This window comes from Juglans microcarpa x Juglans regia, chromosome 2S (genome assembly GCF_004785595.1).
Source record: "Juglans microcarpa x Juglans regia isolate MS1-56 chromosome 2S, Jm3101_v1.0, whole genome shotgun sequence".
NCBI lineage: Eukaryota > Viridiplantae > Streptophyta > Magnoliopsida > Fagales > Juglandaceae > Juglans > Juglans microcarpa x Juglans regia.
Genome location: NC_054597.1, coordinates 15,591,886 through 15,663,974, shown reverse-complemented (window position 1 = coordinate 15,663,974; position 72,089 = coordinate 15,591,886). Strand labels below are relative to the sequence as shown.

The window sequence follows — 72,089 nt, the reverse complement described above, 5'->3', positions numbered from 1 at the left end:
TACACAAGGACTCCATGTGGTAGAGTGATGCATCGTACGGCGGGTATGCCGTAGTGGTGATGTAGCGTAACGTGTGTAAAGAGAGTACACGTGGAGTGTACTATATGTGGTGGAGTGATGTACCGTATAGTGAATATGCCATAATGGTGATAGGACGTAGTGTCTATGAAGGGAGTGTACGTGAAGTGTACTCCATGTGGTGGAGTGATGCACCATATGGCGGGTATGCCATAATGGTGATGTGGCGTAATGTGTGTGAAGGGAGTATACATGGAGTGTACTCTATGTAGTGAAGTGATGCATCGTATGGCGGGTATGCCATAATGGTAATGTGACGTGTGTGAAGAGAGTACACGTGGAGTGTACTCTATGTGGTGGGAAGATGCACCATATGGCAAGTATGCCATGTACTCCATGTGGTGGAGTGATGCATAGTAGGGCAGGTATGCCATATTGATGATAGGTTGTAGCATGTGGAAAGGGAGTACACGCAGAGTGTACTCTATGTGGTCGAGTGATGCATCGTATGGCGGGTATGCCATATTGATGATAGGTTATAGCGTGTGGAAAGGGAGTATGCATGGAGTGTACTCCATGAGGTAGCGACATTCCGTGTGTCGTGTCACAGAGATAAGGATGGTTGTGTGATTATGGGCGTAGAATGTGGTGAATAGTATCAGAAATTGTGGAACAATGTCCTGAAGTAGTTATGGTGCAGCCTGTAGTCTGAGGTGACAAGTGTTACCGTGATGGACTTATGGCTCGAAATATTGGTATAGTAGCATAATAAGTGTAAGAGTGCGCAGCGGAAGCATGACTGGGCAACGTCACGAAGTGACGTGGTTATGGACAGTCGTGCTTATGATGGGTGAAGTTAGTGTGGAAATGGCGTAACGGGAACGTGATGAGATGTCATGATGTTACGGGAGTACGTGAGGAACCGTACTCGCGATGAGTTAGAAGTTGATATAAGAAATGACGTAGCGGGATGTCAAGTGACGAAACAAGGTCATGGTATAGCTCGGGTCTAGTCTTGAGCTATATGACGTGACATAAGGCGTAATGGTGAATTGCACCTTGTCATGTTAGGTGTTGGGATGAACTATCAAAAGGAACGGATAGAATGAAGAGTCATGCTAGCCGAGTGAAGAGAATGTTGGTATCAGAATATGGCCCTCATCCCTACGAGCAGGTGATCAACATGTTATATGTTGATCTTAGGTGATAAAAGGGGTAAGGTACATATGTAATCTGGTTAGACACATGTGCCAGATGGATTCACCCTATGTAATAGGTAGTCTGTCCTGAGTACAGTTACATAGTGCTTAAGCCTCAGAGTTGGCTTAGAGTCGTGGCCTGTATGGATGGGAATGAGGATTTAGTATGGGCTAGGATGTATGGAGGTAGTGACGGGTGTATTGTCTAAGATTGGGATGTGTGACTTAGTTAGTCTGAGTCATGCATCAAGATGAGTTCAGAAAGGGGAATAAAACGAATGTCTTAGTGTCTTAATCCTAAGGTGAATCATAGGTTCACTTTAGTGAATGAGCACTCGAGGCAAGATGTTGAGTTGGAAGATGTGGTGACCGTAGTGGTCTCCGAAGGTTTTAACATAGTAAAGGGACGTAAGTGCACGGGATAGAAGGAGAGTGTTCCAAGTATAGCGTAGTTCTATTTATAGTTTAAGTTGCTTATGCATTAGATAGAGAATGACGTTAAGGTTATGAATGCATGTAGGTTGCCAGTTGACATGCGCATGAATGGACTGCATGGTATGAAAGTAGCATGGAGTCTAGGTAAGTATTTCGTTCATGCCCTTCTAGAGTTTTCTAGAAATTACAAAAAGAAAATGAAAAGCTCTTCTCGTTAAGAAAATGCTTACGAAAGAAGATGCTAAGCTTTCAAATGTATATGTATGTACGGCCCTTCCATGAGAGCCTATTTTTACGCACCCAAAGTTATTAATTGTACGCATGCGAATGGATGACTATAAGATGTATATATTGTACGTATTTTCTAATAAAGTCCATGAACTGATGTAAATGCACAAAAGACGAGCTTGAGCTGACGCCTTCATGGATCCTACGGACCGACGTTGTCGCGAGCGCCATGAGGTGATACTCGTGGACGCTGCGAAGGCCGACGTTCAAGGTGATGCTTACGGATGCCGTGAAAGGTGAAGTTTAAGCCCGTGCTTTATGTTTTATGGACGGTACCAACTGATACTTTTATGAATGCCATGAGGTGATGCTCGTGGACGTTATGAAAGAGGACGTTCAAACCCATGCCCACGAAATGATGTTTTCTCATGAAAAGAAATGTTTTCTCATGAAAAGAAATGTTTTCTTATGAAAGGACTGTTAAATGATAGAAAGAACTAAATGAAAGCTCCAGCTCATTAGAGCTGGCATGAATGAATGAAAGCTCCAGCTCCTTAAAGCTGACATGAATGAAAGAATGAAAAGCAAAGAAAGGCATGAAATATATGAAGATACGTAATGGCCACATGAATGAATGAAAAGGGGTACCCAATGAATGAATGGGCAGATTGCAATGCCGGACAGTAGTACTGGTAGTACACCCAGTGATGCACCCTAACAGAATGGGTTTCCAACCCGTGGCCACGGGCAAATCCATTGGCCATAGGGCTGCTAATCCTAACACACGGGGCATAACAGTGTGAATTGGCCTATGAAAGTGGAAGAAAGAATGTATGTATGTATATATGTATGTACGCATGAATGCAAGACATTGATGGGTGACACGTTTTACGAAAAGAAAGTCCCTTTCAAAAGAAAAACTCTGTCCAGTGATGTTTTCAAATGAACGCACGTATGCACGCATGCATGTATGTATAGTATGTACGAATGATGAATGCATGAATGAAAACCTATGTTATTATATTTTAATTGTATGAAGTAATGCTTACGAATTTTCGACTCATTTTAGTTTTTATGTATGTCCCTCCCCCCACAGGGAAGGAAATGAAGTACGCATCGGGACAGACACGGCCCATGGGGAAGAGCACAGAAGTCTAGGCACGAGCATTTAAGTCTAAGAGAGGCCTTTTTATTATTAAAATTGATGTTTTCCGCTGTAAACCTCTTTTATTGTAAAAGTACATTTTATTTTATAAACGTAGAGTCTTGCACCCTGGGAAGAAAGCAAAAAGTTTTAAATCGAACAGTAATTCCCGTCGTCCTTTCTTAAAATATTTTATAAAAAGACCCACCACAAGGACGGGCATTAAAATTATGCTCCTACCAAATGCACCAAAGAATACATATAGGAATCATCTTCCAGATAGATGAAATTTGTGGAACACCGCCCATACTCAACCAACATGCCAGAACTTTGACCACTGTTGTTGAAATAACCCAGGCTAGTTCCACTATTATGAATACATCAATCCATAAAGCTCTAGCAATCTCACAGTGTAGAAGAAGATGATCTACTGTCTCACCACTTTGTTTGCACATGCAGCACCATTCCACCACTAGCACCCTACATCTTTGTTGACTATCCGTCGTCAAGATCTTTCTTAGTGATGTTGTCCATGCAAAAAATGGCACCTAGGAGGGGCCTTGTTTCTCCAAATTCTTCTCCATGGGAAATGATTATTATGCGGTTGTGTGAGGGCCTTATAGAATGAATGAACTAAAAATATTCATTTTCTAGAAGGTGACCACCACAATGCATCAACACGTTGTAATCTCGGTCTCATGAAATATAGGAGTTGGTAGAAGTTTACAAAATTACTTACTTCCCAATCTTGGGCCGCTCAAATGAAACTCACATTCCATGGAAATAAGTCACCATCTGTCTCCATGAGGTTAGACACTGAAGGTTATTTCTCACGTGCGAGTGTGAACACTATAGGGAATGAATGCTTAAAGGCACTATCTCCACACCATATATCATGCCAGAATTTAATTCTTATGCCATCTCCCATCACAAATTTGGTAAGACAGACAAAAACTTCCCACCCTCATCTGATGTGCTTCTATATACCCACTCCATAGACCCCACTTACCTCCCTAGAGCACCAACCCCCCTATAATCCTCCATATTTATAGTCGATTACCGACTTCCAAAAGCTTCATGGTCCGTGTTATATCACCATAACCATTTCCCGAGTAGGGCCTTATTGAAAACCCTCATATTTGTAATTCGCAAATCACCAGAAAAGATGGGGGAGTATACCTTATCCCACTTGACCATATGAAATTTGAGTTCGTCCCTAAGGCCACACCACAAGAAATCACGATGCAATTTCTCAATACGTGTTGTCACACTTGTAGGAATTGGAAACAGTGATAAGAAATATGTGGGTAGATTAGAGAGTACTTTTGATTAAAGTGATCATTCCACCCTTCGAGAGATACAAATGCTTCCAACCTGTCAATCTTTGTTCTGTATTCTCAATTACTGCATCCCAAATAGATTTTGACCTAGCGGCCCCCAATAAAAGACCAAGATAATTCATAGGTAGAGAAGAGACCTTACAACCAAGGATATTAGCCAACATTCGGATGTTATGAACTTTGCCAATTGGAACCAACTCTGATTTGGATAAGTTCACTTTCAATCCTGGTACCACCTCAAAGCAAAGTACAAGTGCCCTTAGTACCTTAATCTAATTTAGGTCTGTCCAGCAGAAAATAAGAGTCTCATCTGTAAACAACAAATGTGAGATGTGAATAGTACCTCGATGTCTATCGCCCACCTAAAATCCTTCCAAGAACCCCCTATTAACCAGAATTGAAATCATTATGTTAAGTGCCTCCATCACCATGACAAATAGAAGTGGGGACAATGGATTTCATTGTCTTAGATCTCGGAAGCTGCTAAAAAGACCATCTGTCACTAAAACTAAGAACCATGTCGTCGACATGCACCACCTAATCCATGTACACCACCTCTCCCCAAAACCATATCTCCTAAGCAAATAGAACAAGAAATCCCAGTTGACATGATCATAAGGTTTATCCATGTCCAACTTACACAGGAGACCCAAATTACCAAATTTTAATCTACGATCTAAACATTCGTGAGCAATGAGTACTGAGTCCAAAATCTGTCTTTCTCGTACAAAGGCATTTTGAGATTTTGTAATGATCCGCCCTAACACTCCACCCATTCGATTTGCTAACACTTTGGAAATAATTTTATACAGCCTGAAAATAATCTTATACACCCCTGTTCACAAGGCTAATAGGCCAATAATCCCAAACCTCTGATGCCCCCCACCTTCTTGGGAATTAAGGAATTAAAAGTGGCATTGAGACTTTTCTCAAATTTTCCAACCAAAAGCAATTTATGAAATACCTTCATTAAGTCCTCATTCACCACTTCCCAACAAGATTGGAAGAAGCCCATAGAAAATCCATCTGGTCCTAGTGCTTTGTCTTTTACCATCTTCCTCATTACTTCAAACGGCCTCTCCAGCCAAATGGCATTCTGCTGCTCAATGGACCTAAAAGCTAGCCCATCAATCTTCAGCTACCACCCCATTGGCTCAGTAAGCAACTGCTCAAAATAACCAGTGACATGTTGTTGGATCTTAGGCCTATCCGTGGAAACAACTCCACCAATATTCATCATTTCGATGGTATTGGTTCTCCTATGTGAATTTGCCATTCTATGAAAACATTTCGTGTTGCTGTCTCCTTCTTTTAGCCACAATGCTAGAGATTTTTGTCACCGAGAGATCTCTTCCAATAGGGTAACCCTCTCTAGTTTACAATCTCCTAAACTTTTTAAAACTTTTTCTTTCTTCCCTAGGATATAAAAGATTCCATTGTTAAAAATTAAAATATGCTTTATAAATTTAAAAGAGAGTTTTGTAGCGGAATTCATTTAATTAAAAATATAAATTCCTTTTACAAACATGAGTTCATATGTTACATAAAATGCCTAGGCTTCTATCACCTCTTCCTTGAGTAGTGTCTGTCCTGATGCTTCGTTCTCATTTCATTCCTTGGTGGGGCACACATAAACACAAAATGTGTTGAATATTTAGTAAGCATTACTTCATGTTGTAAAAATATACGAACATAAGTTTCATTCATACATTTCTCTTTCATTTACATACTTTACATAAACATTTTCTTTCTTTGAAACATTACAAGGTGAGATTTTTCTTTAAAAATATTTTCATTCCGTAAAAACATTCCCCACCTTGTACATTCCTTTATAACAACTAAAACGTTTCATACATCTAATTATTCTTATCACTTTTCCTCTGGCTGGTACACATTGCTACGCCCCATGTGTTGGGATTAACAGTCTTTTAGACTCGATTTCGCCTGTGGCCGCTAGTTGGTAATCCCTAAGTTAGGGGCAGCACTGAATGCACTACCAGTACTACTTACCTGGTATTGCAATCTATCTAATCCATTGGTACCATCATTTATTTAGTCATGGCCATTACATAGCTTCATACATTAAAATATTCATTTCCTTTCATCCATTTCCTTTCATTTCCTCTCATTCATTCCTTTTAGTCCTTTCATTATCATTCTTTTCATTCATCAGTCCATTTCATTTCAGAAAACATGACTTCATAATATAAAGCATAAATATCACCATTTCATTTTTTTTCATGGAACATAAATACAATAAGTACTATAAATAACATTCATTCACATGTATACAACTATTCTTGGGGTACATAAAAAGGGGCAGCGAAAGAAGGTCACTGTGTACATATACTTAAACATCAATACATTAGCATGGATTCATAAAACATCATTTCATTCTGAGAAAATATTTCCATCTCTTTTATTGCATAAAATAATATTTATAAAAGCATGTCATTTCATTTTCTAAAGAAAACTTTTCATTTTCGTTTTTATAACAATTTTAAAACTCTAGAAAACTATGAACATAATACTTACCTAGATTCCATACCATTTTAATTTCATGTAGTCCATTCATGTGCATGCCAAATGGCAACCTACATGCATACATAACCTTAATGCCATTTCCTTTTCATTTACATAAAAACATTAAACTTGAACTTGCACAATAAAACTACTCCTAATTCTTAGTTCATTCTCTTCCACATGGCCTTAACCTTCAATTGGTTCTTTAGTTAAACTTCATCCACTTAGACTAGTCGTTGTCCAAATATTATTCATCAACTATTTACTCAAATACTTCTTCAAGACCTTCCTAGTACAAACTTACACCTCTAGGTATTCATAATACCCATTTCATTTCACTTAAACAAGTCATCATTCAATCCTTGAAGCATAACCGTTTTCAAAAATCCAAATCCAAAACTACGGACCTAAAAGCGTTGCTTTCATTTCTAACTAATAAAGTGAGCTCCTATGCTTCACTTTAACCTCCAACCATCACTCACAAGCCTACAACTTAATCCCACTTTACCATGAAATCCAACTTCCAATAAAATATCATTCCTCATACAATATCCTTCCTCCATACATAGACAACCCAATCCACATCAACTCAAGTCCCCATTCACTTCTTCACATACCAACATATCCAAGTATACATGTACAGCCAACCAAAACACTCATAGACACGGTTTTCCAAGTTTCATCTATACACAAGACGTACAAGGTATATACAAAGCTGTCTAGTACATCCAATCAATCAAATTAAACATGTATCCCTACCATTTTAACACCTAAGATGAACATACAATTCATTTAAAGCACTCATATTTTTTACAATATTCATCCATATTCAATACATTTAATATACACAAATTTGTCCATTTAGAAACCAACATCATCTCATACTTTTCAAACTCACTACAACTCCATCATTTAATCCCAACACTTTATAACAAATCTATCTTTATCTCAACTCCATATATTCACGTCAAACATCTCAATATAATTCAATGAGGTAGCATGGTCTAAAGTCAACGATAATTATGCAATTACAAACCATTTACATACTCAAACATTAAGTACACATGAAGCCAAAGTTTAAACTCAAAATCTTTCCATTGCATACAATAAGCTCCATTGCATTCTCAACAAACACATCCAATATATAAAATCTGTCCAATATTTAGAAACCAACAAATCACCATGCTTCACCACCATTGTTTGCTTTTTTTTTTTTTTTTTTCCTTTTTTTTTTATAGGAAATAGACTTTGTTCATTCATAAAAGCAAAGTTATAGCTGTGACTGATACATACAGGAAATAGAAAATAGCGAAAACTAAGGAAATAGTAGAAAACATAAATGATACATGGGAAAATAGCGAAATACAACTTGAAAAGTTGTAGATCCTCATTTTCAACCTTAGAGGAAATCAGAAAAGCAAACACAGAGACTGTGGTGGCGTGTGAGGGACACATGCCACCGTGGAAGTATAGCAGACAATCGTGTTTAAAGAAACCAATGGCCCTAGTCCTAGAAATGCCACACGTGGTGGCAGTAGAGCTCCCCTTGCGATGGCCCTTGGATGTTACGCGCGCACTTTGGACCTCACGTGTGGCTCATGTGCTGCTCCGTTCGACGAGATTCTTCACCTGTTTGACGGATCAATGCCTTGAGAAACTTGCAGTGGGGGTGTGGTGGTCATTAAGCTCTAGAGAACAACATATTGACATTTCTCCCTACTTTGAAAGAAAATACACAAAACCAGAAAAAAATAAAGAAAAAACTAGAGAGAAGAGGGAGGGAAGAGTCGAAGCTCCAACCCCCCTCCTCTGGTCTGGGTTTTTTGAGGGGGCCTGCTCTAGAAAAAAGGAAGAGAGTGAGAGGTGTGCTAGGGTTTTTCAACTCCTTCCACCACCATTTTTCATGCATAATACACCCAACATATTCAAATAGGTCCAATTCTTTCGAGAGTGCCCTTATACAATTCTTATGCCACCTAGTAGAACTTATGTACCTCTAAAATATTACCATCTTGCAACTATACATCATACCTAATCCACACAACCATAAAATTCAGAAAAATCAATTTAAACATAATTTTTCCAGCCACTTAAACCAACATACAATTGGTCTTTCTAGCATCATACACACTCCAACAACAATCTCGATCAACATATCACTTCACATGACACAATCACATCACAAATCTCATATTTAGTCCCATCACTTCAAGACAATCCATCTCCATCCAAATTACATACATTCACATTAAACATCACAATATAATTCAATTATAAGCATAGCCCAACTCAAGCATAATCATGCATATAGAATTACTTCCATGCTCAAACATCCAATATAAGTGAAGTTAAAGATTAAAGATTAATTCTATCAAATACAAATAGTCCAACCATGACATCACTCCAATATTTAGCATCAATTCATAGTATTCTGCTCCACACTTTCCATATACATAATCTAATTTATAAAGTAAGTTACTAACATGCTTGTTGATTCATTTCAACACCATGCACCAAGTTCACATAACACAAACTGAATTCTCTTGGAAATCCATGCACATGCACATACTCATACTCAACCCATATATCGCTATCACTTGACTCAACATAAGACAAACTAATACAATCATATCACAAAGTGCCCATTAAACCACATCACCTCACACGATATGCAACCACAACACAACTACACATTATAAAACATACCATCATTTAACAATACACACAACCCACATGATCAAAAGTTGAATTAAGCTCCATATAGAACAACCAACACAACCCCATACTTGACAATCTCCATGCTTCACGTACAACTCCACTTTAATCACAACCACACCTCACTTCTTCTAAGTCTACCACAATCAACACAGTCAATATATATATATAAATATAAATCTGCCAATATTCAAATACAACACCAGCAACATCCATACAAGCTACATAAACATAATACTTCTTGAGACATATAGATAGAATTTATACCACAAAGTAAGGGGCTAAGTAGTGAGGGAAGCGCGTGATTGAAGTGGGTTGGCTTATGACTTCAGTGGTCTGAGTGGTGGTGGCTAGTGTGGAGGAACTTGTGGTGGTGTTGCACTCGATAATGAGATTTTGGTGGTTGAGATGCGGTTGTGCTGTTGGACTTCAGCTGGATGGTGCACGGCTTACAGAGGAGAAGTGGTGGCATAGGTGACGGATGTACACTGTAACACCCGGGCCTAGCACCGAGGCCGCTTCCTAAAATTTTTGAGTTTATAGGTATGAAAAGCCCATTTGGGATGGAAAATCTTTTTATAAGCCGAGGAATTTATGAAACAAGTATATTTCTTTAGGATGAGTCAAGACCCAACGTCCAAATCTTTTTAGAAACTCCCCCACAACGCACATTTTGCACAGCATGCACTATTCCATCCCACTAGGGTTCACGATAAGGCATCTATATATACCCACATATTCATGCAAACTTTCATTTTTTCCCTTCCCTTCTCTAGGTCTTTCACATCACATATATATAAACACATATATTAGTTCATGCAGGGAGAAACTGCCTTTGTGATGTTCACTGCTGCTAGCCATTCCCCTTAACCTCCTATCGCACAAATTAACAGCCTCCAAGAAGACGCACGCCACTGCACCATGAGGCAATCAAGTACTCCACGACACTGCATGAAAAGTGCAATGTGAACGCCTCACGTCGAACCAAGAACCCAACGTGCTCACAACGCCTGCTCCTTCGTAAGCTGCCAAGTACCGGTTGCATCACTAGCAACCAAACCAAGAACTACCATAGAGAGCCCTACCGTACTGCCAGCTGTGAATCATTCCCAACCCCTTGGAATACTCTGTTTTTATGCCAAAAACAGAGCAACCCGAACGTCTCCTCCCTCTTCCACCATGCACCACCAAGCGACATCATCATGTATGATTAATCTCCTTTCACCACCCAGAACCTCCCCCGTGACCACCACCGAAAGCCACCATGGTTCTATTTATAGGAAGTGAAACAGAGGATTTGTCTTGCTCCTCCACCCTGCACTACACCGGACACAACCCAGGCCACGAGGTTTCACGTAGAAGTCGCTGCACGTGGGGCCAACCACCATGCCTAGTCCTCCACCCCTTTTGGTTCCCTTTTCATGTTAGTATCCTCTCTCCATCTTTACTCGATTGTAGTTACTCATTATCTCTCTCTCTGTCTCTCTCAGTGCTCCTCCACCGCATTGACCACCAACAACCGCTGCCTAGTCCCTTGCTCCGCCGCAAGCCTCCTTCCCTCTTGGTAAGCCTCAACCACATCATCCCTCCGTGTTTACTTCGTTTTCAAAAATAGAAACAGTTTCTAACTTTCTTTTCCGTAAAGCTTAGCATGAACTATGTATTATTTTGATGAAATTACAATTTTGCCCTCTTGGTTGTAAAAGAGGGTTTTAAAAGTTGTATGTCTTTACATTGAGCCACATGGGGTTTTTTTCTAGTGGACCCCTTTCTATTTTGAGTGTGTTAGGTTAAGTTATTTTGATGTTAAATGTTTTTCGGTTGGGCATGGGTTATAAATTATTTTTGGCCAGATAATATTTTATTATAGAGAATTTTCATTATTTTAAATGGGTTAGGTTCGATTTCTTAAATGGACTGAGGTTTGTGTTGAAATTAGATGAAGTATATTAAGTGGATATTGATTGATTTGGAAAATGATGGCATATTAGGGTTATGAGAATTTTAGGTTTTGATGAATTAAAATAGGACAATTTTTAGTATTTCAGGTTTAAATATCAGGATATGTGTTTGCTTAGAAATTTACTCAAATTACATTATTATTTTATAGGTAATGATTAATATTGTTTCGGCACTATTGTGGAAAATTTTTGAAAAGCTATGAAATTCAAGTAAGCAGGATTCCTATGTTAGATTTTGCATAAAAATAAAATGGACTGAGGTAAATTTTGAAAAATATGCTTGTTTTGTTATGAAAAGAAATTTGGAACAACCTCAGTTATTTGTTTTGCATTACTCATGAAATTTTTTATAACAATAAAGTATTTTCTGGCATGACTGGTGTACATATGAGCTATTTTGACATTTTATTTCGGAACTATACAAAAGAGAGCGAATATGAAATTTTGTGCATAAATTATGTTTTTGTGATAAGATTCTGTTCTATTCTGAAGATGTTCTGTACTCTAATATGATATGATGTGATTTTTGAAAACCTCTGGCATAACATTCTATTTCTATTATGTTCTAATCTCACCACGGGTGTAAAACTGTGGCCTCTGTTTGGGTTGATTCCAACTTTTCTGTTTCCGGTGCACCCACTTTGGAAGTATAGTGGTTTTCTACGTGGTTTTTCCTGTGTGCACACTCGGTGCTCCGAGAATATAAGGGGGAAGATTCACATTCTATTTTTGCTCGGCTAACAGTCGAAATTTGCAGAATCCTACCATGAGGGTTAAACATGGTCTCTATTATGATATGATAAGATAAAATGTGATGTTTCAGTTTATGTTATGCCAAAGGGATTTCGATTATGAATATTTTTAAATTTTTGCTCTGATATTTTTGATAATATTCTGATTCTGCATTTTGAAAGAAAATATTTAGTTCTGCATTCTGAATGAAAGTATTTTCTTCTGTATTCTGAACTCTATAAATATTCATGTTTACACACTAGTATATGTTTTTTGCTTAATGAGTTGTTTATAACTCAGCCCTTATCTTCAAATATTTTTTCAGATAATTTTGATGGTTCGGCTGGAGAACAAGAGTAGAAAGTTTTAGCAACGTGTAATGATTGTAGAGGAATAAGTGCTTATTTTAGAGTCATAGTTAGTAAATTGATTATTTCCGATATTTTGATGTGTTGGGTTAAGGATATTTTTTGGAATTTTTTAATTTATGTTATTGAGAATTTCTTTGTTGTCCCTATGAAGGAACATTGATATTTTTGTTGAGCATATAAATAATGTTTTATGGAGTTTTCTAAATTTTATAGTTGTGATATTGAAGATGATTTTAGGTAATATGAGCTAACTCTCAGAACCTCTGGGAATGGGGTGAACTCTCCGAACGTCTGGAAATGGGGCGTTACATACACGGCTATACATGGTGTGGTGGCCTCCCTTTGCCATGGTGGTGGTACTGGAGAGGGGACAACAACGGGTTAGCGAGAGAGACAAAGGCGGACAAAGACAAAGTTGGAAAAGGAGCTGGTGGCTAGAAGCACTTACCAACAGCAAATGAGCTAGAAGACGGTCTAGTGGCACAAGACGGCGTAATGATGGTAGTTGAGAGATGAGGGAAACATAGAGGGAGGGACATTGAGAGGCTAGAATGCATGACAGTGGGTCAAGGGAGAGGAGAGGGAGTAGTTGTCAGGGAGGTACAATGGTGGAGGTGGTGCTGTCAACAGTGGTGGCACTAGCTTGGACAGAGGTAAGCAAGGGTAATGGGAAGGGAAGAGGAAGGGGACGGTGCGAGGATGGGGGGAGGAAGAAGGAAGAAAAGAAAAAGGAAAGAGGGTGGGGAGGGAACTAGGGTTTGGGAAATTAATCCAGCCCTACTTGTGGTTCTAATTTTTAATTTAAGGGTGTGAATAAATCATGAAAAGTAAATTAAAGAAAAAGGTAAACAAATCAGATTAGAAGTAGAAATGGGATAGCATTTAAAATCCAACTTGTTTCTTAATCCTAAAATAATATTTTTCATCATAAAATAAAATGATGAGTTTGGTAAATGTTTTCTAAGAGAAATAAATTCATCTAAATTAATAGAGTTCCTTAACATAAAATAAGATAACGAATATAAAATTATATCCCTAAAAAATAAATATATTTAAATAAAATAATTTTCTAAAACTATATTATTTTCAAAGCTCCAAAATTTAAGAGGGTTACTTTAAAAATCAGGCCTAGTTCAATAACACTAAAAATATTACATTTAATAATTTTGTACTTTTAAAATAGTTAGAGGACTTTAAAACACTTGGCTCAATTTAAAAATCATCAACTAGATTTAAAAGAAATGTTTGAGATTTAAAACGATTAGGTAAGGCTCGTGGCCAACTTGAGAGAAATGAACAGTTGGTCACAGTTTGTGTAGTAACTTTAAAGCTAAAGGTGTGCTACGGGAATGCAAAAATCAAAAGGAAATCTGCTTATGAAATCACAAAAAAAGTGGAGAGGGAAAGTCATGCAATACTAGGATTCAATATTCACCGAAAGAGAATAGAATGCGATGGTGGGTGGCTAAGCTGAGGCTATGACAGTGCTATACGACCTTCTCTATGACTGGTGGTAGAGTTCTGAGAGAGAAACTATATATTGTCGTCAACTTAGTAGGGATATACACGATGAAAAGGAAAAGGCAGAGACATCTTGGCGTTGGCTTGATGGAAGGAGGTCGGCCAACAAATTCTATGGCTACCCAAGAACTCCAACACCCTGTGGTGGTTGATGATGGACCAAGGCAGAAAAAAATAGAAATTAATAGATTATTTATAGTGGAGAGAGAGAACGTGACAGAGGGAAATATGGTATGGACACCCGCCAATATGGAAAGGGAGCTTACTATCGGTGTCTTCTCTGAATATTGTTGATGGAAATTTGTGGCTTCGTACAATAGTTTTTGCCGATGATGCAAGGAAAGGTCTGACCGTGAGAATATTGTTGCAGTTTTGGGAAGGTTGTGGGAAAAGGAGGGGATATATATATATATATATATGTATGTATGTATGTATGTATGAGCGTTTGATGTGTGTAAATCTCGTCGTCTATAAATTAAGAGGTTTTCAAGTTTGGAAACATCCTTCCAAGAGGGTAGAGGCATGGAGAGAGGAGGATTCCAATCAAATAAAATCACAATCTTGAAAGTAGCTTTTTAATAATAATAATAATGAATCTAAATCCATAATTTAGAGCACGTGTTACAAATCTCTCCCATTTAAAGAAATCTGATCCTCGTAATGAGATGTACCTCAATCAAACAAGTATGGTGACTTAGTCCACGTGTCTTTCTCTCAAGATTGCTCCATAACACCCTGACAATCGGAATTGTCTTATTGCAAAGTACTTGAGCCTTTTGCATGAGAACCCCTATTGGAAACTACTAAGAGGTGAGGTCTTCATGAACTTGGATGAGCTCCTACTCTAATATGTGTGTAAAGTTTGCTACTTCCATGGAGATATGGAAAACATTGTCAATGGCTCACAACTATGGCGGAAGAGCCAACTTGTATGTTATTGCTCTAGTCCTCTCCAGCATGTCGAAAGGGCCTAAATATCTTGGGCTCAACTTGCCTTTTGTTCCAAACCTCTTGATTCTCTTCATTAGTGCAACTTTTAGAAACACTTTGCTTCCAACCTCAAATAGTAGCTCTCAAAGCCTATGATTCGCATATTTCTTCTGCCACTCTTGGCCAATAGTTAGCTTCTTACGGATGACTGCTACCTTCTCATACATGTCTTGAATGATCTATTGTCCGAGCATCCTATGTTTTCCTATTGCATCCCAATAGAGAGGTGACCAATACTTGCGTCCATCAAGAACCTCATATAGTGCTGCCTAAAGGCTCACTTGGTAGCTATTAGTATACACAAACTCGACCAGGGGTAGATATTTGATCTAGAGACCCTTGAAGTCCATCACAGAGGATTTGAGTATGTCCTCCAAAATATGCATTGTTCTCTCTGACTGTCCACTTGTTCGAGTTTGAAATGTTATGCTGTAGGTCAACTTTGTCCCTAACTCTTTCTGGACACTCCTCTAAAATATTGAAGTGAAACGAGTATTCCTGTTCGACACGACCATGGAGGGTATTCCATGCAATCCAACAATCTTATGTACATATAATTTTACCAACTTGTCTGAAAAGTTTGTCATCTGAATCGCAATAAAATGAGCTAATTTTGACAATTTATCAACAATCACGCGTGCTATATCCTGACCTCCTAATACCATAGGAAATCGTAAAATGAAGTCCTTACCAATTTCATCCCAAGTCGAAATCGGTATGGGGAGTATTTGTAATAACCCTTAAGGCCTTTGATGCTCTGACTTGACCTATTGACAAGTTAAACACTGAGCCACATAGCTAGTTGTCTCGCACTTCATACCTCTCCACTAGAACTTCATACCTCTCCACTAGAACTATTGCTTCAAGTTCGATACATATTGGTGCTACCTGGGTGAACTATATTGAGTGAATGACGAGCCTCTCTCAAAATCACTCCCCTGATCTTCTAATTGTTTGGAAATATATTCTCCCCTTAAATCTTAGAGCGTCATCATCAGATACTACAAATTTGGGCCTTTTGCCTTCTTGTACCTCTCCCTTGATTTTCACTAATTTTGTATCATTGATTTGGGTAGCTTTGATCCCGTCTATCAATGATGAACCCAGAGTCAAACTACTTAATTAGGTCTGTCTCTCCACAAAAATCTCAATCCCAACTAGTCCCATATCCAATAAAATATGCCTATGAGGAGTACACATAGTAGCAAGGGTATTGGAGAATGATTTACGGCTAAGAGCATCTCCCACTACATTAGCCTTTCCAGGATGATAGTTGATGTTGTAGTCATAATCTTTCAAGAGTTCTAACCATCTGCGTTGCCTCATATTCAACTCTTTCTGCATTCAGAACTATTTTAGACTCTTACGTGTATAAATCTCATAGTTCTCCCCATAGAGTTAGCGCCTCCACAACTTCTGTAACACCCGGGCCCAGCCCGAGTTTGCTTTTTAAAAAATTTTGGGCTTATGTGTATGAAAAACTCAATTGAGTGTCTGAGTTTTTTTGGAATAGATTACGAGCCTTAAATCTTTGTTTTGATGGATTATGATTTTTTCTTTCGGCTTGATAATTAGGTTAAAAATCTTTTTATGGGCCGATATAATTTTTAGACAAGTTGGATTATTTTTAGAGGTTGAGTCGAGGCCCCAAACTTAAGAAAAATTCTATTTATTAATTTCTTACACAACCAAAATGTGGGCGCAAATATTTAAAATGGGCTCTACTCGACCACCCCAAAACCCAACCCGTGAGAACCAACCAACATTCAGTTAGTTTTTTTTTAACCCCCCACCTCGCACGACTCCCGTTCCCATGCACGTACGTCTCTACTTCCCTCATCCCTCTAGGGTTTATTTTTGGTTTTTCATTCACCTATATATACTTACCTAATCCTTAGTGCATAAAGAAAACCAAGAATAGGGTTGCCGCCTCCTTCCCTCATTCTCCATCGTACAGAGCAGAAACCTCTTAAGAGTGAAATTGTTGCCTCGCAAGGCAACTCCCCCATGATGAAGCTGCCACCCTCCACAACCTTCATGCAATCAATGTTGTTGTTTCTGCACAATCCAACCCCATGAAGACCACCAATGGAAGCAACCTCCACGTTCACTGTGGCAGTTTCTCCTCCATGGAAACTCCTTGAGCCATGCACACAGCCACCCTCCCAACCCCTTCATTGCAGCCTTGCACCACCGCGGGACAACACCAACTGCCCAGCCCCACGCCACCACAACCACGGCATTAGGCCTCGCCAGCCTAGTTGCGCATCCTCAACATCACAAAAAACAAAGCCCGTGTGCGTCCACAGCATGGAACTACCCTGCCCAAAACGTCACAACCAACCTTCTCCTCAACCACCCATGGTTCCACCACCAAAACCCACCATGAACCTCAAGACGCCATAGCCATGTCCAAGCTTAGAGAGCCTCTGTTTTTAGGAATCCAAAATAGAGCAGCTGCACCACGGACAACCACCTCTCCTCCAAGCCAGTGTGCATCCACTACATGAAACCACCCTGCCCAAAACGTCACAGCCAACCTTTTCCTCAACCACCTGTGATGCCACCACCATAACCCACGATGAACCTCAAGATGCCATAGCCATGTCCAAGCTTAGAGAGCCTCTATTTTTAGGAATCCATAACAGAGCAGCTACACCACGGACAACCACCTCTCCTCCACGCCATCGCCACCCTAGAAGTGTAAGGCCCAGGCCCGTGAACAAGGCCTAGCCTTCTTGGAGAACCAAATATCATGATGTTTGGTAAGCATCCCTTCTATCAGTTTTTCTTTTCCGATTTTCCCTCTTGTTGGTTAATTCTTCCCTTGCTTTTCTCTCCTTGTATCCCTTTCTCCTCACATGTTGTTTCAGTTTTGAGTTCATGCCTCTCTACGCACTTAATCCCTTGCAAATTAGTGTGCCTTTCTCTCTCTCGCACCCTTCTATTGTTCAGTAATTGTTGGTGCTGCAATTGTGGGTAAAACAAAATTCAAATTTGGTGTTGCCGAGAGTTCCTCCAATTGGTAAACTTTCTTTTTTCTCTTTCCCTCTCTAAGATCTCACATCTCTCTTCGTCTTACACGAAATGGTTATGCATAGAATTTTTTTAAACTGCAGTCCATGTTTTGGTGGATTTTTCTATGTGTCTTCGTGTTTGTTGTAGTGCTATGATTTCGTTGTTCTACTCGGATTCTCATAACCATAGAGCCTCCAACCATAAGTCATTCACATAGTTGGGTAAATTTTCTCTCTTATGAGTGTTGGAATTTTTGCCATTGCATTGTGTTGGCCTTGAAGAAACAAAATTCTGGCTTTCTCACTGGATCACAGGGAATTATTTCCATCTCTAGATAGTGTTGCGTCACTCCATTCCTTCACTGATCACCACACGATGCTAGGTATAAGATCTTGTTGTAAACTTTCTTAGTCACCTGTGTACGTGTGTAAGAAGAATAAGATTTGATTTGTTGGATTTGTGCTTTAGAATTAAATTGTGGCAAGTCTTTGATTTAAAGTTAGAAGTATTGGATAGTTTTGTGGAGTTCTGAACAGAGAAAAGTTGGATTTATATTACAATTTTAGTTGAGTTGTTGTCGGTTGCTTGGAGTTATGGACTGCTGAAATGGGTTTGATTTATTGATTATTTGAGTTCATGTTGTGTTTGGTGGGTGTATAGGCCAATATTGAAGTTGGTATATGGCATTTTGGGTTGAAGTGTGGGCTGTCCAAATTATTATTTGGATGTTTGAGTTAAGTTATTTTGCTGAAATATAGTTTGGAATCATGAGTTTTTATTATTTAGATCGAAGTTGTGTCAATGGTTAGTTAACACTCAGTGTATATTTGTTTTCTATCAATAGGTGACGAGATTATTAAAGGTCAAATTCAAGGCATAGATAATACGTTGCTGGAGTCAGGTAAGCGGGGTTCCTATACTAAGCTTTATACGAATTATTGAGACTGAGGTTGACTTTCTGAAAACTTTGCATATTTTGTGATGAAATGAGAACTTGGGAAAAACCAACCTCGGTCACTTATTTGCATTACTCATTAAATCTTTATGAAAAAGGAAAAATATTTTCTGACATGCATTATGTAGACATGAGCAAAATTTTGTCATGCTATCTCTAAAATTTGAAAAAGAGCGATATTGAGAATCTGAAAAATTGTGCAATGATTTAGAAAGATGCTCCATGTTTTGTTTTCAATATGTGAGAATGATCTGATTATGTTTTGGTACTCTGTTTTGTTTTGATATGGCATCTGAAAACCTTTGGCATGGTGTACTGATTTTGTATTTGACTCTGTCTCTATTCTACTCTGCTCTACTCTGTTATGCTCTGCTCTGCTCTGTTTGGGTTTGTACCAACTTCCCTGTCTATGAGTGCACCCACTTTGGAAACAAAGTGGTTTTATGTGGTCTTTCCTATGTGCACACTCGGGGCTCAGAGAGTAATAAGGGAAAGATGTCACCTCTGTCACTACCAAGTTTGGCCATTGGGAATAGCACAACCCTACCACGGGGGTGAAACATAGTCTCTGCTCTATGAGATGCTCTGTTTTGATGTGATGAGGATGCTTAGGTTATGTTATGCTAAAGTACTCTTGGTTTTACTTATCTTAAAACCATCGCTTTGTTACGTTTGAAAACATATTTTGTTTTGCATGATAACTCTGGAAAATAATTTGTTTTGCATACTGTATTTTGTAAGTGCTCGTGTTTGCACGCTAGTATATGTCCTCTACTTACTAAGTTGTTGATAACTCACCCCCTTTTATTCATAATATTTTTCAGATGATGTGGTGAGTCCAAGTGAGGACCAAGATTAGGAAATGTGAGTATGGTTAAGCTGACGACGGGGTGTCAAGTACCCTAGGGTACTATTGTTAAAAGAAGGATTTCTAATATCTTTTAGATTTAATTATGTATTTGGTTTAGTAGGACTTAAGGTTTTTATCAGTTTGTTTATATGTTATGACTATTAGGAGATTGTGGACCATTGGTTTATATTATTATTGCAGGGATGACTTTGTGGAGTTTCTAATATGTTTATTTGAAAAATATGAGATGTTTATTGTTTATGATATCTTTGGAGATTCTAGATGTGTTGGGAGACAGGTTTGTAAGTGACATGTAGTAATTCTCTGACCCATCTGGGTACGGGGCGTTACAAGAATCCTATCCCTTCATGTTGACTCACCCACCCTACACCCCCCCCGCGATCAACCTTTGTATGACCCACACCATCGCAAGCCTCCATCGGAAGCCACCAAGCCCCCACCGGAAGCAACCAAGCCCAGCTACTGCAAACACGTTCACGCTGCTCTTGCTCTCTCTCTCTCCGTTCTCTCCCTCTCACCACTCTCTCTCTCTCTCTCTCTCTCTGAGGGTTCAGTCGATCAACTCTGCCGAGTCTTCGCAGCTTGCTCCTCCTCTTAGTAAGCCTTTGCTGCCGACTACCTACAACAACGCTAGGTTAGTTTTATTTTAAGTGTGGGTTTGTTTAATTTTCCAAAGGACTTTGTGTATAGTATAGTAATTTTTGTTATTAAATTACCCTTAAGCCCTTTGAGTTATAAGCCAAAGTTGTGTTTCTATTTTGGACATAATTCTCCATCATAAACTGCACAAGTTTATGGGCCACAACTAGATAACATGTTTTTATTGTGTATATTTGGGATCAAGATTAAGTATTTGCATGGACAATTTTATGAGATCAATGTATGGAATAATATGATCATAGGATTAAATTGTGTATTGGTTTGGAGAAATCATGTGAAAATCAAAATATTTTGGAAAGAGTCGATATTTTATAGTTTTGAGGATTTTTAGACATTAAGGAAAAATAAAAGAATTTTATATCTCTGATTTTAATTACCAAGTACATGTTTAAAAAGAAATTTATAGAAATTACGTGATTATTTTATATGTGATGAATAATTTTGTTCGGCATTATTGAAGAAAATTTCTAAAAAGCTAAGAGTCCAGGTAAGCGAGATTTTTATGCTAGACTTTGCATTAAAATAAAATAGGTTGAGATTGATTTTTGAAAAATATGTATGTTTTGTTATGAAAAGAAATTCGAAACAACCTCAGTTATTTGTTCAGCATTACTCATGAAACTGTGTATAAGAATAAAATATTTTTTGGTATGACTGGTGTAGACATGAGCTTATTTTTGGCATTCTATTATTGAACTGAGAAAAATGAGTGAATATGAAAATTTGATAATTTTTGCATGTGACGTGAAGATGTTTTGAATCTGTTTTGGAAATGATGTGAATTTCATAACTTTGTTTTGATATGATGTGGCATTTGAAAAACCTTTAGCATGGCTTTCTGATTCTGTTCTGACTTTGATTCTGGTTGTGATATGGTGATTCTAATTCTGTTTTGCTCTGATATGGACCTGCCATGGGTAATAATAGTGACCTCTAGCCCTGTCATAGGATATAATAGTGACCTTTGACTCTGTCACGGGATATAATAGTGACCTCTGGCCCTACTGCGGGATATAATAGTGGCCTCTGCTCTAAGTGCAATCGCTTTGGTAACATTGTAATTTATGTTCTGCTTGGTTTTCCGCAGAATGCACAACCTTACCATGGGGGTGAAACATGGTCTATATTATGATATGATGCTCTGATATGATATGATAAGATGAAGATGTTCAATCATGTTATGCCAAAGGATATTTTTGAATATGAACATTTTGAACCATCGCTCTGATATTCTGATAATATGATTTTGGATTTGCATCTTTGAAACTAAAATGTCTTGTTCTGCATTCTGACTTTTGTTAAAATGCTCATATTTATATACTAGTATATATTCTCCGTTTACTGAGGATTAAGATTATGGAGCATGGGTGAGATGATTTAAGCATAGTGGATTAAGCATAGAAAGTTTCTATGAGTATTGATGAGTTTTATTAAGAAATTTTGTTGTGTGCTAATGACTTGGCATTTTTGGAGATTGATTAAATTGAGGAAAATAGTTTGAATCAAAATTTTTATATGATTTTGGGACTTGGGAGTCTATATATATTGTTAGAATGTGAGTTTAAGTGAAAAGAAATAACTCTCCGACCCCATGCGGTACTGGGGCGTTACAACTTCAATGCAATGACAACTTCTACAAACTCTAAATCATGTGTCAGATAATGTTGCTTGTAGCTCTTGAGTTGACAAGAGGCATAAGCAATAACCTTTCCATGTTGTATCACAGCACAGCCCAACCCCTTGAGGGAAGCGTCGCTGTAAATAAAAAATCTAATGTGTCCTGAGGAAACAATAAGTATTGGTTCTGTCACTAATCTCTTCTTCAACTCCTGAAAGCTCTTCTTACAATCTTCTGTCCACAAAAAATTCTCATTCTTCCTTGTTAACTTAATCATCGAGGTTGCAATACTAGAGAATCCCTCTACAAATCTTCTATGGTATCCCGCAGGACCTAGGAAGCTTCTTATTTCATTCACATTGGCTAGTTTGGCCCATTTCACAACTGCTTTAGTTTTGATTGGGTCTACTAAAATTCCTTCTTTTAACACAACATGCCCCAAAAAGGTAATCTCTTTCAACCAAAAATCACACTTCTTGAATTTTGCAAACTCTCTCAATGTCTGCAACAAAATCCTCAAATGTTCCTCATGTTCAACTTGGCTTTTGGAGTAAATGAAGATGTTGTCAATGAAGACTATAATAAATCGATCGATATGCACCCTGAAAGCTATTCATCATGTCCATAAAAGCTCCTGGCATTTGTCAAACCAAATGGCATGACTACAAAGTCGTAATGTCTATATCGCATCCTAAAAGATGTCTATGGAACAATTAGAACTTGACCCGATCAATCTTGGAGAAAGCTTGGGCCCCTTGTAGCTGATCAAACATGTAACGTCCTGAATGAAATTCGCTAGAACGATTTCTTTAGTCCTTAGACATGCCATAAGTCAGATTGTTGATTAGGTTTTAGTGCATTAGCATAATCAAATTTTGATCTATTATGGGGATGGACTTCCTCTTCTATTTATTTGAGATACTTAATAGTATAATTTAGTGAAACAAACTGCATCATTAGCCTCATATGAATATTTAGGATTTTATGGTGGAATAAAAGGTTTAGAGTTTTTTGGGTGAATAGTTGACCATTGGGAGAGCGTCGCATGACATCTGGTCCAAACAACCATCAAATCGCCATGTAGGATGTCCAAATTACCCTAGGATCACTAGAAATTTTTTTTGGACACATGACATCTTCACACCCCTCCAATTGGAAATCCACTTGACACTTGTCAAGAGTAGTACAAATGTAACACCCCGTATTTTTGTGTATTTTCACTGAAGGATTATTTTTATTTGTTCAAAAATTTATTCTCTTGTTTTAAAATTATCGGATATTTTAAATGGTTTATTTTATGATCTTTAAATTGTTATGTTTTCTTAATATTTATTTATTGTTGTACATTTAAATTGTTCTTCTTTTTAAATTAATTGATTGTGAGATTTAATTATTTTATTTTTATTGTATTATTACGTTTAAATTATTTTAATTGAGATGCTGTTTTAAAATCATTTTCGTTGGATCTTTTTTTGTGACCCAAGATGTGGGGATTTGATCTCATTTCTTTCCCTTCATTTTTTCTTTTTCCCTTTTTCTTTTCTTTCCTTTCTTTTTTTTTTCTTTTCCTTCCCCCAACTTTCCAAACCCCCCCCCCCCCCCCCCCCCCGCGCGACGCACCCCCCTCCCTCTCTCCCGTCCGATTTATCCTCCACCCAGCCCGCTGCCGTGAGCAGCCTGTGACCGACACCGCCCCTTCTGTTCACCTCCCCATCGGCCGGCGACCTCACCTCCCAAATCCCAGCCTCTATCTCGCCGCCGATAGACTCCACGCACAACACCCAGCTGCGGCCTTCACTTCCTTCGCGCGCAGCCTTCGCGCCACCTCCGGCCACCATCTCTTCACCACTTCATCCCCGACCTCTTGGCAACCCATTGGACCCAACCGCTGCTCCGATCCGTCACTGGTGAAGCACAACCAAGCCTATCTCCGTTTCAGACTTTTTGGCCTTAAAACCACCCTTTACGCCGCCACCCACGACAAACCACCACCACCATTGGCTTCACCGACCTCTCTAGGCCCTACCCTATCAATTTCGGGTCTTAGTTTGTCCCCATTCAAAAGTGGGTATTTGAGACCCACGGCCACAATGTATTTTACACTGTTACGTTGCTGTGCCGCCACCTTTTGCAGCTCCATGATCCTTCAGAAATTATTATATAGCACTGTAAGTATTTTTCCAAAGAATTATTGTGATTTAAATATATTTTTGCACTAACTCATATTATTGTGATCTGGTTGGACATACCGGACTGAGTCCGAGGAGTTTGGGGGTTGGATGGATTATGGACGGAGTTGTGTGTTTGGTTGGTATTGTGAATTGTTGGTTGTTGTGGTGTTGTTCATGTACATGGCATATTGCACGCATGATCATGCTTGTAAAGGAAACTGGGTTTTCATGTACATGCATTCATGTTCATGTGTTTCATGAAAACTGGATTTTCATGTGTTAAAAGATTTTGGGTGCGTGTGTATCACGACCCCAAGCCGAGATGAGATTTTATCTCGGTGGAGCTCCTCTGGTCACTCGGTAGCAGAATATACTGAGTGACGTCCCCTGGGTTGTCGCTGGGCGACAACTGGATCGGACGAGATGGTCTCGTGCCGACTCCGTGGCCCCTCTACTGGTGGGGGCTAGAGGATGCTTGGCCACGTACGCGCTAGGCGTGGAACTGGGCATTGCTCGTTGCGCAGTGGGTGCTTGGCCACGAACGCGCTGGGCACGAAACTGAGCATCGCTACGAAGTCAGGACGTGCGGATGATCCCTAGGGGAGATCATGGTGCATTGGTTAATGGAATAATGAGCTGTTTTCTGAGAAAATAGCGTGTGTTGATTAAAAGGTTTTTATGTCATTCATTTTCTGGAAAAATGAGATTTTATTGATTTGGGTCATTTTCTGAGAAAATGATGGAGTATTCTTTTTGGGCCAAAATGAGATTTTGGCGTGTGTGGAAAATATCTATTTTCAGGAAAAATAGTATTTTTTGGATTTAATGCATATCTCATTATATGCATGCATGTTGGTAGCATTAATGTATTTTTATCTCGTGGTTATTTGGGTTATACTTACCTGCAGTACCATTTTGTGGTAACGCAGATTTCGATGCAGATGAAACTGAGGGTGAGCCTAAGGATTCGGCTCCGCTCGAGGAGTGATCTGGGATCACTCGTTTTGGTTTGAGACTTAGAAAATATTTATTTTGGATGACTGTATAATTTTTAAACTTTTTTACTGATTGTTTGAAATGTATTAACAATTAATTATCCGCTGCGTTGTTTTTTGTACACTGTTGCATACACACACACTTGGCACTAACATTGGGATGTGTAACCCTGTTGTCATCATCCCGGCATCTCGATTCCCGTGTCTCCTTACATGGGAGTCGTGGGCGCCACAACAAATGTGTAAGGTGAATGGAGTGAAAACCAAGCAAGTCAACATATCTTCTTGCACATTTCACTATTCTATCCAATCAAAACACTATTTGGCCAGCCACAAAGAGGGTCTCTACTCTCACCCAAATTTGGTGGGAAAACCGAAACCCTAAATCTCAAGGGTAATTGAAACCCGGAATGCTCCAAACCCCTAAAAATGCATTTGGTTTTGAAGTTTTTTCCTCTTGGTTTAAACCACTTCCACAAGGAACCAACCACTCAAGTACAATATCATGCACCCTCATCCACTCCCTTAAGACATGGTACTTTCATTTGACCAAAAATGTCTTTTGTGAATTCAAACCCTAACCGAAACTGTAACAACCAAAAAAAGGAAAGGCTGCAACGGTAACCCCCACACTTTACTCCCCACTCCCCACTTTTCTCTCCCTCTCTCCCCATTTTCTTTCTTTCTCTCATAACTCCTCCCGCCCCCCTCTCTTCACACACACACATACCTCTCTCGTTATCTCTCTTCTTCACCCATATTTCGCGCACACACAAATTCTCTCTCTCATTTTTTCTCTTCTCCAACCCCTTATCAAAATCTCTCAAACTGAAAGCTTTACTAGGAAGCTCTCTCTCTCTCTCTCCTCATTTTTTTAAATCAGTAAAATTAATCGATGGCAAAAAGCTATGTACATGATTTCTACGTGTTATCTTCGAATGGTTGGAGGGATTAGAAAGCAAATTCACTATGTGTACGACAAATGAGGAAATCAAGGTAAATGATGATCTCACTCATTTTTTAGAAATATTCTTTACATTGACAGTAGTAGAAAGAAATATTCTGGATTGAAAAGATTATACGAGTTTTTTTAAGAAAGGGCAATAAAGGAGACTTTAGTAGTTGTAGTAATTGTTATATGGAGCATGAGCACTTTGCAATGAAACCTATAATAGTAAAGTCTACCTAGAATTGTTAGGTATTGAATTCTTGAATTCATAATTATTGAATTTTACATTAAAACACGAGGATTATTTGTAGGAATTCATAGTAATCAAATTATGGAATTAAGGGATTGAAGAACTAGAAGAATGGTGTGAGGCAGAATACCATGGGGACAGTGATGCAAATGATTTATAGGTGTGGTGAAGATCTGTATAAATGGAATTAGGAGAAATTTGTGAATGTTCAACACTAGATCCAACAAGAATCAGATCCTACTTAAACAAATACTGATGAACATAATCTTGCCAAATAGCGAGTGCAAAATTGGTCGGAGAGAGAGAGGAAATCATGTGGAGACAAAGATCTATGGCAATTTGGCTTAAGGAAGGGGACCAAAATACAAAGTATTTCCACTCAAAAGCTTCTCTTCAAAGAAAAAAGAATAGGATCCTAAAATTGCAAGATGGTTTTGGTGAATGGAAAGAAGGAGTCCAGAGGGATAACCTCATTATTGACTATTTTCAATCACTGTTCTCAGCTGCAGGTCAACAACATTCTATGAACTTTATGTCACAAATGAATAGAAGAGCTGCGGATCAGATGAATGCAGATCTATCAAGATCTTTCTTTGCAACAAAAGTGATTACAACTTTGAAGCAAATGTATCCCGCAAAAGCACTTGATCCAAATGGTATGTCCCTATATCCTTCCAAAGAGATTGGCATATCAAATGGGATTCCATTACAACAATTGTTCTCCAAGTACTCAATTCTGGTGAGTTTCCAAAAGAGTTAAATCACACTTTCAGTACTTTGATCCTAAAGATAAAATCTCTAGTGAAAGTTGCTGATTATCGTCCAATTACTCTTTGTAATGTTACAATTCGATATCAAAAGTAATTGCAAACAGACTAAAGCTAATATTGCCTTATATCATTTATGAATCCCAAGTGCTTTTGTTCATGGGAGACAAATCACAGATAATGTTCTCATTGCTTATGAACTTATTTATTTTTTGAGACACAAAAGAAATGGGAAGAAAGATTATATGTCTCTCAAACTAGACATGAGCAAAGTTTATGATAGAATCTAGTGAGACTTTTTGGAGAAGATTATGATTACACTTGGTTTCAATTCTAATTTGACAAATCTAATTATGAAGTGTATCAAATCTATTACCTTCGTTGTGCTTGTTAATGGGGTGCAAAAAGGCCATATTATTCCTACTCGAGGACTGAGACAAAGAGATCTCCTATCCCCTTCTTTATTCCTTTTATATACTGAAGGTTTACTCAGTTTGATGAGAAATTTAGGTGGAATTGAATGTATTGAAGGCATACAAATTTGCAAAAGGGCCCCTAGAGTAACTCATATACAGTTTGCAGATGATAGTGTCATCTTAGCAGATATGGAAACAAATAGAAAATTTCAAGATTTGCTCAATGCCTATGAAAGAGCCTTAGGACAGAAGATAAATAGAGAAAAAACTGCAATGGTTTTCAGCAAAAATGTGACTAAGGAATTGAAGAAAGATATTATGTCATAATGGGGGGCAGCCACATCCAACAATATGATAAATATTTGAGTTTACCTCCTATGGTTGGTAGATAAAAAACACAAGATTTTTCCGTCATCAAACAAAATGTATGGCAAAAACTTCAAACATGGAAAATAAGCTTGTTATCTCAAGATGGGAGGGAAGAACTTATCAAAGCAGTGGCTCTTTCTATTCCAATATATGCAATGAGCTGTTTTAAACTTCCTGACTCTTTATGCACTGAATTGGAGAGCATGATGGCACATTTTTGGTGGAGAAAGAGAGTAGAGGAAAAAAAAATTCACTAAATTAGTTGGGAGAAGATGTGTGAGTCAAAGTTTATAGGAGGATTGAGATTTAAGGACTTGAAGACTTTTAATATGGCTAGCCTAGCAAAATTGGAGAATTTTGCAGAATGAAGGCACTTTGCTGCACAAAATATATAAAGTGAAATATTTACCTAAAGTTAATTTGTTTGAAGCAAAGCTAGGAATACATCCTTCTTATGCTTGGAAAGGAATATGGGAAGCAAGTAAACTGTTGTATCACAGATGTAGATGGACGATTGGTAATGGAAAGTCAGTTAAGATCTTTCATGATCCTTGGATCCCAGGACTCAATATAAAAGAAGTTACATATTTGATTGTTGTAGAAGAAAAGGATGCTATTGTTGATTTTCTTATAGATGAAGATACTCAACGGTGGAATGTGGAAAAAATTGAGCCCTTTTCAATCCAAAGATTGCAGCAACAATTTTGAAGATTATCATTTCTCCTAATTTGAATGAAGACAACTGGAATAGAATCATGAAACAAATGGAAACTTTACTGTCAAGGGTGCTTATAAACTCTTTTATAGCTACTTAAAGCAGTCATCAGGGGAATCTTTGACGAAATATATATCAAGGGCTTTTTGGAAGAACATGTGGCAGATTAAACTTCCAAACAAGATAAAGATCTTCGCTTGGGGAGCCTGTCGAGATGGATTACCCACTTTTCACAATCTGAATAAAAAACATGTTGCATTAGATGATAAATGTGTTTTCTATCAACAGAGAAGTGAGGATCTTGCACATGCCTTATTTTTCTGTAATGAAATCCGAGACTGGTGGAATAAGTATTTCCCTTATTTACAAAAGGTTGAGACAGTAGTATCTATATGGGATATAGCACTCCTAGTTAAAGAAGAAGGCAATTTGGAGGACTTATCAAAATGTTTCTCAATGGCTTGGGGATTTTGGTCAAGAAGAAATAAGCTGATATATGAACATTTTATTATGAACCAAGATATGTGATTGAGTTTGTTCTATCTGCGCAGAAAATCCAACAGGAAGTGCAGTTTTCAGAAAATTGGTATGTCATTGGAAACCTCCTCCACCAAGTTTCTTGTAGCTAAATGTGGATGGAGCCTTGTTTTTTAATCAGAAAAAAGTGAGAGTGGGTCCAATTTTTAGAAATGAAATAGGAGAAGTTATATTGGCAGCTAGTAAAGTGTAGAATGAAGTGGCAAATCCAAAAACTATGGAAGCTCTTGCTATGTTAAGGGGTCTACAATTTTGTGTTACTTGAGGCATACCTAAGTTAATTGAGAGTGATTGCCTATTGTTAGTAAATGAGCTAAGCCTTGCTGGGGAGTCGTTTTCAGCTTTGGGAAATATGCTAGGAGAAATACAATGTCTACTAAAAGCTTGTTTAGAATGTCAAATGCAACATGTTAATAGAGTGGGCAATGAGGCAGCGCATAGGTTAGCTAGACATGCATGGAATATAGAGAATGTTGAGATGTGGGAAAATGTCCCAAATTCTGCTTTACACACCATTTGGCTTGATAAGAACAATCTGTAATGGATTTTGATGAAATGAAATTATGTTTTATATATATATATATATATATATAAGTTATGAAAATAGTATTAAATTTAGAAGGGTTGTAATTTCTTTTTGGGTTTTGATATAGGCTTCGAGTGATTATTTGGTATGTCAAAAGTGTCAATTTTTGGTGAGCAAACAAGGTAAGTAACTGATTCATGGATATTTTTACAGAATCTAAAAAACTATTGTTAATTTAAGATTGTTTGTGTTAGATTCAAAATATATGTTTACGTGCACATTTTTCATGTTATTTTGGATATGCATATGGGGAATTGTAGAAATTTTGTGAATTGTACTTGCTGGTTGTATCTCAAATATTCTGATATAATGCTTTTGGGGGTCAAGTAATATATTTTATTATTGTTGAGTGTTGTTGAGAATGCCCCGTTAAAATTGTCTTGAAATTTCGTAAACAAAAGGTACGTGTTTTTGGAGTATGATGTTAAGCTTGTAAGTTTGTTTTTTGTTGTTGAGTAGTTTTATAAATTTCGGTTCCATGATGTGTTGATATGACTTTTATGTAAGTTTATGGTTTGATTTATAGTATATTAGGTTTTAATAAAATAGATTTGTAGGATCTACCAAGTGTTAGATTTGAATCCTCCAACATGTGATTTTTTGGTTTAGTTTGTCTTTTTAGCATTGGGATCTTAAATCCATGGTTTCATCTTTATAACTCTTGTTCTTAAATTTTTCATTTATTGATTAAGTAGTATTTTAACTTTATGACTAAGGTTTTGTTGGATTTGGATTTGGATGGATTTAGAGGCTCTCGGGTTTATGGTTCTTTTGGTGTGATTATTTTCTAAGTCATGTTGATTTCAGTGCTTAAATTAAGTTAAAACTTGAATGTGTTGTTTCAAGATCTTATGCATGAAAATAAAGGATACAATCTTTTTGTTCATGTCAAATGCTATGTTTCGGATTCAAGCCAATTCTCATTTGTTGAGTAATGTGATTTTTGTTGTTATTCAAGTATGTCATCAACTAGGTTTGTGATGCCCTCACCCTCACTCGGAATTGGACAATGACTAAAGTATCAGGACACGTAACTCAAGACTACATACCCCCATACATGACAGTTAAGATTCAATGCACCTAGTGTATTTCTAACAATATGCAATAAATTGTAATGAAAATTCATATAAATCTAAATACGATTGAGAGCAATTTCAAAAGCATCATGGTACCATTTAAAACTATAGAATCCCAAAACGACTTATGTGTTCAAATTCGCCAAATACAATAGGGTTTTAAAACAACCATATCCCTCCAATAATCAGTTTCCTTTTTAGGCCTCTCTTTCTAGAGCCTAAGCCTACTTTGTTTCATCCTTGTTGATAATTTCCTTCAAAACCTTGGAAAGCTCCAGTACTTCCCTTATGAGGAGGTCAGCTACTTCGAGCCTATCTTCCATGGATGGCCCCGCCGAGTGCTTAGGGCTCTTCGAGGCCTCCTTCGCGGGTGGGGGATCTACTCTCTTCTGTTCATTTCCCTATGGTCTATATGTACAACTACCACAACTTATACCATTCTAGGTTTAGATTGGTAGTGGAAACTACCACGGTGAGATTTCAAGAAATCTCATTAAGTAAACAAATAACATGCAACAGATAACATAAGCATATATAGGCAAACTATGAAATGAATGCATGGACATGTACTTGACTAAAAAACCTAGTTCATGCAATTTGAATTTTCAAAAACATGTACCTGAGATCCTTTGACTTTTCAATAAAACATCATTCTCTTTTGCACATTGAACAGTTTCTTACACATCTTTAACTATTTGCCTTTTTCACTTCTTGTAACATGTGATTTGGATACCTCAAGGCTCCCCTACATACCGTGGGTTCCCCGCTAGTTATCTCAATCACTCAATGGCCCACTTGACCTTGGTGACTATGTCATAGTCCAGACGATAGTTCGCCATTTTACCTTCACTGCATATAACACATGAGGCACCCACTAGCTTAAGGTGCAATCCCACTTCGGCATCCTTTCCATAAGGATCCATTTGATGTCTGCTGATTGTACTTCGTCGATCCAGGAACTACCATTCCAATTTATACACTCCAGAGTGGATAGAGGAATTCCACCAGGACTTTCCTCCATCCTAGCAGTTGGGATCATGATAAAACATGAACATACTCTTTTCTTTCACAAATAGTAGACAACCCAAATGCATGTGCCATAACTTGTGACACTTTTCTTTTCATGAATCATTCGAACATGTAAATGTAGAGAATCATGTAACCATGTAACCAAACATTGAACATCTCAGTTTACGGCTTGAAAATATTAGAACATTCAAATACTCAATTCACAAACATAGGCAATAGCATTCGACACATGCCAAAGTAGAAGAACAATTTCTTAAACCCGAATACTATGCATGGACGAATCATTTGAGACTACACAAGGATGATATATGAAAGCAACTTGAACTATTATTTCTAAGAATGTCCGAAATATCATGGACAAGTAAACATGGCAAGATCAGCAAGCAAATCCAATTAGAAGGCATCATATCATAAGAGACTTCAATCAACCACTAGTTCATATGATAGAACATAGAAATGCAAAGTTCACACAACATATACAAATATCATCCAAACGCAGATTAAGAGTCAACTTACAAAAAATCCAAGGCAATGTAATACGATCAAACAAGTTGTAAAAAGTGCTCGTTTAATCTATTAGAAACAAGAAGTCATAACCCTAAATCTGACGTGTGTGGTTGTGCTAGGGTTTCTCTTGTTCATGGTGACACTCCTAGCATTCGGTGGCCCTTGGTTAAAGGTGGTCATGTCTCCCCCTTGACCTTATCAAGGTCTTAGGTGTGTGCATGTGTGCCTGGTGAGGTGCATGTCATGCATGGTGGTCAAGATTCCTTAGAAACGGGGTGGAGATCTCCATCTCTAGTTTTGGCCTCCCCCATTTGGGAAAATCCTAGTTTTCCTCAAGAACTTCTCAAAAGAAAAGGTCAAACATTTGGCATGATGTTGTGGTCTTCCTTGGATCCGAAGTCCTAGTGCCCCCCCCCCCACCCAAGTGTGTGCGAGTGTGACTTGTGAGTAGTGAGAGTTAGTACCGTGAGGCATCTTCCTTGAAAAAGTGGTTTCCAACCCCTTCCTTGCACGTGACTAAGAGAGGAGAGAGAGAGAGAGAGAAATAGTGTTTGTTTGGAGAAGAAAATGCAAAGCATGAAACTAAAATGGCATCCAAAAGACATTCTAATTGTCGGCCCTTATCCTTTTCTATGCCCCTTTGATTTCTCACACACTTCACCTTGGAAATGTAAGAAACCCACGCATGCACGCCATGTGGCATGCTCTTCATCATTGGCTGAATCCCCCCTTTCATCTTCCCACATCATTGTTTCCCTTGGGAAATCAAAAGTCTCATGACAAGTGGCGTGTAAGGCTCAAAACTGAAACCCTAAAGCCCCTTTGGTGTCCCTCCTATACGTCTATGTTCAATGAAACTATGGTGCTTAAAGGTCTTTTCACTAAAACCCTAATCACATTTTGGAGAGTGGGCGTACGCATGCTTACCACTTGGCAGATGGTGTGTGTGTTGGCCGCCCTCCTAATTTTCCCACATAGATCCTTCTTCTTCTAAACTCTTGCGGTTGCGTGTGATGTTTTTTCCCTAGGTGACCTTTCCTTTTCCCCATGCGCCTTCTTGAATCCCTAAATGAGTGACAAGTGGCGTGAGAGAGAAATAGAGTGTGTAGTGGCTAACACCATTAAGAACTACGGTTTGCTTCATTCTAGGCATCTCTTCCCATTCTAATCATTTCATCTTCTAGAAAAAAACCCCCATCCCAAGTGCATGCACGACACCTGGAAAAAAGGTTGGTTGGCCTTTCTCAGATGGGCATGAAACACCCCTTGGCCAAAACCTAAGGCTTCTTGGAGAAGTGTGCCCAAGTCTTTTGAGATATCTCATGGTCCATTCCCTATGCAATCATCTAGGAACACTCATAGTTTTGACAAGTGGCATGAAATGTGGGTGATTTTAGAGTGGGTGCATTGGTCGAGAGTCTAGGAAGATGGCCCTTGTCTTTCCCTAGGTGCCTTATGATTGCATCCTTTTAGAACCTTCTTGATGTGTGACAAGTGCCAAAACAGGTGGCCTAGGTCATGGTTCTTGTGCAAGGGCTTTTGGGTTACCAAAACCCTAAAGTCTCTTACCCCTTATTCCCTCAATCAAGTCTAGGTTAATTGTGCTCTGTGTGCGACATGTGGCTAAACCTTCGTGTGATAGGAATGTGCCCCATGTAATACCCGAATCCTACTAAGTAGGTCCTTACGCCATCTATTAATATTTTAAGTTAAATATTTTCGGATAAAGACTTTTACTATTTTATTGTAAAATTGGGTGTGCTTTTATTTTTTTAAAGTGGGTTACTAAATAATTCAAGGGTGTGATTTTATAAACTTGCAATTTTTCCTTTCAATCCCTTTAATTTTATTTACCCAAGAAAGGGTCCAAACTCTTTAATCTCCACCGTCCAACTCATAGGACAAGTTGAGTTGAAATTATTGACTTTTCTACTCTCTAGCCGAAACTTCCACAAGAAGCTAATTAGATATTTTTCTCTTTTCACTAGTCAGCTTCTTCTACAAGCTGCCTAGACTCTTCTTTCTTCTCCTACACTCTGGTTCCAAGGGACAAGAGAAACAAATCCTCTCCTTCTCCTTTACCCCATCGACGGCTTCCAAGGCAAGACAAGTGAATTCCCTTTCTCTTCTCCATTCACCCGTCGGTTCTAAGGCGCAAAAGATAGAAAATTCCCTCAAGTCCCCTCCCTTCACACGAGAGACTCTCGGTTTCCCTAGCCGTGCGATACCTCTCTTCTCCTCAAGCCGATCTCTCTCATTTCGTGAGCTTAAGATTTCCACCGTAAGCCTTCAACAAAAATTGACCTGCTTTGGATCATTCAGATTTCTCTTCCTTTTCTCATCTACTGTGTTTCCTTGGCTCAAAAAGGGGATCAAAGAAGGTGATTTTCCTTCCGTAATATTTTCCTTGAAAATGAGATTTTGCTAAGCAAATTGTGTCTTGTGATTTGGGGGGGTTTTCGGATTTCTATGTTAGCCGAGTAATTGTGATAGTTTCTAGACCAATTTCTTGTTGCTTCTCTAGTGTTTAATCTAGTGGGTAGTGACAGAACCCCTGTTTTTCTGGGCTGACCAAGCACCTTGAGGTTGCTTTGCCGTGTGTGTGAGTGATCTGTTTTATGGTTCCAGCCGCGTGTGTGTGTGCTCTGCTTGAGGTTGTTTGCTGTGGGTCATGTTCTGTTTTGGTGCATTTGTTAGTTAACTTAGTTAGCCTCAAGTGTTGATTAATTGGTATGTTGATGTATAGATATATGTATGTGGACAAGAAGCCGTGTGTGTGTGTTTAGGTTCCATTTTAATGTTCCATCCGTGTGTTGCACAAAGCAAAATCTGTAGCCATCCTGGTGTTTATCAAGCCCAAGCCATGTTTTAATTTTATTAAAGTCATGTCTTTATGTGTTAAAATTATTAGAGTTAAAGTTTATAGTTTAGACATGTTTTCCTAAGATTTATGGCCTAAGTAAGCCACCAAGACTTTTAAATTAAATTAGTAAGCTTACTTTAGGAAATCGTAAATTACCAAGAGTTGTATCTCTTTATTGGGACTGTTTTCAGAATATGTATATATATAAGGCTTTCTTGAGTTTTTACCACTCTTATATTGTTTAATTATATAGATAGGATCTTAGTTAAGTGAAGGATGTTTGAACCATGAAAATACTAGAACTTGCTAGCTGCCCATGTCTTGTAAAATTCTGAAATTTTGTTCCATCATGGAAGTCTAAACCAGCCCTTTTACCCCTTTTACTCAACCTCACTCCTTGGCTAACCAAAGATAAACCTTAGTAGGAAGAACCCTTGAAGAACAAGTGACAAAAACCAACCTCTTGCAAGCATTGTCTTTTGTTAGATTTATTTCCATATGAGGTTGCACAACTGTTAAAATGCTCTCTTTGATGAAAATTCCAGATTTGTAGCACTCCCTTGTTCCCTTCCACTCTTGAATAAATTCTTACCATCCTATACATTTTAACTTATGATTCGTACCTATCTCTTGTATAGAAAATAGTAGCCTTTAAAGAGGGACATCAAGCAAGCTTTATATTTTCATAGGTTTCTTAAATGTTGGAATGAGGATACTATGAGTTGACTTAGTGCCATGTATGTAGCCAAATGGGTTAAGGAAGGCACTTAAATCCCAAAGTATTGGGCGCGTAAGAGTGTCGGATAGTAAGACTTTAAGTGAAATGAATATTAATGTGTTTATTTCATTTCATTCAATAGGAATTCATTTCAAGATTCAAAGAACTTTTTTGTAAAGCATCGAGGTAAGTAGCTATGACCATGCTCCTTACACACAAAGCACTCTTATGAAAATGTCTCTCTCTCTCTCTCCCCTTCCAAATGTTTCTCTTATAAAAGAATAGATGCATGTATAGTATGTACAAGCCTTTCTTGATAGCCCCTGTTAAGTACCCTATTAATTACCATTGTGTGTATGTAAGGTAATGTATCATGAGATTTTATGCATGCTCTCTCTTAAATAATTATGCCTTATCTATATGTAGCATGACATGAATCATTCCTTTTAAAGAAATGCATACGCATTGGCGCTAAATGAAGATAATGAAAACGTTAATTTTTCTAAAGAAAGGAAAGGAAAAGGAATGAAAGCATGAATGTATGAATATACGTAACTGCCACATGTATGAAAAGGGTACCAAATGAATGGGCAGATTGCAATGCCGGGTAAGTAGTACTGGTAGTGCACCCAGTGCTGCCCCTATGAAAAGGGATTCCAAACCTGTGGCCGCAGGCGGGATCCGAGTCCAAAAGACCACTAACCCTAACACACGGGGCGTAATAGTGTGTACTGTTCCAAGAAAGTGAAATGCAAAGTAAAGTCATTTCTAAGAAATGTTATGCGTGAAAGCAAGTAATGTTTATGCATGAAAGTAAAGAAATGTTTATGCATAAAAGTATAGTCATTCCTTAATTGTTTATACATGAAAGTAAGCTTATGTCATAGAAATATTACGCATGAAAGTATAGATATTCCTTAAACTGTTTATGCATGACTGAAAGTATAGATATTCTTTAAGCTGTTTATGCCTGAATGAAAGTATAGATATTCCTTAAACTGTTTATGCATGAAAGCCTTGTGAAGAACTTGCAATTGTCTATGTATGCAAGTTTTCGAAAGAAAGATTATGTGATTAATAAGTTAACGGCATGGTGCATTGCTTACTGAGTATTATACTCACTTTGTGTTTATGTTTTAAACGTCCAGGTATGAACGATGAGGCTGGGGAGCTAGGCACTGCTGAGGAGGGAGGGGCTGATTTTTAGAATTCCCTGTCGATTCAATTTTAATGATAATGGTTATGTCTTTATGTTTTTATGATGGGTCCCATGTTGGGATGTTTTGTTGGTTTGACTTTAATACAATATATCCTTGGGTATGATGTAAGTACTATGGTGGGGTGATGGTGATGGTGTAACTTCTATAGTGGGGTGACGGTAATCCCACATAAGAAGGTTAAATGCCTTTTTGTATGTGTTATGGGACAGAGTCCCCTTTTTATTAGAACTAGCGATGTTTTAAATGAATGAGTGATGGACTTTGAGAGTCCTTTGGGTAATATGTTGAACAGATTGTCTATCAGGTGCTTGCTTTTAAATTAGGAACGCAGTGTACATGCATGACATGTTCGCGCTTATCCCTTTTACCCTAGTTGAAAAAAAAAATACATACTAATATTAATAAGGAAAGAACAGGTCTCAAGTCGCGATCCCGTCCTAGTAATGGGACAGGGTTGTGACAAATCTTGGTATCAGAGCAAAGGTTATAAGGTTCTGTAGACTTTAGGGATGAACTGAGCTAAAGTCCTCTCTCTAAAGGTTGCCAAGCTCCGCAGGAAGTTTAAAAGGTATTTTCTTATTGAGTATCATGAATTATGTTAGAATGATTGCAAGGTATGCATATTTGTTTCATATGAGTCCATTGCTATGGTTACTGTTATACGTGTTTTAGTATGGCACCAATAGGTAATAGTAAGGAAGACGGATGTTGGGGGGCAACCCCATTCCCGTAGTGTAGAGAATTAGTAGAAGGTTTCCAGAGATATGAGGGACCTCACCAATGCAACTGTATGCCTAATGGAGGTAGTTATTGGCGGACAAACCGAGACGCAAGCGAATCCAACATTCAACAACCTTCGAACTATTCGGTAGACAGCACTCTTTGGTGTTTGCGGGCAAGTGTAGCGAAGCGAATGCTGACAACTGGATCGAGCGCTTAGAGAAGATCTTCCGCGTAGCCTTGTGTCCTAAACAAGAGAAGATGGAATTTGCTGCTTACAACTTATTGACGTGGCAAACGGGTATTAGAAGTCTACTCATGGGCTTATTCTGCAAGAGTTAAGCGAGGCAACTCCAATTACATAGGCGATATTCAGAAAAGCTTTCACTAATCTGTTCTTTCTCTTTTCCCCATCATGCGTTAATGTTAGGCGATTCGGTTGTTGCACACTCTTTTGTATCACAGAAGCTTGTGTGTTTAAGCGAGAGAACTCTCATGTCCTTAAGAGTGTGTGATATACTTTTCTAGTCCACTTGGAGACTCTGTAAATTGTAGTTTCGTATTGGAGGGATGCACGATAGAGATACAAGGTCGGCATCTCCTTGCCGATTTAATCCTATTCGACCTGGAGGAGTTCGATGCCATTTTGGGCATGGACTGGTTATCTAAGCACCATGCCTGCATACCTGCATACCTGCATGGAGTGTTTCGATAAGAGAGTGGTCATTAGACCACCTGGTGAGACAGAGTTCCGCTTCTGTGTAGTGGGTAAGCGCCCTAAGCCAAGATGGTTTCCACGCTAAAGGCAACCGAGGTGCTGAAAAAGGGTTGCATGGGATTCTTTGCCAATTTGGCGATGTCTCAACCAAATGAGCCTCAGTTCTAAACACTGATGTAGTGAGGGAGTTCCCCATTGTCTTCCGAATGAGTTACCTTGTTTACTTCCGAATAGAGAGATTGAGTCTCAATAGATCTTCCATTGGGAACGATGCCGATCTCCAAAACACCCTACTGGATGGCACGTGTAGAGATCGAGGAGCCTAAGGATCGTTTGCAATAATTATTAGAGAAGGGCTTTATTTGCCCTAGCTTGTCACCATGGGGAGCACCAGTTCTCTTTGTGAAGAAGAAAGACAGATCGTTGCACCTTTTCATCGATTATAGAGAACTAAACGAGGTGGCCTTTAAGAATCGATATCCGTTACCTTAGATCAACGATCTATTTGATCAGCTTCAAGGAGCACAGGTATTCTCGAGGATTGATCTCCATTCAGGATATTACCAGTAGAAGACGAAGATGGAAGATGCTCCTAAGACTGCCTTTAGGACAAGGTACGAACATTACAAATTTCTTGTAATGTCCTTTGGGTTGACTAAGGCTTTAGCGGCTTTTATGAATTTAATGAACCGTATATTCCATGAGTACGTTGACCCATTCGTTATTATATTTATTGACGATATCCTTGTTTATTCTAAGAACCTGGAGGAACATGCAAAGCACCTGGAAGTGATCCTACAAATTATAACGGATAAGAAACTGTATGTCAAATTGACCAAGTGTGAGTTTTGGCTACAAAAGATTTCTTTCTTTGGCCACATAGTGTCGAAAGATGGGATCTCTATGGATCCTTCGAAGGTCGAGGCAATTGTAGAATAGCCTAGACCTAAGACGGTCCAAGAGATCAGGAGCTTTTTGGGTCTTGCGAGGTATTACCAGAGAATTGTTGAAGGGTTTTCCCCTCATTGCAATGCCATGACAAAGCTCACCAGGCAAGGAAAGAAATTTGTTTGGACTGAGGAGTGTGAGAAAAGCTTCTAGGAGTTGAAGGAGAAGCTTGTGAAGGCGCCTGTTCTAATTATACCATCGGGTACAGGTGGTTCGTGATGTATAGCGACGTGTCACACCAAGGGTTGGGATGTGTCCTGATGTACCATGGGAGAGTTGTAGCGTATGCCTCACACCAACTCAAGGATTACGAGCGCAACTACCTAACCCCCTAGAGCTAGCAGCAGTCATTTTTGCCTTAAAGGTTTGGCAACATTACTTTTACAGGGAATGCTGCGAGATCTACACGGACCACAAGTCTTAATTATTCCTTTTCCCAGAAGGAATTAGATGTGAGACGACGCAGGTGGTTGGAGCTGATAAGGGATTATGACTATACCATCAACTACCGTCTCGACAAGGCTGATGCTGTAACAGATGCCCTCAGTAGGAAATTTTCTTCTAGTACCCTTGTAAGCATGTACATCCCTCAGAAATTATTCTCCTGGACATGGAGAAGCTAGGAGTGGAGATGGTGAGGGATGTATAGGCAAGTTAAGTACCCTGGTCCTTAGTCCGACAGTATCAGACCAGATTAAGGCTGATAAGATTGAGATGTCAGCCTCTAGAAGATCAAGGCAGAGGTTTCAGAAGGGAAGCAACTTGACCTTATTGTTTTTGATGATGGGTCCCTACGGTTCAAGGGGAGACCTTGTGTACAAGTAGAGAATGAATTACGGGACCTACTACCGAGGGAGGTGTACAGGTCTTTATACACAGTGCATCCAGGTAGCACCAGGATGTACCGAGACCTAAGACAACACTACTGGTGGAGCGGAATGAAGAAGGATGTATCTATTTTTGTAGCTCAATGTTTGACGTGCCCGATGGTTAAGGTCGAGCATTAAAGGCCTCCGGGAACGCTACAACCATAACCAATCCCAATTTGGCCATGGGATGAGATTAGCATGAACTTCGTGACAGGATTTCGTAAATCCCGGGCGGATAAGACTCCACATGGATAATCATTGATAGGTTGTCTAAGACAGCTCACTCCGTTCTATTTAGATGACCTAGTCGACGAGCAAATTAGCAGAGCCGTAGATCCGAAAATTAGTCAGGCTACATGGAGTTCCATCCAAGACAATATCGGATAGGGACTCGCGATTTGCTTCAACTTTTTGGAGGAGCATGCAAAGGAACCTGGGAATAGAATTGGCTTACAGCACTGCTTTCCACCCTCAGACAGATGGCCAGTCCGGAAGGACAATTCAGATTCGGGAGGATATGGTACGGGCATGTATCTTGGATTTCAAGGAGAGTTGGAAAATATACTTTCCACCAGTTGAGTTCGCTTATAATAATAGCCACCAGGAGAGCATTAACACGGCATCATACGAAGTTTTGTATGGATGCAAATGTAGATCGCCCCTTTATTGGGACGAGGTTGGTGAGAAAAGAATGCTGGGCCCTGGCATAGCTCAGAATATGCAAGAGAAGGTGGCTATCATTAGAAAAAGACTTGCTTTGGCCTTCGAGAGGCAGAAGAAATACGCCGATCGTAGGAGAAAGGAGCTACACTTTGAAGTAGGAGATAAGGTATTCCTACAGGTGCCTCCAATGAAGGGAGTGATGGGTTTCGGCAAGAACAGCAAGTTAACTCCAAGAAATATTGGCCCGTTCGAGATTCTTGAAAAGGTGGGAGCAGTGGCATGTTGGCTTGCACTACCTACACAGTTTTCAACCATGATTGATGTTTTCCTTGTCTCGATGCTCCGGAGATATGTGCACAATTCCACCCCTGTGCTGGATTATGAACCTCTCCAGGTGCGCAAGGACTTCTCTTATGAGGAAACGCTGGTTCAAATTATGGACCGAGAGGTCTGAGTACTTCGTAACAAACGATCCCGATGGTCAAAGTACTATGGAACCACCACACGGAACAAGAGGTGACGTGGAGCACGAAGACGACATGAGTGATAAATATCCCACCCTTTTTTCCTTGAGGTACGTTCAATCTCGAGGACGAGATTGTTTTTAAAGGGGGTAGAGTTGTAATACCCGAATCCTACTACGTAGGTCCTTACGTCATCAATTAATATTTTAAGTTAAATATTTTGAGATAAAGACTTTTATTATTTTATTGTTTATTATTTTATTTTAGGATGGGAGTGCTTTTATTTTTTTAAAGTGGGTTACTAAATAATTCAAGGGTTGATTTTGTAATTTTTCCTTTCAATCCCTTTAATTTTATTTACCCAAGAAAGGGTCCAAACTCTTTAATCTCCACCGTCCAACTCATAGGACAAGTTGAGTTGAAATTATTGACTTTTCTACTTTCTAGCCGAAGCTTCCTCAAGAAGCTAATCAGATATTTTTCACTTTTCACTAGTCGGCTTCTTCCACAAGCTGCCTAGACTCTTCTTTCTTCTCCCTACACGTTGGTTCCAAGGGACAAGAGAAACAAATCCTCTCCTTCTCCTTTACCCCATCGACAGCTTCCAAGGCAAGACAAGTGAATTCCCTTTCTCTTCTCCATTCACCCGTCGGTTGTAAGGCACAAAAGAGAGAAACTTCCCTCAAGTCCCCTCCCTTCACACGAGAGACTCTCGGTTTCCCTAGCCGTGCGATACCTCTCTTCTCCTCAAGTCGATCTCTCTCATTTCGTGAGCTTAAGATTTCCACAATAAGCCTTCAAGAAAAATTGACCTGCTTTGGGTCTTTCGGATTTCTCTTCCTCTTTTCATCTGCTGTGTTTTCGTGGCTCGAAAAGGGGATCAAAGAAGGTGATGTTCCTTCCGTAATATTTTCCTTGCAGTTGAGATTTTGCTAAGCAAATTGTGTCTTGTGATTTGGGGGGGTTTTCAGATTTCTGTGTTAGCTGACTAATTGTGATAGTTTCTAGACCAGTTTCTTGTTGCTTCTCTAGTGTTTAATCTAGTGGGTAGTGACCGAACCCCTGTTTTTCTGGGCTGACCAAGCACCTTGAGGTTGCTTTGCCGTGTGTTGTGCTCTGTTCTAGCCGTGTGTGTGAGTGTTCTGTTTTATGGTTCCAGTCGCATGTGTGTGTGCTTTGCTTGAGGTTGTTTGCCGTGGGTCATGTTCTGTTTTGGTGTATTTGTTAGTTAACTTAGTTAGCCTCAAGTGTTGATTAATTGGTATGTTGATGTATAGATATATGTATGTGGACAAGAAGCCGTGTGTGTGTGTTTAGGTTCTGTTTTAATGTTCCATCTGTGTGTTGCACAAAGCAAAATTTGTAGCCATCCTGGTGTTTATCAAGCCCAAGCCATGTTTTAATTTTATTAAAGTCATGTCTTTATGTGTTAAAATTATTAGAGTTAAAGTTTATAGTTTAGACATGTTTTCCTAAGATTTATGGCCTAAGTAAGCCACCAAGACTTTTAAATTAAATTAGTAAGCTTACTTTAGGAATTCATAAATTACCAAGAGTTGTATCTCTTTATTGGGACTGTTTTCAGAATATGTATATATATAAGGCTTTCTTGAGTTTTTACCACTCTTATATTGTTTAATTATATAGATTGGATCTTAGTTAAGTGAAGGATGTTTGAACCATGAAAATACTAGAACTTGCTAGCTGCCCATGTCTTGTAAAATTCTGAAATTTTGTTCCATCATGGAAGTCTAAACCAGCCCTTTTACCCCTTTTACTCAACCTCACTCCTTGGCTAACCAATGATAAACCTTAGTAGGAAGAACCCTTGAAGAACAAGTGACAAAAACCAACCTCTTGCAAGCATTCTCTTTTGTTAAATTTATTTCCATATGAGGTTGCACAACTGTTAAAATGCTCTCTTAAATGAAAATTCCAGATTTGTAGCACTCCCTTGTTCCCTTCCACTCTTGAATAAATTCTTACCATCCTATACATTTTAACTTATGATTCGTACCTATCTCTTGTATAGAAAATAGTAGCCTTTAAAGAGGGACAGCAAGCAAGCTTTATATTTTCATGGGTTTCTTAAATGTCGGAATGAGGATACTAAGAGTTGACTTAGTGCCATGTATGTAGCCAATTGGGCTAAGGAAGGCACTTAAATCCCAAAGTAGTGGAAGCGTAAGAGTGTCGGATAGTAAGACTTTAAGTGAAATGAATATTAATATGTTTATTTCATTTCATTGAATAGGAATTCATTTCAAGATTCAAATAACTTATTTGGAAAGCATCGAGGTAAGTAGCTATGACCATGCTCCTTACACACAAAGCACTCTTATGAAAAGGTCTCTGTCTCTCTTTCCTTCCAAATGTTTCTCTTATGAAAGAATAGATGCATGTATAGTACGTATAAGCCTTTCTTGATAGCCCCTATTAAGTACCGTATTAATTACCATTGTGTGTATGTAAGGTAATGTATTATGAGATTTTATGCATGCTCTCTCTTAAATAATTATGCCTTATCTATATGTAGCATGACATGAATCATTCTTTTTAAAGAAATGCATACGCATTGGCACTAAATGACAATAATGAAAAGGTTAATTTTTCTAGAGAAAGGAAAGGAAAAGGAATGAAAGCATGAATGTATGAATGTACATAATGACCACATGTATGAAAAGGGTACCAAAAGAACGGGTAGATTGCAATGACGGGTAAGTAGTACTGGTAGTGCACCCAGTGCTACCCCCTATGAAAAGGAATTCCCAACCTGTAGCCGCGGGCGGGATCCGGGTCGAAAAGACCGCTAACCCCAACACACGGGGCGTAATAGTGTGTACTGGCCCAAGAAAGTGAAATGTAAAGTAAAGTCATTTCTAAGAAATGTTATGCGTGAAAGCAAGTAATGTTTATGCATGAAAGCAAAGAAATGGTTTTGCATGAAAGTATAGTCATTCCTTAATTGTTTATACATGAAAGTAAGGTTATGTCATAGAAATATTACGCATGAAAGTATAGATATTCCTCAAACTGTTTATGCATGAATGAAAGTATAGATATTCCTTAAACTGTTTATGCATGAAAGCCTTGTGAAGAACTTGCAATTGTCTATATATGCATGTTTTCGAAAGAAAGATTATGTGATTAATAAGTTAACAGCAAGGTGCACTGCTTACTGAGTATTAGACTCACTTTGTGTTTATGTTTAAACGTCCAGGTATGAACGATGAGGCTGGGGAGCTAGGCACTGCTGAGGAGGGAGGGGCTGATGCTTAGAATTCCCTGTCGGTTCAATTTAATGATAATGGTTATGTCTTTATGTTTTTATGATGGGTCCCATGTTCGGATGTTTTGTTGGTTTGACTTTAATACAATATGTCCTTGGGTATGATGTAAGTACCATGGTGGGGTGATGGTAATGGTGTAACTTCTATAGTGGGGTGACGGTAACCCCACATAAGAAGGTTCAATGCCTTTTTGTATGTGTTCTGGGTACGGAGTCCCTTTTTTATTGGAACTAGCGATGTTTTAAATGAATGAGTGATGGACTCTGAGAGTCCTTTGGGTAATATGTTGAACAGATTGTCTATCAGGTGCTTGCTTTTAAATTTGGAACGCAGTGTACATGCATAACATGTTCCCGCTTATCCCTTTTACCCTAGTAGAAAAAAAAAATACATACTAATATTAATAAGGAAAGAACAGGTCTCAAGTCGCGATCCCGTCCTAGTAATGGGACAGGGTTGTGACACCCATGTCCCTCTAGGGTTTTGGACTCTAGTCCAATGGGCCTCCTGAATTTGTTGGCCTTGATGGGCCTCCCCTGTCGGCTTAGATGCTCAATGCACCAAAACAATTAAATAACTAAATAAAGCTCAAGGTTTCCAAGTACAATACACCTCTTGCATGGCCCAGAATTAATCAAAAACACAGGCGAGGACTTGGCTAAGTCCGGGTTGTCACAAGTTTGAATGATTAACATATTAGAAATGAGATTTGTGGAATTTTGGAGTTCTTGGTGTTAAAATGCAAGTGATAGAAAAAAAAAATCAAGATTAGGTTCGATTTGACCTAGTCTTGATGTTTTGTGTGATTCTTTGAAATGATGGGTTTATGATTTTGAAAAATGCTTAATTTTGTATTTTGACATAATATTAGAATTAGGAAATTGATATTTATGAGTTGTTAAAATCGGGTCTAAGCATGATGGTGTGATAAATAACCAAAAGCAAACTAGGTGAAGTTTTGATTTAGTTAGGTTTGGCCAAGAGATTTTTAGGTAATCGATGTGAGATTTTGTAAATTCTAAGCCCATAAATGGACTTAGATTGGAATTTAAATGAGGTATGAATTTTTGGTAAGATTTGGGGCCCTTTTGCAATTTTCATAAGTTTAGGGTTAAATTGCAATTTCTCAAAAGTTGGGATGATTTTGCAAATTAAGCCCAAAGTGATTAAGTTATGTTTTTATGAGGAATAATTAAGAATTTGTATCCCTAGAATGTCTTTCATTTTAGCACACACTACACTTACTTTACACATGGATTTATGTATATTAGCTTCTAACTTGTGGTATATTTATGTATGTGAGATGGTAAGGTTCAAACAATTATATTCATGTTTTCTTACTTAATTGAATTATTTATTGCGAATTATTTATTGCCATGCCATGTCATTTTAAATATAGATCATGAAGATCTATTACATGTTATGAATGCCATATCATAAGCATACTAGTCTGTCACGAAAATGTTTCTCAGTCATGAGTAAGTTGTTATGTTTTATCATGACTCCAAATGCTAGGATGGGATATTATCCCATTGGAACTCCCCTATCCACTTTGGAGTGATTAAAGTAGAGTGGAGTCCCCTGAATTCACAAAGTATAGTTAACAGACTTGAATGAGACTTAAGAAACTAGTTTCTAAAACGAAGTCAGACCACCTAACATCGGTGGGTGCCGAACCATGCTACAACTAATAGCTAGAAATTACCTTCAGGTAAAATCTTCATGATAACGTACTCACAACCAGTGTGAAAATCTGTGATGTGTTGTGGTACTAACATGAGCACATGGTCTATGGGGAGTCATTGAGCATCCATTATCACATAAACAGACATGTATAAGAATGGATGTTTTATGTTTACGCAAGCAACCATGCCATGTTCATGATAAGTTATGTTGTTACTAAGTTATGTTTTCATAAGAAAGTCCACTCGTCAAGCATACATGTAATAGCCCGCAAAAATTCAGTAGATGAATTTCTTTCAAACTTAAGAATGTCGTGAAATCCTGGAAAGATTTCATGAATTGAGCCACCAATTAGGTTTTTGCCAGCCAACATAGTTGAATTCCAACCAACTATGGTGACAAACTTGCCTTTTTGCCTATTTACAACACTTAGGAGTATAAGTTGGCAAAATGGATTGCATCATTAGTCTCGAATGAATATTTAGGATTTTACGGTGCAATGTTATGTTTACTGCTTCTCGGATGAAAAGTATCCAAGAGTGCCTTTTTATTTAATCGAGGCACTTAAGAGCTAGATTTTGTGAGACTAATTGCATCAATAGACTCCTATGATCATTTAGAATTTTATAGTACAATAATAATTTTTGCAAGTTTTTGGGTGAATAGTGACACCTAGGATATCGCCGCATGGCACCCAGTTCAAACAATTGTCAAATCACTAGGATTACTCTTTGGATGGACACTTTGCACATTCCTAGGCACTCATTAGAAAGGTAATGGGACACTTGCCACTTAGTGAGTTAAGTTTGATGGAATGGAGGCAATTCAAGCCATGTGATCGTGCCACCTATGCAAATACTATTCTGACCACCCGAAACACTTTTTGATTAACCAAAAGAGGGTTTCAATCTTAGTGAAATCCCAACATACTGGACTCCTATTGAAACCCTAAAACCCTCATGATGACCAAAACCCTAAATCTTCATTTCAACCCTATGTGGCCCAATTTTTTATTAAGTATTTAATCACACGAATTAATCACCTTCACATGTTATTAATGACTCAATTTTTCATTCATACAGCCTTAACCACTCTATTACATCTTGGTAATCACACTGGGCAAAGAATAAATTTAGTTGGACTTGATGCCAACTGAATACCCAATGGAAACCCAATGAAACCCCAAATTGAAGCCCATTGGTAAAGCCCATCTTTGGCCCACTGAAAACCATAATCAAGGAAGGCTTCTTGAGGAAGTTTCTTCCCCTTCACAAGGCCAAGATAACAGCTAACACACCACTCAAGTTCAGCCCCAAAAGTCTCATGATAGAAGTTAAAAAGCCTAGCCACCTTAAGCCATCCACTCGGCCAGCTTTGGCAGCAAAGGGATAGTAGTTGAGCAGCTACCTTTTTTTCACCTTTTGGGCCACCAACCTCCCATACAAGGGTCACTCAGCTACCCCATGTGTATATTACACCACCTACCTTCATCACTTCACAGTTTGCATTTCCATCTCATTTTCTTGAGAGAACCCAAGAGAGAGCTTCAGGTCGCTTTTCTGGTTGTTATTGATCCAGCTTTTCTAGCCCTTTGTAAGTTGATTCTCATAAAACTTCCTTCCTTTATATTGTTCTTTTATGAGTTTAGTTCAGGTTGATATGTTTTGGTTAATTTGTTTTTATGTATTTTTGAATGGTGAAAGTTTTGTTTGAGCATGCAAAAGTCACACTGGGTGACAATCTTGATGTTTGTGTGACACTTTGATATGTTGCTGAAGTTTTTGGTGAAATCATGAGTAGATCCTGATTTGGTGAAGTGCTAACATGTTAATATGCAAGATAGGTTTGGATGTATTTCATGTTAATATTTTTATAAAGAGTTTTACTTGATTTTCAAAACTTAGAAACTGGAAGGATCAAAACAGAAGTATGGATCAAAACAATTTCTATTTTGGTGAAGTTGTAATCTTTTGTTTGGGAAACTTGACCTAATTGTCTTGATTTTCCCATATGATGTTCTTACAGCTTTTATCTATGTGTTAGAAGTTTATTTATGGAGAATATTAGTTTTTATCTTTGATGGAATGATTTTATTCATACAAAGGTTTGCTTAGGACTTAGCCTAGAGGCTCTCACAATTGAGTCAGGTTTTAATGAAAATCTTACCATGTGATTCTAGATTTAATGGTTAGATCAACTCAGAAAATATGAGGTTTTATTTCTTGAAGTTATGTTTCATGAGAATTTGTAATCTAGTGATTTTGATCTAAGACCAAAAGCATGGTGCACTCGGTTTTTATGTTTAAGTGTAAACCGACTTTGTAGTTTGCATTTTTTGTCATTTTGTTATTTCATCAAGGATGATTTCACTTAGGTATGATTTATGAACATGTTAGGAGCGAGCTCATCTACTTTAGAAGTCCGTGGAGTTGATTTGGAAAGCATTAGACCAAGAACATCAAGAGTTGGTCCTATTTAACCTAAACTTGGTGTTTTGGCATTTTTATTGATGAAGTGAGTTTGTGATTTTTGTGAAATGTATATTTTGATGTCTTAGTATGATGTTAGAACATAGGATATGATTTTCTAAGTCTTGAAAAAATCATTTTAAGCATAAAAGTTTTAAGTTTGGAAGAATTGCAACAAAAACCAAGTTTTGGCCTATATATATGAATTGGCCTAAGCATATTTCATATAGTTATGTTTTGGTTTAAATTTCTCTAATTATATATTTATATTTAAGGAAAAATTTATATGAGTATTGTAAATTTTGGTAAGGTTTGGAGTTGGTATGCAAAATCCTTAATTTATGGACAAAATTGTAATTTTCCCTACTAGAGGGGTAAATTTGGAATTTTTTCCTTAAGTCAAAAATTTTTATTTTTCCAAGTTTTTAGTGGGATATTTTAACCCTTAGAAATATCTCTTTTTAGTTCACGATATTTCATGCTACTTTTTACATCACGTGCAATCACTGTAAGTTAGTCTCTAACTTACTCCTAGTGTACATATGTCACACGATCAATTGTTACATGTCATGCCATGTCAGATACATAGTATGTAACGAAAAATATTTTTCAAGTCATTTTTAATAAATCATGGTAATCCCATGAGACAAGATTACACTATCATGGTAACTCCATGAGACAAGAATATTGTAGAAACCCCATGAGAAAAGCAATTGTGGCAAATCCATAAGATAAGGACATCGTGGTAACCCCATCAGGTAAGACAGACACGTTCACATCAAGTTCAGTTCATATTAAGTTTAGCTTATGTCAGTTTCAATTCATGTCAAGTCAAGTCACGTTATTTTTCCAATTCAGCATATGTCATGCTATTTGCCAAGTCATGTCACGCATAATCATGTCAAGATGCATTCATGCCATTTTTTTGTCTTGCATGCATACATATACTGTTAGTAGCATGGTAGTTCACTTGTTGAGATTTGTAAACAAATCTCACTTGGTAGTCTCAACTACCATTCCCCCCGCAATGGTAGACAATGTGTTTGAATATCAAGAACTAGCACTAGGAAGACTGGACGAGGTTGACTAGTCCCCAAAGAGACGATGAAGAACTGATAACTATGGTTATCCATATTCTGGATGCGATTTTGGAGATAATAATTGAGCAGCTCGACAATTTTGTAGAATAGATTCTATTTCCAGACTGTATTTATGGAGCATTTTGTCCAGTACTTAAATTGTTACAGACCTTTTGGACAAGTGTTGTAACTTTTGTATATCTATTATTATGTGAAGTTATGAAGTATGTTCATATTTTTGTGATGTATTATATTTGGGACATATTATTGCTCAAAGAAAAAAACATATTTGCTTCGAATATAGCATACTATTAGATACATGCTAAGTGCACTACATCTTTAACTATCATGAACGAGAGTATGTAACCTTGTTCTGTATGTTCTGAAACTTTAAGCTTCATAAAATCCCAAGTGGAAGTTGAGGCATCACAATGCATGCCATGTTAATATCATGCATGCCTATTCATATTGTCGGTAGCTTAAGAGCTTTACTTGTTGACATTTTATAAATCTCACTATGGTAGTCTCGACCATCATTCTCCCAAAATTTTAGACATTGTGTAAGGGAATGGAGAACCAGTGCACCCCCGACTAGACGATGTTGAATATGGAGTCAATCCTCCAATTTTTGGACTTTATTTTGGAGCAGAAAGTTGAGATGCATAAGTGGCTTGGCATTTAGATTAGATTTTATTGTCTACAACTGTGGAGCTCTATCTCCAGTACTATGTTAATGTTATTTTGTTTATAGACTAGTAGGAAAAATGATGTGACTTTTGTTTATGTGAATATGAATGGAAAGTATTTATGTTTTGGGACTAGTGTATTGGTAAAATGTGTATTGTTTAAGAAAAACAATATCAGTTGTGTTTACTACATATTGTTACAAGCATGTTAGGTGCATTGCATTCTTAACTGTCATGAACTGGGTATGTAATCGTATGTCCCAACCCATCAAGCTCTGGAAAATCCCAAGCAGAGTTTGGGAGCATCACAAGATAGATTGTCAATTTGCGGTAGCAGGTACTTGTTCTCAACTGGTACCCAGTTCAGCTCCCGATAATCAATGCAGAGAGTCCCATCCATCTTTTTCACAAAAAGGACTAGTGCACCCCATGGTGACACATTAGGGTGAATAAATCCCGTGTCTTGAAGATCTTGTAATTGCTCCTTGAGCACTTTTAGCAATATTGGGGCCATACGATACTGTGCCTTGGATATAGGTGCAATCCCTAGAGGAAGGTCAATCTAGAAGTCTATCTCTCTATTTGGATGCAACGCTAGAAGATCCTCTAGAAAAACATCCTAAAACTCTTTGACAATGGGAACATCTTCAATCTTAAATCTCTCCACAGGTGGACTACTAAACTCGTCAAAAGCCCTGAACATCCCTACCTTAGTAGTCTCGCCTTTAAAGCCGAGATCAACTGAAGTGAGGGGTTCCCTCGTTCTACACAAAAACTGAATTCCTCTTCACCCAGGGGCTTGAAAACCACTTTCTTCTTAAAGCATTGTACACATGCATGGTTTTGAGACAACCAGTCATCCTGAAGATTACATCGAATCCCATCATGTCAAATATCACCAAATCCGTTGAGAGATGCCTCCTTTAGATTTCTACGGGGAAATTTCTAAGTATAAAACTGCAAACTATTTGTTCACTAGTGGGTGTAGCAACAAATAGTGTACAATCAAGATTTTTTGGTGTTCTCACATCCAAACAAGCATAAGAACACTAATAAAAGAGTGGGTGGCACCCAAATCAAACAATACTCTAGCAAAAGGAGAAAATAATAGAAGAGTACCTATAACCACATCATTGGATTTCGTAGCATCACAAGGAGTAAGAGCGGAAAACATTAGTCAGTGCAGTAGTCCTCTGGCTACTTCCTAAAGTGTATCATTTTGAGCAATCTCAGGCGATTTGGTTTGGTTCTCCACACTCAAAGCAAGCATTCTTACCCTGTATACAGTTTCCCGGATACATCTTTCCACAAGTCTTGCAAGCTGGGTTGGATGTGAGTACAGTGAGATGGCCTCAGGAGGTTTCTTGGAGTAGGCTTTTTGTTTATTTTAGGCACTTGCAGTGGTGGTTGGCATTTCTTCTAGTTGAAAGCTCTATGTTTGCCCTCATTTATTATTCCACAAGAGTGGTAGTAGCTGACTCCGTATCCTCATATGTAGTCCTTGCTCAAAACTTTTTGCCTTCTTCACTTCATCCGGAATCCGATAACTCGCAAAACAAGACAGCTCCACAGATTTTCTAGCATAGCGCTCCATAGTCATTGTGCCCTGAACAAACTCAGCAAACTATCTAGTCCTTGCCTCTTGAAGTGCCTAGGAGAAGCAACAGTCTAAGAATGCATGCTTGAAGTGATCCTAGGTGATGGGTACTCCTTCACAAAGTTCCTTTTGCAAAAGCTCTAGTGAAGGATACCACCATTCATCAACTACATCCACCAACACGTAAGTGGCATACTCTATCTTTTGATCATTAGTACAAAAAAGTGCATTGAAGATCTTCTCCATCCTCTCGATCCAACTTTCAACGTCTAGAGCTTCCCACTTGCCATTAAAGGTGAGAGGGTGTTGTTGAGTAAACAGATCTAGGGCTCATCCTACTTAGGGAACCCTAGGTCTCATACCTTGGCCATTGGTAAAAGTCAGGAAAAATTGTGTACCAGTGGCAGCCAAAGTCTCAGACTCACTTTGTTGTGATTCTTTGAACTCCTTGGGTGCGCTTTTTCGTGTGGTTGGTGCCATTTCTAAAGCTAACATCACACAACATAGTTTAGAAAAAAAAAAAGTAGTCACACAGATACTTAATCACACAATCAAAAAAGAATATAGAAACAAGCATTAAACATAGTAATAAATAATTTCTATGGAACTCTCGAGTTGGCTAGGAATCATCCTAGGTATTTCCTATTCTAGAATCCCTTCGTCTAAAAGTCTACAGAATCTCTCAAGATGACTTTGATACCAAATTATAACACCCCTTCTTGTACGTCACATTTTGGACCTACAGGAAAGGGTGTTACATCATGCAGCAATGCTTTGTGTCCATGTTTGGGCCTAGCACCAAATGTTGCAACCCAAAAAGCTTAAATAGGCATCCCTAAGGCTAGCGTTGTACCACAAGCGCACACTGCTACCTCAGGTGCTCTCCGCACCAAAGTTTGTACCACCTCAAAGTACACGGGCCCTCGCGCCACTCTGCATTTGGTCACATCCACTGCATGTGCAGCGCTCCTTTGATTGCATTAACAATGCTCAGTAGCAACCAAGAGATGAACGCTACATCAACCACCACTCTAGCAATGGTGGGGATAAGAACTTGTTGCCTCAATCACATAGAACTTGCTACCTCTCTAGGCGTATAGGGCACTCTCAGGTGCTTGACGCATTAAGGGGGTAGTTGTGCCTCAGGCGCAACGCACACGTGCGTTATGGAGGTTCTAGTTTGTAACATCGACCTGCACCGGGCTGAGCAGCCATACAGTACCAAGGCAATGCTGCCCCAATGGTACTTACAATGCCATGGTAGAATGTGGTTGCCCTCGTTTCTCAGGTGGCCTTGCCTTTAAGGCAACACTCCAGCTTCCGAAGCAATATGGTGCAACACTTGTACCCCACAACAAAGCATTTTGTAACCACTAATGGTTTTGGTTCCCTTACCTCCTACTGGTGATCTCAAGCCCTGTCGATTCGGGAAGATGAAACATTGAGAAAAAAAACTTTACAACATATACAAAGCATGTAAAAAAAAATTACAACCTAAACTAAGTCAAGAACAACTGACCTAAACTAAGTCACGAATCGGATAGGTTGTTCCATAAATTTTATAGAGACATTTCTTTTCACAAAATCCAAATGTCACACTAAGAGGCAAGGGGCTATTTATAGCCCCTTTAATTTGTAACTCTTGATTGCACTTAAATGTAGAGCCATAATGCACAAATGAAGTGCCTTTTAAGCCATTTTATTGTCAAGGCACAAAGTCTTGGCATATGAAGATCACCCCCTCATTACCACAAAAGGCTTAGGAATCAAAGTAGTGGAAGGAGACCCTCGACCATGGATCTCCTTCAGAGTAGTCTCCTTCGAAGCTAACCCATGACATTCCTTGGAAGGAGACCCATGCCATGGTCTTTATTCATGGCTTAGAAGGAGAACCATACCACTCTGCTTCCATGATTTGCCTCGTCTAACAGTAAATTGTATTTATCTAATCATGAATCAAACGAATTTTTATTTGCTTTGTTTGTCAAATTTGTGTTCATTTCACTTGTGATGGAGTTATAACAATGTATTAAATAAGCATAAAGCTGAGAAAATTTTAGATTAAAAGCATGTTATATGCTTGTTTAATACATTAAAATAAAAACAAGGATGGTTAATGCATGACTAAAAGGAAAAGTGTTCTTTTGTTCAAAATTCCCACTTAAGGACACGACAGCACATCTCAAAAGAATTATTCTAAGTGTTTCGACTAATATCACTCTCTCTTCCTCTCCCTTTTCTATTTTTTCTTGCCACACAGCCCTAGCCTCCAGTGATGAACCACACAAAATAGGAGGGCATAACCAACCACTAATGGAATATTCGAGAGATGAAATGGAGGAGAGGCACGACGGCAGGGATAAGAGAAAGGGAGGATTCGGAAAGCAAAAAAACAAAAGAAAAAAAAAGCTTTTGGAGCAGAGCAGATTGGAGAGATTTCTATTTCTATTTATTTGCATTTTCTCAACATACGTTCATTATGTTTCTTTGGTTTTGTTTTCATCGCTTTCAAATATACTATGTGTGAGTAATTTCCTAAACCTAGGCTTGGGAATCCTTTGAACGGGTTGTGTTTCCTAGGGTTTGTGATTTCCATCGTTATTAGCAAGTGGAATCCAGAGGGTTTTCTACCATCTGTTATATGATGTTGTTTTCAGGGTCTGCTTACCAATCCTTGGTTCATCATCGACTGAAGGGCTTGATGCATTCTTGGGTTGTGTAAGATCCTGGTTCTTGTTAGCACACTTAACATCAGTTGGTATTAATTCGATGGAGGTTATTTCAGAAATTAAATTGTGCATGCATGAATCATATACATTATCCAGACACTTTGTTCTTGACTGAAATAGTATTTGAAGGAAATCGAGAAGTCCTAACCCTTCTTGTGAAACCAATCCGTGAGAGGGAACTCGCATCCTTGGTGTTTGACAAAAGCTTTCTTAAACATTAAAAATTGTTTTAAGGACATTCTTTAAATCATCAAGTTTAGGTTTTATTGGAAGTACCCTAAAGGATTCATCAGATTAGATACATTGTTCCAATTGAAAAAGAATAGGAACTAAATCTTATCATTTTCATCCATGTGCATACTGAATTAGACTCAATAGTTGAGGGTGACAAGTATTTTTTTATGTGATTTTTATCACTCTTTTATTTATAAAAAATATCATTTTCTCTTCAAAACTATTGATTTTATTTTATTTATACATATTTTTTATTTATACATATTTTTTATTTATTATCTTAGATTTGAAAGAATGTGAAGATTTAGTGCAAAATAAGAGCATTTTGGTGCAAAGAAGAGACTACAAATCCAGATCGAGAGGTGACCGACTAGCAAGGCGAGAAGACTTACCTCTCGGAAGGCGAGGAAACTCGCGACCAAAAGGTGCAAAGACTTGGCGACAAGACTCTAGGTGGTTAGATTGGGTGACTAGTCTAAACAACCAACTTAAAAGACCAATCTAAACGACATCGTGGGCAACAACTGGAAAAGGTGAGAAGAGCCTTTCATCCTAGTCGAGTGCCTTTCCACTCGGTAGGCGAGGAGAGGCCCATTCCTTTGTGACCTCCACGCTCGTTCATTTCTGACCTTCATGCCTGCCAATTATATTGAGTGCACACGACATCTACCCGGTGGGACCCTTTCGAGTTCCACAATCAATATATTGGTGACCGAATCCTCCCGAACTCCACAATTCAAGCTGCATATCACTAAATCTTCTATTTTAGATAGTTCTGATATTCTTGAGATAATTTCCTTTTATGTTAACATCTATATTTAGAAACTATTTTCCATATTTTTAGGCTAGATCGTAGTCGCATTTATTTTGTCTTATGGGATGAATAGGTAGTCTTTTGGTTTTTGAGTTTTTAGTTTTGAGTTTTAGAGAGTCTAAGTTTAGGTTTCAATAGTTCAGAGTTTATTATTTGAGTTTCTTTCAATGAGGCAGATTTGGGGGAGCAGAAACGAGAGTCGCATGCTTCATAAACTAAATCCATTGAAGAACACCAGTTTTATTCTTTTTCTTTTTATTTTCATTTTGAACTAATTTTATTTTCTAGAGTTTTGATGTAGCCTAGCACTGAACACCCAGTTTATATTCCAAGTTATTTTATTTTCAATATTTCCATGATTGAGTGTTTATTATTTATTCTTAATGCTTATAATTTTCTAGCTAATTATTGTTCGATCTTTTGGATCGCAATGAGACCGAGAGGTGATTTGTAATTAAAGCTCTAGGATTAAACACCATTAGTTGAGCGAAAGCAGAGATGCTTTACCAGGACTAGTGTGATTTTCAAGAAAACTCCAAAGAACTTAATGACTCTCCAAATAGTTAAATTCACATAGAGATATGGAGTTATTAGTTGGAGATACTTTTGGTATTGTTCAAGGGAAAATATTGAATAGTTAAGAGATTTTATCATCAACTTGGGATAATTGGGATTCTATAACAAGGAAGAATAAGTTGTGTGAGATTTGTTAGATGAAGTCAATTTCTCTCAATCTACTCTTATTATTTTTAAAATCTGAATTTTAATGTTCTTTTCTTCAATTTAATTTAGATAAACCATTCTTCAAATTTTGGTTTTCCAAAGAGTATTTAATTTAGTCAATTTCAATACTCAATAGCATAATTATTCCCTGTGGGTTTGATAACCTTTTTCTTTAAAACATTTTACTACTTGTGAGGACTCAGTGTACTTGCAAATATATTTTTATGCGAAGAAGATTTTGATGCCGTTGCTAGGAAATAGTTATTTGTTATTGATATTGATACCGGCTAGATTGTTACTACTTTGGATTTTATTTTATTATTTTAAAAAAATTATTTGATCTTAGTTTGTTTTTTTCCTTTCCAAGAATTAGTAGTGCATGCACCAATCTAAATCATTAGAGCACACACTTTTCGATCCCGAGATTGAAAGAACCTTACATTGGATCAATAAAGAGAAAAAGAAAGAGGCCACTGCCTCCAAAGTTAATATGGTCAACCAGGAGCACAAGGCGTTAAGAGACTATGCGATGCCCTCGGTCAATGGAGAATGTCTAGTATAAGGCGGCCAGCTATACAAGCCAATAACTTTGAGATCAAGCCGACCATCATTCAAATGATTCAACAAACCGTCCAATTTTGGGGCTGTCAAAAGAGGATCTTAACGTCCGTATTGTAAATTTCCTAGAAATTTTTGATACTTTTAAACACAACAGAGTGACAGGTGATGCAATACGATTGAGACTTTTTCCTTTTTCACTTAGGGAAAAAGCAAAAGCTTTGTTGAATCCTTGCCACCTGGCATCATCACCTCCTAGGAACAGTTGGTACAAAATTTTTAAGAGAAATATTTCCCTCCGGACAAGACAGTGAAGTTAAGGAATGATATCACTACCTTCACCCAATTTGAGGGTGAATCATTATATGAGGTATGGGAGAGATACAATGATGTATTGTGCAAGTGTCCACATTATGACCTCCCAACCTGGCTTTAAGTACAAACATTTTGCAATGGATTGGGATCCACAAATCGATCTATGGTGGATGCAGCTGCAGGAGGAGCGTTAATGAGTAAGACACCTTAAGCCGCATATGAACTTCTGGAAGAGTTGGCGTCTATCAACTATCAGTGGGCCGCAAAGAGAGCAGTGCCAAATAAGGCGACTAGGGTCGTTGTTGGTGGTTGCGCATGGAGGAGACGTGTCGTGCGAAGTCTTCGGGGTGAACCCTTTGACGTAGAGAGAGTGAGAAGGGATGCTGGCCAGTGGTTGATTCACGGAGGACAGCGGTGCAAACATGCTGGAAACTCGAAAGGAGGGGTGGTAGCGGCTTGGTAATAAAAACCTATCTCACGGTGCAGCAAAATGCAGTGCTCTGTTTTGAAAAGCAAAAACAGGGGTATAAGGTGTTGAGTTTCCAAGATGGGGGTGGCGGCGTACTAAGTTGTGGGTTGATCGATCAGATGCTTACAAGCGGGTGCACTGGTGTAGTGGTAGTACGGACAACGGAGGGCTGGGCTTTCGTGGGGTGACTCTCGGTATGGGGTGCAAGAAACCCAGGGGATGGAGGCTGCGATTTTGCAACAGAGGGAAATCGTGGCTGGGCAAAGAATACCCAAAGGTGGTGCAGCAGCAAGTGCTTGGGTAGTTTCTATAAGCAAGGGATAATATATGTGTGTCTATATAATGTGAAGTGAAAACCCTAGAGATATGAGGGAGACATGCGTGCGGATAAAAAAAAAAAGAGTCCTGCGTGTGTATGGAGTGGAAAAAAAATACACTAGAGATTTGCAAGACCATGCATGCCATGGACGAGAGGAAAACTTAGGGGTGAAAAATAGACGGAAAAATAAAACATGCAAGGAAATTAACGTGTGAAAAATAAAATAAAATAAGTAAATAAAAAAAAATTGAGCTTGATTGGGTCTGGGTGTTACAATTGATGTGAATTAATGAGTATTTTGCGTGATAGAGAAAATTAAAGTATATACTTTGTGGTTGGAAAATGATTTTTAGGTGACATGAGTTAACTCTCCAGATCCCTCGGGGACGGGGCATTACATATCAACAACTCAGTAAGTAGAGAGCATATACTAGTATGTAAACATGAGCATTTTTAGAAAGTTCGGTATGCATGAATGAAACATTTCATTTTCATATGCACATCTCAAAACGTGTTATCAAAAAGTCAGAGCGACGATTTAATCTTTTCATATTCAAAAACCAATTTCATACTCAAAAACAAAAAAACGATTGTTCAAATTCAAAGATCATTTTTGTATTCAAAGACCCTTTTCGTATTCAAAAATGCTTTGACATAACATAACTAAATATCTTCATCTTATTATATCATATCGTATCATATCATATCATATACCATGTACTCCTGTAGTAGGGTTGTGCTATCCCCGATGGCCAAACTAGACAATATCATTTTGTGAAACTTCCTGTTTTTTAATCTCGGAGCCCCGAGTATGCACACAGGAAAGAACACATAAAAGCCCACTTTGTTTCCAAAGTGGATGCACTCATATCATATCATATCATGTTGATACCAACCATATCACATGAACCAGTACCATCATATTAGTACCATACTCAGAATTATAATCAAAATAGATAAGTATACCAAATGTTTTCATATCCATATCATATCAAACTACGTGCTGAACATATTCATATCATTTTCATTTGATAAAATATAGATCCAAATCATTTTCATATCATATGTACAAAAATTCACAAATATCAAATCCGTACTTTTGCACATTTCATAAACATATTGCTCAAGTCTACACTATACATGTCAAAAGCATTTCTTTTCTCTTTTATACATATATCATGAGTGACTGCAAAACATATACTAAGGTTGTTTTCACCTTTTCTTTTAAAAACAATATGCACATTTTTACAAACTGACCTCAGTTCATTTCTTTTTATGCAAATCTAGCATAGGAACCTCTCTTACCAGACTTCGATGTATTATCTACGCCTTGGGTCTGAACTTTAACAGTATCACCACCTAGTTAAAACATATACCAAACATTTAATAAACCAACCCTGCAAGCTACTATTTATCGAATAACAACCCAAACCAGCCTCTTTTTAACTCAATACCTATCATAAAATTAAACTCAAACAGTACCCTCCACAAACCATTAGCATTTAAACCCCAATACAGCCACTAAAATCTCCACCCAACAACCAAACACAACCCATACAACTTACCTCTTACCAACATGCATTTAATAAAAGACAACCAACACCAATACACCGCTCCACCCTTGGTCACTACCATTCCCAACCAACCATGCAATTATAAATCCCACACAGCCACAACATCAACTACACATTATCCACATTTCAATCCAACCAAATAATTCCAATTATACCACACTCACTATACAACTAAAATATAAAAGTTTTCAAATAAAAATTGAAAATACAAATCATAATATCAAGTATATAAAAAAACGATACTATTGCTATAGATTAACTTACCTAAATTTGTGAGTTTAGTACGATGAAAACAAAAGCGAGCGGACGATGCTTAAAGATTATGCCAATGCCCTATGTGTAAGGCCCAAGCGTTGTGAGGCCTGGACCAGTGCGCAAAAAGGCCCAGCCTTTTTCTTAGAAGTTTTCAGAACGACACCGTTTTGGGTAAGCAATTTCCTTCACCCTCAGCTCCCCCGATTCCCTCTCCCCCTCTTTCATTTTCGGTTTCTTCTGTTTTCCCCCGTATCCTTCTTTTCCCCGTAACCCACTCCCCCTTCTTGTGTCCCTCTCTTCGCTTCGTGGGGTTTGTTAGTGAGTCCGAAGTCATGCCCTAGTTTTTCCCCCTTTTTCTTTTCCCTCACATTCATTTTTTCTCTCAAATCCGACGCTCTCTATCTCTTACTCTGTTTTTTTTTCTGCATTTTGTTTGGAGTTGCAGTGGATAATCTTAGTGAGTGACGCCGAGCCTTGTTGAGCGAAGTGCTACGTTGTTGGGTGGAAAACAAATTTTTGACGGGTTGCCGAGAGCTTCTTCAGTGGTCCGTGATTTTGGTGGTTTTTCATTCGGTGCGCCTTGTGGTTGCCGTAGTGCAGTGAGTTTGAAGTTCTACTCGGTTTCACATAAACATTGAGTCTTCACCGTAAGTTTTTCACTTCGTTGAGTATTTTATAAATTTTGGTTTGTTGGTTTGGCATAGAAATAATTAGACGGGAATTTGTTGGGTGCCAATTAACATCTAGAAATGATGGGATTTTTCTGTTGTGGACTTGTGAACGGAGAGAAACGTGCGATGTGTAGTGTCGTTTTGGTTAAATTGTTGGCGATTACTTGGGGTTATGAGCTACTGAATTAAGTGTGATTTATTGATGAGTTGAGTTGACATTGGTTTTTATGGTTGTATTGGACAATATTAAGATTAGTATATGGTACGTTGGGTTGAAATGCTGGCTGTCCAGATTACTATTTGGCCGTATCAGTGAGTTGTTTTTGGAATATATTATGAGTTTTAATTATTAGATGGACGTTATGTCAATTGTTGTTTGATACTCAGTGTATATATATTTTTCTATCAATAGGTGACGAGATTCTTAGAGGTCGAGTTCAAGACATAGATAAGACGCTACATGAGTCAGGTAAGCGGGGTTCCTATGCTAGGTTTTATACAAGTTAATAAAACTGAGGTTTGACTTAATGTAAACTTGCATATTTTGTGATGTAATGGGAACTTGGGAAAACAAAGGTCAATCTCGGTTGCTTATTTGCATTATTCATGAAATCTGTGTGAAAAATGAAAAATATGTTCTAACATGCATTGTGTAGACATGAGCTAAATTCTGTCATGTGGTTTCTGAAATCTGAAAAAGGAGCGATATTGAGAATCTGAAAAATTATGCATTTACTTATAAAGATGTTCTGGCATTTGTTTTCAGTGTGTGTAAACTGTCAGATTCTGTTTTGGTACTCTGTATTATTTTGATATAACATCTGAAAATCTTTGGCATGGTGTACTGGTTTTTGTATCTGACTCTGTCTCTGCTTTGCTCTGCTCTGCTCTGTTATGCTCTGCTCTATTTGGGTTGGTACCAACTTCTCTGTCTCTGAGTGCACCCACTTTAGAAACAAAGTGGTTTTATTGTGGTCTTTCCTGTGTGCACACTCGGGACTCCGAGAAGAATAAAGGAAAGATTCACCTCTGTCTCTGCCTGGTTTGGCCACCGGGGTTAGCACAACCCTACCACGGGGGTGAAACATAGTCTTTGCTCTGTGTGATGCTCTGTTTTGATGTGAAGATAATACTCAGTTTATGTTATGCCAAAATATTACGGGTTTTACTTGTCTTAAAACCATCGCTCTGTTACATTTGGAAAATATGTTTTTGTTCTGCAAGATAACGCTGTAAAATATTTTGTTCTGCATATTACACTTGGTAAATGCTCATGTTTGCATGCTAGCATATGACTCTTGTTTACTGAGTTGTTGATAACTCAACCCCCTATCTTCATAATATTTTCAGATGATGTGGATAGTCCAACTGAGGATCGGGTTTAGTTTGGTGAGTATGATTAAGCCGAGGAGGGGATGTTAAGAGAATGAATTCTGATGCCTTTCAGATTTAATGTCTTTTAGATTTAATTTTATCTTGGGTTAGTAAGACTCGTTAAGTTATCAGTTTGGTTTGTTATGACTACCAGGAGATTGTGGACTCAGTTTATTTTTTTGTTCTGTTGCAATATTGGTTTTATGGAGTTTTCAAGGTGTTTATTTGGAAGACTTGAGTTTGAGTTTTGATAATAAAGTTTTGATGGAGATTTATTTTAGTTGTGTCGGAATTTGTGTTTATAAGTCGCAGGTAGTAATTCTCCAAGCCACCCGGGTTTGGGGTGTTACACTATGACACAACGTTAGAGTGTTACTTGTGATTTACAGTTGTAGTTAATGAACATCACTATCTAATGTTTCATAAGGGCATTACCTAATAATGTCTTAAACAGCTTTGCACAAGCCTGATTCAAAGGGATAGTTTGAGTCTGTAGCACTTGCTCTTTCCTGTCCAAAATCCAAACTGGTTCCTCGGTTAAGGTCATATTCTCTTGAATCTGAAGTGGTTCATGATCTTTAACGTGGGTGGGGTCATGGATGTACTTTCTCAACATAGACACATGAAACATGTTGTGCAATCCCAAGGGTACAGGTGGTAATGCCACCCTGTAAGCCACTGGTCCAATCTGATCAAGAATCTCAAATGGTCCAATATATCTTAGGCTCAACTTGCCATTCTTTCCTAATCTTATAACTCCTTTCATTGGTGCAACCCTCAAAAATACCTCTGTGGCGACGTTGATTCAGAGCTTCCAACCTCAAACTCTAACTGTTGACGTCAATTATCTGCATAGCTCTTTTGTCGACTCTGAGCTACTTTCATTATAGCCCGAATGAGCTCCACTTTCTCTGTGGTTTACTAAATGATTTCTGGTCCCAAAATTTTTCTTTCACCCACCTCATTCCAATATAAAGGGGATCTACACCTTCTACCATATAATGCTTCATAGGGTGTCATTTTAATACTTGCTTGATAGCTATTATTGTAAGCGAACTCGACCGATGGTAAATATCGTATCCAGGTCCCCTTGAACTCCATAACACATGCCCTCAACGTGTCTTCCAAGATTTGAATGGTCCTTTCTGACTATCCATATGTCTGGGGGTGAAAGACAGTATTGAAATTCAAATTGGTACCCATGGCCTCATGTAGGCTTCGCCAAAACTATGAACTGAAACGAGGATCTCTATCCAACACCATGAATACCGATACCCATGCAACCTCACTATCTCCTGCATATACAATTCAGCTAGTTTCTCTAGCTTATAAGAAACTTTAATAGGCACAAAGCGAGCAGTCTTCGTTAAGTGGTCCACGGTCACCCATATAACATCTTGTTCACTCAATGTCCTTGGTAGGCCTGTCACAAAGTCCATGGAGATATGCTGCCAATTCCACTTCGAAATCTAGAGTGGTTGTAACAATCCTGCTGGTCTCTGATATTCTACCTTTCTCAAGTCCTGACACAACTTGGTACTCCCCGGGTGAACTGTATACAAAGAACGGTGTGCTCTTTCAAGAATTACCCTTTTCAGTTCGTCATTAGCTGGCACGCACAATCTACCTCTACACCTCAAAACTCCATCCTCAAAAACGCTAAAGTCATATTTGTCGCCATTCCGACCTCTTCTACTAGCTTCACCAAACCTGTATCCACTTTTTGAACAGCTTTGATTCCATCTATCAAGGATGGTTGAACTATTAAACTGGCCATGAAAGTACTTGTATCACTAGTGATGACCACAATACTAGCTCTTTCTAAGTCCATTAACAACCTGTGTTGAGTAGTAAGGGTCGCAACTGCTGGTCCCATTGACTTCTTACTTAAGGCATCAGTTATAACATTAGCTTTGCCCGAGTGATAATTAATGGTGCAATCATAATCCTTGATCAACTCAAGTCATATTCTCTGCCTCATATTTAATTTCTTCTTGGTGAAGAAATATTTCAAACTCTTGTGATCCATGTAAATTTTACACTTTTCCCCATACAAATAGTGTATCCAAATATTAAGTGCAAAAATGACTGCCGCAAGCTCCAGATCATGCATGGGATAATTTTGCCCAGAAACTTTCAATTGGCCTGAGGCATCGTATGCTATTACCTTCCCATGTTGCATCAATACGCACCCCAAACCAAGCCTTGATGCATCGCTGTAAACTACAAATCCTCCTCTAGTAGAGGGGACTGTTAATATCAGAGCTGTCATTAATCTCTATTTCAACTCTTGGAAGCTCTCTTTACACTTTGTTGTCCATACAAACTTATTATTCTTTCTGGTGAGTGTAGTGAGAGGCACTGCTATCTTGGAGAAACCATCAATGAATCAACAATAGTAACCCTCCTAAACATTCTTCAGTGCCAACAAATTAACTACTGCTTCCATTTTCCCTAGGTCCACTGAAATGCCATCTTTTGAAACTACATGCCCCAAAAATGTAATTGAATCTAGCCAAAATTCACATTTCTTCAATTTAGCAAACAACTTTTTATCTCTGAGTGTCCTGAGTACCGGCTTCAAATGTTCTTCATGCTCAGTCTTGCTTATGGAGTATATCAGTCTGTCATCAATTAAAACAACCACAAACTTATCCAAAGATTCATGAAACACCTTGTTCATCAAATCCATGAATATTGTTGGGGCATTAGTCAGGCCAAAAGGCATGACCAAAAACTCATAATGGCCGTAACGAGTCCTAAAAGTAGTCTTAGCCACGTCTTTCGCCCTGATCTTCAATTGATAGTGCCCAGATCGAAGATCAATCTTCGAAAATACCTGAGCACCCTGGAGTTGATCAAACAAATCTTCTATACGAGGTAGTGTGTACTTATTCTTTATGGTCATCCAATTAAGTTCCCTGTAATCAATGCACATTCTCATCGATCCATCCTTATTCTTCACAAAAAGAACTGGAGCCCCCCAAGGTTACACACTAGGTCTGATGAAACCCTTGTCCAATAAATCTTGCAACTACTCCTTGAGTTCTGCTAATTCAGACGATGCCATCTGGTAAGGTGCTTTCGAAATGGGCGTCGTTCCTGGTACTAATTCAATAGCAAACTCTACCTCTTGCTTGAGTGGTAGTCCAGATAGATCTTCTAGGAAAACCTTTGGATAATCACTCACAACAGGAATCTCTTCTAATTTCAACTCCTCTTTTGGTGGCTATACTACACAGGCTAAAAATCTCTAACAACCATCACGTAACAGTTTCCCAGCCTGAAGAGCAAATATAACTGGTGGGTGCATCCATACTTTCGACCCCACAAACAGAAATGCATTCCCTTCTGGGGGTCTAAATACCACTACCTTATTAAAACAATCAATACTAGCGTCGTAGGCAGCCAACTAGTCCATACTAAGTATCACATCAAAACCAACCATGTTGAATATTATTAAGTTAGCTGGCATTAGTCTCTCCACAATAGATAAAAGACATCCCGGTAGAATCTTATCACAGATTACTGAATTTCCTATTGGGGTCAAGAAAGCTAACTTGTACTCCATCTTCTCAGTTTCTAAAGTGCATAACTTAGAGAAGTTTGTAGAAACAAACGAATGTGTAGCTCCAAAATCAAACAACACAGCAGCGTTATTAGAAAATAAAGAAAAGGTACCCGTGATCATGTTCAACATCATTCATGGATTAAACAACCATAAACTTAACAACATACAATATAGAAATTTCATATGAGATAGGAATTGAAAGAATCTATACCAGTGATCACATCGTTTCTGTCCTCAGCCTCTCCTGGCGTAAGTGCAAAAACCCGTGCAGGCATAGTTGTGTGCTGGTTGTTGCCATGGGCTGACCCTTCAGTCCTAGGTGGTGGTGGTGGTATAGCAGTCCTGTTGCTGTCCAATTGCAATGGGCAATCCCTAAGATAGTGACCTCACCTTGCCACAATGGAAGCATAATCTTGCCTCCTTCCCGCACTCTCTAACATGTACCCCGGTTACATGTCCTACACTAATATGCTTGTTGGTTACCCTGAACCGGCCTCTTACCCAAGCTACTACCTTCGTTCCTCTTTTTCCACAGACTCTGGTCCATGCCAGAATGATAACTAAATGGAGCAGTCATCTTCCTCTGATCATGCAGCTTCTTTGAAGGCTTCATTCAAAAATTGTGGCCTTATTCACCAGCGCTAAAAAGTTCCAAATCTGGAAGCCCACCACTCATTCATAAAGTCTTTTGTCCAGTCCCTATTTGAACTTACGCGCCTTCTTCTCCTCATCAGGGATTAGGTATGTAGTAAAACATGACAACTCGATAAATCTGGCTACATACTGGAGTACCGTTACAACTCCCTGCACCAAAGTGGAGAATTCCATAGCCTTGTCGTCTCTGACCAAGCTTGGGAAGAAGCGCTTTAGAAAAATCTGCTTGAAATGCAGCCAACTGACTATTTTAGTCCCTTCAGCTTCTTTGATAGTTCTTTCAGAAATCCACCATCTTTTCGTCTCCCCAGTCAGGACCTACAGTATCTCCTCAATATCCTGAACCTAATCCTCCACCAGGGTTGGCTCGCCTCTCCCTGAAATGAAGGGTGTGCATCCGGTTGAATTGTTCCACGGTACAACCTCCTTCATTATTGTTGTGTTGGCAATATGGGGGATTCTGCACAAGATCATCTATTAATTGATTTGCCATTGCTCGCAATACTTCGAAAGCACTCAAATTTGTTTCCCTTTCGTTATCGTTTGCTTTCAGATCTGATATACTTTGTTCCCGATGATGAGGTGGTATCCTGAAAAACTTGGTCCTTTAATAATCGTTTCAAAAAATATAGAGTTTATATAAACATAAATAAATAGTGGTACCTGTAAAACAAACGTACATACATATAATACTTCAAAGTTATAAAGGTCCCTATAATAATGTGAAAAAAATGTACATGCAATAGTAGTAATGATCTATCTCCAAAGTCTAAACCCTTAACCCTATCGGCCAAGCTCACAACTAATGCAGGGGTTCCAAGATGGTCAAAGCCTGAGGAGGGGTTATTTAAGGTCAACTGGGATGCTGCTATAAATCGAAAGGACGGGAAAATTGGAATTGAAGTTCTCATCAGAGATCACCATGGTTTCTTTATTGGAGGTTTACAGGCACACAAAAATCTCAAAGGATCCTCTTTTGATGCTGAAGCATACAGTATGCTCCTAGCTGCAATTTTTTGCAAAGAGGTTGGCATAACACATTTTTGTCTGGAGGGTGATTCAAAGCAAGTGGTGGATTTATTGAAGAAGTACACAAAAAATTGGAGCTTGGGTGGCTGCCTAGTAAAAGATGCAAGAGAGATTCTGAATTCCTATGCCTGTTGGTCAGTTACACATACCTATCGAGAAGCTAATATGGCAGCACATCATCTAGCAAAAACTGCTTTTGGTTGCTCAGAGGATATCTATGATCTTGAAACATGCCCCTCATGTATCTTAACTATAGTCACAAAAGAAATGATGTAGTTGTTTTTACTCGATTCTATTCCTGGAGTTTGATGTATTTGACACTTATGATTAATGAGATCAGTTCTTTCATCAAAAAAAAAAAAAAAACCCTTAACCCTATCAAATCTTTATATAAAGTCTCCAGAATCAAAACTAACCTCAATCAACAAGAATTCAGCTCATAAACCTATACAATCCTACACATCAAAATCATTCTTAAAGTCTGCAAATTCTAAAACTTCCAATACTAACAATATTATTCGTTATAATCCGCTCCACTATCACTTCAAATCTAAAAATGATTTCTAAAAATCTATCTAAAATCCGAAATTTCACGTACTATAGTCTGCAGCACCTTAAACCTTAAATTTTATCCAAGACCTTATTATAGTAAGCAGAATCTCAAATCTATCTCTGATACCAAGTGTAATACCTCATACCCTGATGGATCGAAAGATTACTACCTGTCACTTATAAATATGTCTCCCAACACATCTAAAATCTCCAAAGGTTTCATAAACAGTAAACAATCTCATGTTTTCTAAATAAACACATTATAAACAACAGAAAGTCATCACTACAATAATAACATAAACCAAGGGGTCCACAATCTCCCAGTAGTCCCAACATAATAAACTAATAAATCTTTAAGTCTCAATAGATCCAAATAAGATAAACAATTCAAAATACTCAAATTAAACCCTTATATTAACATTCGTATTCTTAGGTACTCAACCCTCATCTGAAAAATATTGTGAAGATAAGGGATGAGTTTTCATGTAATATCCAGGTCCAGCAATGTAACGCCCCGTTCCTGGAGGTCCGGAGAGTTAACTCTTAATACCTAAAATCAACTTAAATAACACAACTATAAAATCCAGAAAATCCCATAAAATATTAATCCACTTAATCAATCCAAATATCTAAGTTCCTCAATGGGGACAATAAAGAAAATCTCAATAACATAAATTAAAAACTCCTCAAAACTCGAAATTATCCTTAACTCATCAAATCAAAATACCCGAAAAATAAAATCAGTTTACTAACTACGAGTCTCAAATAAGCACTTGTACTGTCAGGCACTTATTCCATTTCAATCATCACACCTTGCTAAAACTTCCTACTCTTGTCCTCCAACTGAACCATCAAAATTATCTGAAAAATATATGGAGATAATGGGTGAGTTACAACAACTCAGTAAGCAGAGAACATATACTAGTATGTAAACATGAGCATTAATAGAAATCAGAATGCAGAACAAAACATTTTCATTTTCAGAGTGCGGAAGAAAAACATGTTATCAAAATATCAGAGCGAAGATTTAGAAATAATTTCATTCAAAAATATTCTTTGGCATAGCATAAATGATCATCATCATCATCAGAACATCATATCAGAACAGAAGCCATGTACAACCCCCGTGGTAGGGTTGTGCATCTGTGGATAGCCAATCAGAACATAAATCACTCTGTCACCAAGGTGTGCACTCAAAACAGAGACCACTACTATAACCCGTGGTAGGGCCGTATCCACTACTATAACCTGTGGTTGGGCCGTATCCACTACTATAACCTGTGGTTGGGCCGTATGTACTATTGTAACCTGTGGTTGGGCCGTATCCACTATTATAACCCGTGGCAGGGCCATAACTGGACAGAGCGAAAACAGAATCAAATTCAGAATCAAAGAGTCATGCCAAAGGTTTTCAGAAATCACATCTTATCCAAAAAGAGTACTGAACAAAATCATATCATCTTCACAATCAAAGTAGATCCAAAGCATATTTACATAATTATGCACAAATTTTCATATTCGCTCTTTTCGCATAAATCAGAAATAGAATGTCAAAAATAAGCTCATGTCTACACCAGTCATGATGGAAAATACTTTCTTTTTAAACAGCATCTCATGAATAATGCAGAACAAATAACTGAGGTAGTTCAAATTTCTTTTCATAACCAAATATGTATATTTTTCAAAAAGTTAACCTCAGCTCATTTTATTTTAATGCAAATTCTAGCATAGGAACCCCACTTACCTGGACTTAGCTTTTTCAGAATTTTCTTCAAAATGTCGAACAATAATTAATCATCACCTATAAAAGAATCACGTAATTCTCGTAAATTTCCAATTAATCTCATATTTCGATATTTAATCCTAAGCTTCTAAACTAACCTATTTAATTCCTCAAAACCTAAAATTTCATAACCTTAAATTATGAATTATCACTTTCTAAAATCATCCATATTGATTCTATACTTTGACTACAACCTTTAAAAGTATGACCTATTTATTATTGGAAACAATTTTTAAAGTTTAATACTAGATAATATAATTATCCCAAACTATTTTAAAATAAACCATAACTATTTTTAAATAGACTAAATCATATCTGAAGTGTAAAAACAACATTACACCAATATTATTTGCTCTAAAAATAAATCTTTACTTAAATAACATGTTAAAATACTTAAGTGATTTTCTGTAATCCTAAATATATAAGAGTGTACTATTACATAATAAAAGTTTAAAAGCCCATTAATATATCATGTATTAAAGGGTATTACCGTAATTTCATTTAATTCTTTGAAAACTAACAAAAATCTACGTAAATCAACATAACATGCACAACAGGGCTTACTCACAGAGGAAATCACGCGGCAACATGCGACGTAGCGAGGGGCTAGACAGACGGCAGCGATCTCGGTGGAGCACTGGACGAGAGAGAGAGAGAGAGAGTGAGAGAGAGAGACCAATGAATGAGGAAAAAAATGAAAGACGTAGAGTAAGCTGAGAGAGTGACACGGAGGTGCTATCGGTGGCTTACAGAAAGGGACACGGCGAAAAAGGAGTGGCGTGGAGTGATCGTCGGAGTTCTCTGTGCCGGTGGTAATGACGTGGAAGCACTCGCACCGTGTGTGGTGGCTTTGAAAGACATGTGCACCAGCTATGCGATGCTCTATTTTCGGTGGCTAAAACAGAGTCTTGTGTGAGGCGTTGCTACGGTGCACTGCTGTTGCTTGGCGTTTCCTGGACATGATGGCAGTGGCTGTCCCATGGTGGTCCCGTGGTTGACACTAGGAAAACTGGCTGCTGTGCTTCTCGTGGTAGTGATGACGGCACTGAAGTTCGAAAATGGGAAGGGTATGCAACGCACAGATGTGGTTTATGGCAGTGCACATACCTTGTGGTTTAGGATAACAGAGGTTGTTGTTCTACCGTGGGATTCACGGTTTGCCAAAGGCTAGGTGGTGGGGCTACCACATGGTGGTTTACGTTGCGCAAGGAGGAGCTGTGGTTGCTGTTTGCGTGGGGAGGAGAGGCTAGCGGCTTGGGCAGAAAAATTTATGTTACTTGAAGCAAGTGATGTCGAGAGGTGGTATGGGAGAGATGCAGAGCGGCAACCCTAGATTTGATGGGTGAGTTTTCTACGTGAGATTTTTATATAAGGAAAAGCTAGTAAACCCTAGAGGAGAAAATGTGCATGACGTGAAGACGTGAATGTCATGGGGTCTGATCTTTGATCTCACGGCTTGGGGTTTGGGCATGCAAAAAAAATTAAAATTTGGGCTTTCTCTAAGAGTTTTAGGCCCGTAGTCTATTTAAAAAAAAGAAAAAAAAATACTATTTGAAAAAAAATCAAATGGGCTTTTTCGTACATAAAAAATCCAAATTTTTTTAAAACAACTTTGCACTGGGCCTGGGTGTTACAAGCAACAAGTCGTTTTCTAAAATTTTTGTTTTTGGATTTATATGTATAAAGAGCCCAATTAATTTTTTAGTATTGTTTCTTTTATATTGGTTGCGGGTCCAAATTGTATTTTGTAAGATATCGAATTTTTTTTTTTTTTTTTTTTTTTTTTTTATATAGGCTTGCTATTTTGTAATTT

At 38.2% G+C, this 72,089-nt stretch overlaps 3 long non-coding RNA genes and 1 other non-coding gene across 6 annotated transcripts; 2 read left to right on the top strand and 2 right to left on the bottom strand.

Annotated features, from left to right (window-relative positions):
- Positions 1–29,193: 29,193 nt before the first annotated feature.
- Positions 29,194–45,580, bottom strand: LOC121251785. The gene is made up of 3 exons (XR_005938111.1): positions 45,349–45,580; positions 44,565–44,576; positions 29,194–29,209 (listed from the first exon to the last, which is right to left on the bottom strand). It is a non-coding gene; the product is annotated as an uncharacterized LOC121251785 (long non-coding RNA).
- On the top strand, positions 29,455–35,217 carry LOC121251786. The gene is made up of 4 exons (XR_005938112.1): positions 29,455–29,467; positions 31,581–31,584; positions 33,960–33,963; positions 35,160–35,217. It is a non-coding gene; the product is annotated as an uncharacterized LOC121251786 (long non-coding RNA).
- LOC121251783 lies at positions 36,388–62,709 on the top strand. 3 transcript variants are annotated; one of them, XR_005938109.1, is made up of 3 exons: positions 42,668–42,738; positions 45,070–45,335; positions 62,699–62,709. It is a non-coding gene; the product is annotated as an uncharacterized LOC121251783 (long non-coding RNA). The 3 variants fall into 3 exon arrangements; XR_005938110.1 differs by lacking the exons at positions 42,668–42,738; positions 62,699–62,709 and adding an exon at positions 36,388–36,433 and having other exon boundaries at positions 45,070–45,417; XR_005938108.1 differs by lacking the exon at positions 62,699–62,709 and having other exon boundaries at positions 42,395–42,738; positions 45,070–45,417.
- On the bottom strand, positions 58,024–58,130 carry LOC121253758. Its single transcript, XR_005938477.1, has one exon. It is a non-coding gene; the product is annotated as a small nucleolar RNA R71 (small nucleolar RNA).
- Positions 62,710–72,089: the final 9,380 nt, after the last annotated feature.